This window comes from Trichosurus vulpecula, chromosome 2, assembly GCF_011100635.1.
Source record: "Trichosurus vulpecula isolate mTriVul1 chromosome 2, mTriVul1.pri, whole genome shotgun sequence".
Lineage (NCBI taxonomy): Eukaryota > Metazoa > Chordata > Mammalia > Diprotodontia > Phalangeridae > Trichosurus > Trichosurus vulpecula.
The window spans coordinates 1,867,031-1,938,659 of NC_050574.1; the positions used below are offsets into that span (position 1 = coordinate 1,867,031).

At 43.9% G+C, this 71,629-nt stretch overlaps 1 protein-coding gene and 1 long non-coding RNA gene across 2 annotated transcripts; both read left to right on the forward strand.

Moving 5' to 3' along the window:
- The first annotated feature begins 12,638 nt into the window (after nucleotides 1-12,638).
- On the forward strand, nucleotides 12,639-28,498 carry LOC118837863 (zinc finger protein 2 homolog). The gene is made up of 5 exons (XM_036744988.1): nucleotides 12,639-12,917; nucleotides 15,527-15,615; nucleotides 19,954-20,080; nucleotides 21,047-21,148; nucleotides 23,710-28,498. The coding sequence occupies exons 2-5, from the start codon at nucleotides 15,583-15,585 to the stop codon at nucleotides 25,578-25,580; spliced, it is 2,133 nt and encodes a 710-aa protein (XP_036600883.1). The 5' UTR covers nucleotides 12,639-12,917; nucleotides 15,527-15,582; the 3' UTR covers nucleotides 25,581-28,498.
- A 32,464-nt stretch (nucleotides 28,499-60,962) lies between these two features.
- Nucleotides 60,963-63,449, forward strand: LOC118837866. The gene is made up of 3 exons (XR_005009582.1): nucleotides 60,963-61,012; nucleotides 62,349-62,433; nucleotides 63,353-63,449. It is a non-coding gene; the product is annotated as an uncharacterized LOC118837866 (long non-coding RNA).
- The last annotated feature ends 8,180 nt before the right edge of the window (nucleotides 63,450-71,629 follow it).

Sequence of the window (71,629 nt, forward strand, 5' to 3'; positions counted from 1 at the left end):
TGAGCCATGTTCCCAACGTAGAAATGGCAAGATGCCATGACTGACTGCATAAAGGAGGGGGTGAGAGAGGAGCTGTGGGTGATGCTGAAGTTATAAAAGAAATTGGGAAAAACTAGGGTGCTTTCCACAGAAAGAGAGTACTGACAGGATGCAAACCAACATTGCTGCTGGAAAGTGGGTGACACTGTCCCATGGCCCTATTCCCAGTGCCTGTGACTAGCTCACAACTCCCTTCTCTCACTACCATTTCACTGCAGGTGTTGTTTTTCCTATTAGAATATAAGCTCCTGGGGGACCTTATATTTCTGTCTAGTACGGTACCTAGTAGAGTTGTTGTTACTTAGTCGTTTCAGTTGTATTCAACTCTTTGTGACCCCTTTTTCGGGTTTTCTTGGCAGATACTGGAGTGTTTTGCCATTTCCTTCTTGAGCTCATTTTACAGACAAGGAAACTGAGGCAAACGGGGTTAAGTGACTTGCCCAAGGTCACACAGCTAGGAAATGTCTGATGCTGGATTTGAACTTGGGTCTTCCTGATTCTAGGCCCAGCATTTTATCTACTATGCCACCTAGCTGCCTTGACTAGCACATAGTAGGAGGTTAATAAGTACTTGTTGTTTGGTCATTGATTGATTGATATCCCTGGCTATTAAATACCTCCTCTGCCAGGGAGAAACAGAGACAGAGATTTGGAGGAATGTTGGCAAATGGAGGCAATAAATGTAGAAATTAAACATATCAATAAAAATATTTTTTAATAACAGCTGCTAGCCAGCCCTTCCTTTTTAGGGAGAGGTTCCAGCGACCATCCCCTAGCAGACCAATGCTGGGATGGCTTATGTATCCCTGAAGAGAGTAGCAGGATCAGTGCCCCCTGAGATTATTCAGAAAATGAAATAATGCATGTAAGCTGCCTAATTTAAAGCATTCTGTAAATAGTATCTCTTATTGCCGGGCAGCTAAGTGGCAAAGTGGAGAGAGCGCTGGGCCCACGGTCAGGAAGACTCCTTCTCTTCCTGTGTTCAAATCTGGCCCCAGACACCTAGCTGTGTGACCCTGAGCAAGTCACTTCACCTGTTTGCCTCAGTTCCCTCATCTGTAAAATGAATTGGGGAAGGAAATGGTAAACTACTGCAGTGTCTCTGCCAAGAAAACCCCAAATGGGGTCACAGAGAGTCGGACATGACTGAACAACAACATTATTATTGCTGACACCAGACGCTAGCAGAGCAGCATGCCCATCAGAGACAGGGCGAGAAGTAAGGGAAAACCTTGAAGGGTAAGGCACCAGCCAAGACAGGTACCTCAGTTAGCAAGAGGCCAGCATGGAGCAGCAGCCTTCAGAGGAGGCCATTTGGGGAAGAGTCATGCTGTCATGGCACCAGAAGGGAAATTGATTCTGTGTTGTGGGCCTACTGTAATAATGATACAGCTTAATTAGAGGAATTAATCTAGTCATGATGAGCTATTATGAGGACAATCCTTGGCCCTGCACTTTGTCTAAAGCTCAAATTGATGGAATATAGTCAGTAACAGAAGTTAGAGAGAAATAAGAAGTTATCCAAAAGGGGCAGTCCCCATGTAATACCCCTGTTTTGCCAGTAAGGAAAGAAAGAAAATTAGATAAAGAGGGTTGGCCTGGGTATTAGTTTCTTCAAGATTTAAGAGCTGTAATAATAATGATGATCGTCGTCAGACTTAGCTAGTCTAATCAACACAATGATCTAAGACAATTCCAAAGGACTTGTGTTAAAAAAAAATGATACCCACCTCCAGAGAGAACTGATGTGAGTGCAAATTGGAACATATTTTTTCTCTTTCAGTACAGCTAATACGGAAAACTGTTTTGTATGACTTCACGTATATAAGGGCTGTCATATTACTTGCCTTATCAATGTGCGGTGGGCGGAAAATACGGAAAAAATGAGAATCAAAGTCACCTGAAAGGAGTTAGAAGAGACTATGCATTTGCAAATTCTCAAGAAAACAAAATGGAAAACTTTTGCCTGACAATCTGATAAACTATATAAACCTTTAAGACTCACTTGTTTAAAAGATTTTTTTATTTTTAGTTTACAACACTCAGCACCACATGTTTTTGAGTTCTAAATGTTCTTCCCCTCCTCCCCCAGACGGCATGGAATCTGATATATGTTCTACATATACCTTCACATTAAACTTATTTACACAGCAGTCAAGTTGTAAAGAAGAATCATGACCAATGGGATGAATCATGAGAAAGAAGAAACAAGACCAAAAAAGAAGAGAAAAAAAAGAGAGAGCAAATAGTTTGCCTCAATCTGCACACTCCTTAGTTCTTTCTCTGGATGTAGATAGCTCTTTCCATCATGAGTCCTTTGGAGCTGTCTTTGAGCCTTGTATTGCTGAGAAGAGCCAAGTCTATCAAAGTCAGTCATAACAGAAGCTATATGTCTGTGGTTGTGTACAATGTTCTCCTGGTTCTGCTCTGCTCACTCAGCATTATATCATATAGGTCTTTCCAGGTTATTATGAAGTCTGTCTGCTCCTCATTTCTTACTGTAAAACAGTATTCCATTACCTTCATATACCACAACTTGTTCAGCCATTCCGCAACTGATGGGCATCCCCTTGATTTCTAATTCTTTGCTACCACAAAAAGAGTTGTTATAAATATTTTTGTACATACGGGTCCCTTTCCCACTTGTGTGATCTCTTTGGGATACAGCCCTAGAAGTGGTATTACTGGGTCAAAGGGTATGCACATTTTTATAGCCCTTTGGGCATAGTTCCAAATTGCTCTCCAGAATGGTTGGATCACTTCGCACCGCCCCCCCCAACAATGTAACAATGTTTCAATTTTCCTACATCCTCTCCAGCATTTATCATTTTCCTGTTTTGTCACGTTAGCCAATCTGACAGGAGAGATGTGGTACCTAAGAGTTGTTTTAATTTGCATTTCTCTAATCAGTAGTGATTTAGAGCATTTTTGCATATGCCTATAGATATCTTTAATTTTTTCCTCTGAAAACCGTCCATATCCTTTGACCATTTCTCAGTTGGGAAATGGCTTGTATTCATATAAATTTTGCTCAGTTCCCTGTGTATTTTAGATATGAGGCCTTTATCAGAGACACTACTTGTAAAGATTTTCTCCCAGTTTTCTGCTTCCCTCCTAATCTTTGTTGCATTGGCTTTGTTTATACAAAACAATCAAAATTATCCAAGTGGCGTTTTATAATGCTCTCTATCTCTTCTTGGGTCATGAATTCTTCCCTTTCCCCTAAATCTGATAGGTAAACTATTCCTTGTTCTCCTAAATTGCTTATAGTATCAGCCTTTATATCTAAATCGTGAACCCATTTTGACTCTATTTTGGTATACAGTATAAGATATTGGTCTATGCCCAGTTTCTGCCATACTATTTTTCAATTTTCCCAGCAGTTTTTGTGAAATAGTGAATTCTTAGCCCAGAAGCTAGATTCTTTGGGTTTATCAAAGAGTAGATTGTTATAGTTGTTGACTTCTCCCTCTTGTGTACCTAACCCATTCCACTGATCTACCACTCTGTTTCTTAGCCAGTACTGAGTAGTTTTGATGACTGCTGCTTTATACTACAGTTTAATTTCTGGTATGGGTAGGCTCCCTTCCCTAGCATTTCTTCTCATTAATTCCCTTGATATTCTGGACCTTTTCTTCCAGATGAATTTTGTTATTACTTTATCCAGCTCTGTAAAATAATTTTTTGGTAGTTTGATTGGTATGGCACTGAATAAGTAAATTAATTTAGGTAAACTTGTCATTTTTATTGTATTAGCTCGGCCTAACCATGATTAATTTATTTAGATCTGACTTTATTTGTGTGAGAAGTGTTTTGTAATTATGTTCATATAGGCCCTGGGTTTGTCTTGGCAGATAGACTCCCAAATATTTGATAGTGTCTACAGTAACTTTAAATGGAATTTCTCTTTCTATCTCTTGCTGTTGGGCTTTGTTAGTAATATATAGGAATGCCAAGGATTTATTTTATATCCTGCAACTTTGCTAAAGTTTTTTTTATTATTTCAAGTAGTTTTTAGTTGATTCTCTAAGTAAATCATCATATCATCAGTAAGGAGTGATAACTTAGTTTCTTCTTTACCTATTCTAATTCCTTCAATTTCTTTTTCTTCTCTTATTGCTAAAGCTAACATTTCTAGTACCAAATTGAATAACGGGGGTGATAAGGGACATTCTTGTTTATAGTATCTATAGCAACTTTAAATGGAATTTCTCTGTCTCTTGCTGTTGGGCTTTGTTGGCAATGTATAGGAATGCCAAGGATTTATGTGGGTTTATTTTATATCCTGCAACTTTGCTAAAATTGTCTATTATTTCAAGTAGTTTTTTTTTACTTGATTCTCTAGTATTCTCTAAGCAAATCGTATCATTGCAAAAAGTGATAATTTAGTTTCTCCTTTGCCTATTCTAATTCCTTCAATTTATTTTCTTCTCTTATTGCTAAAGCTAACATTTCTAGTACCAAATTGAATAACAGGGGTGATAATGGAAATCCTTGTTTCACCCCTGATGTTATTGGGAATGCATCTAGCTTATCCCTATTACATATAATGCTTGCTGATGGTTTTAGGTAGATGGTATTTATAATTTTAAGGAAGACTCCATTTATTCCTATGCTTTCTAGTGTTTTTTTTTTTTAATAGGAATGGGTGTTGTATTTTGTCAAAAGCTTTTTCTGCATCTGTTGAGATAATCATATGGTTTCTGCTAGTTTTGTTGTTGATATGATCAGTTATGCTAATAGTTTTCCTAATATTGAACCAGTCTTGCATTCCTGGAATAAATCCTACCTAGTCATAGTGTATTATTTTCATAATAAGTTGCTGCAGTCTTTTTGCTAATATTTTAAGATTTTTGCATCAATATTCATTAAGGAAATTGGTCTATAATTTTCCTTCTCTGTTTTGACTCTTCCTGGTTTGGGTATTAATGCCATATTTGTGTCATAAAAAGAATTTGGTGGGACTCCTTCTTTGACCATTTTCCCAAATGGTCTATAAAGTATGGGAATTAATTGTTCTTTAAATGGTTGATAGAATTGGCTTGTACATTGTTTTAACAATCTGGCTAGCAGCTTCTGTGGGGGTGTAAGATCCACCCACAGCCAGCACCGAGAAAGCTGCCAACATTACAGGTTCTTTTGATTCGCTTAACTAAGGAAAGCACGGTTAAGGGGTTGGCAAGCTTACTTTAATTCAGCACACAAATATCATTCACTTAGTTCAGGGGGAAAAGCCGGCATACTGAACTTTAGAGCAAAATACAAACAAATTGCAAACATCAACAGACAGACCCAATACAATTCATAGTCACCAACATCTAGGTTCAGCCCGGGAGCTCAGAACAAGGGGTGGCCCAGAGTCACACGCGCCACCACTGCTGCGGGAATGAGCTCCAGAGAAGAGGAGGTCAACCCCTGGTTTTATATCTTTTTCAGCGTCAGGGGTGAGTCACACATGCTACTCACCCACGTGACCTAAAATCGTCACAAAGAGGCAACTTAAACCCATGTGGTCTAAGAGTCTCTGATGTCCCAAACCTATCACTCAAACTCATGTGTAAAACTAGGCCCTCCCCTGAATTAGCCCCATCTTGGGCCCCACCTTAGTTACCAATCCACACCCACATAGGTTAGGTTAACACCTAATAGGGGTTAGGCCCTGGGGCTTGGCACTTAGTAAGACTCAATGAAATACACTGAATTACTCAAAGCAAACAAAAGCCAAACTCTTCAAGGGCACTTGTTGAACTAAGTGCTAAGGAGCCCATTTTGCTTACCAACACATAAATCCATCTGGCCCTGGAGATTTTTTTCTTAGGGAGTTCATTGATGGCTTGCTCAATTTCTTTTTCTGAGATGGGGTTATTTAGGTATTTTACTTCCTCTTCTGTTTACCTGGGCAATTTATATTTTTGTAAATATTCATCCATTTCCCTGAGGTTGTCAAATTTATGGGCATACAATTGGGCAAAATGATTCCTAATTATTGCTTTAATTTCTTCTTCATTGGAGGTGAATTCACCCTTTTAATTTTTGATACTGGTAATTTGGTTTTCTCCCTTTTTAAAATCAAAGTGACCAAAGGTTTATCAATTTTATTGATTTTTTTCATAAAACCAGATCTTAGTTTTATTTATTAGTTCAATAGTTTTCTTGATTTCAATTTTGTTAATCTCTCCTTTGATTTTCAGTATTTCTAATTTGATATTTAATTGGGGATTTTCAATTTTTCTTTTTCTGGATTTTTCAGTTGCATGCCCAAATCATTGATTTCCTTTTTATCTATTTTATTCATGTGAGCATTTAGAGATATAAAACTTCCCCCAAGAACTGCTTTTTCTGCATCCCATAAGCCTTTGTATGTTGTCTCATTATTGTCATTCTCTTGAATGAAGTTATTAATTGTTTCTATAATTTGTTCTTTGGCCCACTCATCTTTAGGATTCGATTATATAGTTTCCAGTTAATTTTTAGTTTGTCTTTCCATGGTCCTTTACTACAAATGATTTTTATTGCATCATGATCTGAAAAGTATGCTTTGACTACTTCTGCCTTTCTGCACTGGATTGTGAGGTTTTTATGCCCTAGTACATGGTCGATTTTTGAGTATGTGCCATGTACCACTGAGAAAAAGGTATATTCCTTTTTATCCCCATTCAGTTTTCTCCAGAGGTTTATCATATCTGCCTTTTCTAAAATTCTATTCACCTCCTTAACTTCTTTCTTGTTTATTTTGAGGTTAGATTTATCAAGTTCAGAGAGGGTGAGGTTGAGGTCCACCGCTCGTATAGTTTTGATATCTATTTCTTTCTGTAACTCCCTTAACTTCTCTTCTAAGAATTTGCATGCTATACTACTTGGTGCATATATATTAAACAATGATATTGTTTCACTGTTTGTGGTGCCTTTTAGCAGGATATAGTTTCCTTCCTTATCTCTTTTAGTTAGATCTATTCTTGTTTTTGCTTTGTCTGAGATTAGGACTGCTACCCCTGCTCTTTTTACTTTAGCTGAAGCACAATATATTCTACTCCAGCCTTTTACCTTTACCCTGTGTGTATCCCCATGTTTCAGATGTTTCTTGTAAACAACATATTGTAGGATTTTTTTAATCCATTTTATAAATCCATTCTGCTATCCACCTCCATTTTATGGGAAAGTCATTCCATTCACATTCACGGTTATGATTACTATCTGTGTCTTTTTCACCATCTTATTTTCCCTTGTGTTTATGATTTTATTTCTCCCTTCTCCCTTCCACTCCTCAAAAGAGTTTTGCTTTTGATTGCTGCCTTCTTCTTTTTACCCTCCCTCTTGATTCCCCTCCCTTATCTTACCCTTTTCCCCTTGCTCCTTCCCTCCCTTCTGACCCTCCCCCCCCCCCCGTGCCTTTTCTTTCCCCTTTCCCTTCCTACTGTCTGTAGGACAAGTTTGATTTCTATACTCATCGGAATATGTTATTCTCTTCTTGAACCAAATCCGATGAGAGTAAAGCTCAAATACAGTTCTTCTCCCTTCCTTCTTTCCCTCTGCTATGTTTTTGTGCCTCTTTATGTGATGTAATTTACTCTTTTCTACTACCTCCTTACCTCTTCTCCCAGAACCATCCCTTTACATCTCTTATGTTTTTCATCATTATATCAGTTATTTTATACTGACAACCACAATCTATGTGTATCCCTTTCAATTGTCATAATTACTGTACTATTCTCAAGATTGATATATCTATATATAACATATATAACCAATATAATCCTATATAAGGATGTAAACAATTTTCTCTTATTGATTAACAAGGTTTGTTTCACCCCTCCCCCCGGTTTACCTTTTTATGTCTTTCTCGAGTTTTGTATTTGAAGATCAAATTTTCCATTGAGCTTTGGAATTTTCATCAGGAAGGTCTGGAATTCCCTTATTTCATTGAATGTCCATCTCCTTGCTTGAAAAATTATGCTCAATTTTGCTGGGTAGTTGATCCTTGGTTGTGGTCCAAGCTCCTTTGCCTTTTGGAATATCATATTCCAATTTTTCCTGTCTTTTAATGTAGAAGCTGCAAGATCCTCCTTGATCCTGATTGTAGTTCCACAATATTTGAATTGTTTTTTTTTCTAGCTGCTTGCAGTATTTTCTCCTTGATCTAATAATTCTGGAATTTGATTATAATATTTCTCCGAGTTTTCATTTTGGGATCTCCTTCAGTGGGTGATCAGTGGACTGTTTTACCCTCTGGTTCTAGGACCTCTAGGGAGTTATCTTTGATGACTTCTTGGAAGGTACTGTCCAGGCTCTTTTTTGCATCATGGCTTTCTGGTAGATCAATATTTCTAAGATTGTCTCTCCTGGATCTATTTTCCAGGTCAGTTGTTTTTCCAATCAAATATTTCATGTTTTCTTCCATTTTTTCATTCTTTAGTTTTTGTTTGACTGATTCTTGATGCCTCATAGAGTCATTAGCTTCCACTTGCTCAATTCTAATTTTAATGAATTGTTATCTTCATTTTGCTTCTGAGCCTCCTTTTCCATTTGGTTAATTTTACTTTTCATGGTGTCATTCTCTCTAATTAGATTCTGAATCTCCTTAGCCATTTGGCCAATTTTAGTTTTTAAAGATTTCTTCTCATAAGTGATTTTTCCCATTTTTTCTTTTACCTCTCTAATTTGGTTTTTAAAATCCTCTTTTAGCTCTTCCAGGAATGCTTTTTGGGCTTGAGACCAGTTCACATTCCCTTTTGAGGTTTCAGATGTGGGTATAGTGTCAATGCTGCCCTCTTCTGAATTGGTATTATGATCTTCCCTCTCTCCATAAAAAGAATCAGTGGTCCTCAGTTTTTTCGATGGTTTCTTCATGTTGGTTAACTTTTTCCTGGCTTTAACATGGATTTCTGCTTCTGGGTGTCAGGGGACTCCATCCCAGGCTTCTTGTTCTGGGAATTGTGAGCCTATTTATTGCCTTTGTATGCTCTGGCCTCCAATTTCCTGAGGTGTGGGAGAGGGGTGGTCTGGCTGCTGGAAGTCTCCTCTTCTCCTAGTACTGAGCTAGAGCATTGCAGGTCTCAGCTGTTGTCTGTGCTGCTGTCTGCCACTTCCCCTGGCTGTGTGAAAGCACCTCTGTGTTCCTGGTGTTGACCCTTGCTGGCTCCACCCCCTGGGGCTATTTGGCTACTGAAGCCCCACTTTTGGCTCCTCTATTTCAGGGTTTCCCCTGACGGAGTATTATCTGGGTCAGGAAGGGAGGGAGCAATGAGAGCTGTTTTACCTTTTCATCATGGCTCCTGGAAGTTCAAGAAAGCGAATTTCAAACCTTTAGACTGTGGGCTGCAAGCCTCAGGAGTAGTTGTTCTTGTGGCCACAGGTGCTGTGGTATTGTCTCCTGTGGTGGCCAACAGACTCCTGTCCAGGGCTGGGAGGCTGGGGATCACCACCAGTTTCCCATGCCTAGCCTTCTCCCAGCCTGGACTGCTGGCTGTGTTCCACAGCTGCTTCAGCTTTGGTGTGGTCTGGTGTAGCTCCATGCGCTGGGTGCTCTCCCGGCCTACAGATCCATCCTGTCAACCTTGCGGACTCTCCAGACTTGGAAATTTGCCCCATTCAGTCTATAAGTGGCTTCTAACTCTCTCACATCTGCTCAGATTCACTTTTTTAGAGGTATCAGACAGAACTTGTGAAAGAACTGCGGTAAGACACTGTTTTCATGTGGCCATCTTGGCTCTGCCCCTAAGATTCACTTTTGAGCAGGGAAAAACACGTTTTGCAGTTAACTGGCATTTTATAGGTCCAAAGAAAAGCTGAGAATTCAGCATAGTATTTCAGTAAAGTTCAAATCTTATGTTTCATTTAGATAAAGGAATAATAAGATTTCCATGCTTGTAAAATTATTATTCCATTTGAAAAAATGCTTGTTTTCTTCCCTGATGGTTAATTTTGAGATCACAATGCTCTTCAAACTTTATTTCATCAGTTTTGATATTGACGTTGTAGATAAGTAGCTGAAATCATGTAGCAAATGTAAAACTCAGCTTTATGGTTTGGATTTGTTGGATCTTGACAAATTAACTAGGGAAAATTATCATTTACAGCATGATTGATCTGTGTTCTGAATGGTAACTGCTTGTGCTAGAAGGGCGGTTTGATCTTAATTCCTCTCTACTGATCTCTGGTGGGGGGAGCTCAGGTTCTTGGGCATAGCTAGGTGATATGTTGACAACACAGTGGGCCTGGAGTCAGGAAGGCTCAGCTTCTTGAGTTCAAATATAGCCTCAGAGAGTTACTAGCTATGTGACCCCAGGCTAGTCACTGTTTGTAAAATAAGCTGGAGAAGGAAATGGCGAACCACTGCAGCATCTTTGCCAAGAAAACCCCAAATGGGGTCATGGAGTGAGACACAGCTGAACAACTGGTCTCTGAATGTGCCTTGTGTAGAATACCTAAACTTAGAGATGGATGAAACTATTTTCTATGTGAGATAATTAAAAATGCATTTAACTGAATTGATGTCATGTGACTTTTTCATGTTTAAGTCCATAATATTGTTTAATGTTACTATTATATTCCTTTTGTTTTGCATTTGTGATTTTGTGAAATCATCACAAGAAATATTGTTCATTTGAAAAATGATACCTAGATCGTGAAGCATTTGTGTCATTGGAATATTAACTTCTCTTTTCATCTGAATGCTGTGAAATTATGAATGTGAGTTACTTAAGAGCCTTTTGTCATTATGGTTAAAAAACAAACTTCCTTGAGTATTTACCTATGCATATTTGCTTTAAGATAAATAATAATGATAATTACTTAATGTTTGGGGAAAAAAAAAACACCTTGTGAATGGTCAGAATTTGTAAAGTTCTTTGGAGACTTTCCAGGTCCCTGGCTCTTCAATCTTGGCAAGGTAATTAAATCTACTGATCGATTTTTAAACCAGGAAGGGTTCAGACTAGAAAAGAAAAATGTTGAATGAAAAATGGAAAAATCCTGTATGTTTTTAACAAGTACTGAAGATGAGGGTTTTTATTTACAATTCACTAAGTGTTATTGCAACAAACTGCCTTGCTCTGAGCTGGGGTTGGTAACACCTGCTGTGTGAGGTGAGATCTCTGGGTCTCTCATCTGATCTACCCCATGCTCTGAATTCAGGCCGTGCAAAGATTGGAAGATGCCACAGGAGGCTGCAGCCCATGGGAAAGTGGAGATGACCTGATGAGGGTCATGGCAGGATTCTCTGGACTCAGTTTCCTCACTGTGCTATTTCAAATCCAGCCTCAGACACTTAACTAGCTTAGCCGTGTGACCCTGGCCAAGTCATTGAACCCTGCTAGCCTCAGTTTCCTTCTCTGTAAACCGAGCTGGAGGATAAAGTGGCAAAGCGCTCCAGTATCTTTGCCAGGAAACCCAATGGAGTTAGGGAGAGCCGGACATGACTGAACGTGTGCCGGGCCCCTCCGCCTCTGCGTGCCTCAACTCCCTCATCTGTGAAATGGGGTAAGGACACGCTGCCCGCCAGGGCTCGGGTGAAGCGCTTTGCCCTCTGAGCCCCAGAAACTAGGAGGGCGGTCACTGTTACTGTTACTGTAATATTAGTATAAGGGACTGCAAGGCGCCAGCCCCGCCCCCACTCCCGGCCTCGGGAGAGCGCCAGGTCTCCAACCCTGGGCTGACCCCAGGACCACCCCAGGGGAGGAGAGTGGGGCGGTGCGGGGGGCGTCTCCCCACTCCCCACCCCAACCACGTGCGGAATGCAGGGTGCTTTGTTCTGAGATGGGGGGCTCCTCCTGCAGCCGTTGCTCTGAGGGCCTTGAAGGTCGGGAAAGAGGGCAGTCTGTGCCCCGTGGTCACTTCCTGGTCCGGAGCCAGGCCGATCTGCATCCTCGGGGACAGTGAGCCTTCCTGTCTTCCTTGGTTAAATGGGAGCTAACGAGAAGCCAAGGGAGAGCTCCTTGCGCATGGGAGCCGGCCCTGGACTTCACTACCCAGAATACACTCGGGCGCCCGCCTCTAGAGGGACGGACTCCATTTCCCACAAGCCCCGCGTACGCCCCGCTTTCCTCTGGGAAGGGTAGTTTTGGGCGGAGGGCGCAGCTCGCGCAAGCGCAGAACCCTCCCAGGCCAGACCCCCCCCCACCCCCCCCACCCCACTTCAGTCCTCCGGGCGCTGGCAGGCGGTACGTCAGGTGAGTGAGAGACAGGCAGGGGGAGGTCGGGGGTCTTCAGCCTTCCTGAGGCCCCGGATGACGCCTCCGGTGGCAGGGAACACACGCACTCACCAGCCGCAGTCCCGCCCCGCTTTTCTTCTGAGAGGGCGGTGGGCCCTATGCATCCTGGGAAGGGTAGTTCATGGTCGGGTATTGCGCATGCGCTCTTCCTCCCGTGGTTCACCTTTAGGGCTTTGTTCTGGTGGGGAAGATGGTCGCCTGGGGAGTGAGGGCGTGGCCCGGTGCATGTTGGAGTAAGTAGGTCTTAGTCCGCACTGCGCAGGCGCACTTCCCCGCTGCGCGGTTTTCGGGCTTTGCTTTGTTCGGGATGAGAGATGTTCTCTTGGAGAGTCGGTCGCGGTGCATCCTGGGAAGGGTAGTTATGGGGGGGCGTGGTTTCGGGGAGGGTTTGACACCTCGGGCAGTCGGGAGTTCTCTCGGGCCCCTTTCTTCTGCCAGCTGCTGGTTCCCCTGGCATCTCCCGCCTCCGAGTCTTTGCCTGGGCTGCCCCCCATGCCTCCTGGGATGTCCTCCCTGTTCGCCTCCAGGCCAGTGAATGACTTTTATTCTTGAGGCGCTTTAAGGTTTGGGAGCCCCCTACCAACCCAAGGGGCTGCCGGGACCCCATTTCACAGACGGGAAAGCCGAAGCCAGAAAAGGTTACGGGACTTGCTTGGGGCCACAGCAAAGGTAAACTGGAGGCGGGATTCGAACTCTGGGCTTTCCTTTTATGCGCTGCTCCAATGCTAATGTGATGCCCCGTTACCTTCATTAGCTCATTTCTAGCCTGGGGACCGTCATCTGAGGGGTCCCTGGGCTACTGGGGCTCCCTGCTCTTGGGGAGTTATAGGTGGTCAGTTGTGCCCCTCCCACCTGGGCAGGGTCGACCCCGCCCACCCGCCTCTCGGCCCCGCCCACTTCACCTTTCTACCCCGCCCACCTGGGCAGGGTCGGCCCCGCCCGCCCGCCTTTCTGCCCCTCCCGCCTGGGCAGGGTCGGCCCCACCCACCTCAACTCTCTGCCCCTCCCACCTGGGCAGGGTCGGCCCCCGCCCACTTCACCTTTCTACCCCGCCCACCTGGGCAGGGTCGGCCCCGCCCGCCCGCCTTTCTGCCCCTCCCACCTGGGCAGGGTCGGCCCCCGCCCACCTCACCTTTCCCTAGATACCTCCACTGACTGATGCTAAATTCAGCGTGGAAACCTTCATTGGGGGGTGGGGAGGCCTCTTCGGGGGACACGGCCTGTGCCCCCCCCCGCCCCTGGATCTGGAGGCTCGGAGCCCCCTTTGGGACCCCCATCCTGCCGCAGAGCTGTGCCAGCTGGGGAGCTCGAAGGGGGCAGCGCCGGGTGCTGAGGAGGTGCCTAATAAATGCTTGTGGATTGACGGTTCCGACCCTGGGGAGCTGCTTCAAATCGTCACCTTTCTGGGCCTCAGTTCCCTGCCTCTGAAATAAGGGCCCCTTTCCCCCACCTGGCCTTCCAGACTCTTTTGGCTGCCCAGTGCGCTTTGCATTTCACATTTCCCCGGATTATTTGGTGTTTGCTTGTCTGTAGATTTGCCCAATAGACTAAGAGCAGGGACCTAAATTTCCTTAGGCATAGCACAATGGCTGGCATACTGTAAGAGCTTAATAAATGCTTGTTGCATCTGATTGGATTTTCTTTTCTCCAGCCTGTCCACCAGCTTCCACCCAGCCTAGCCTGACCTCTTTGTAACCTGGCCCGGGTGCTCCTAGTGGAGCTGACTCTGGGAAGTTCTTTGTCTAGGGGCATCTGGTCTCTGCTCTGACTGGGCCGATTCTCCTCTCCTTGTGAAGTCTTGGACCCAGTGCCCCTGCTGGTCCCATGGAGGCCGGGTTCCAGCCCCTTCTCTTCGCCAACCTCGAGGGGGGCATCTGGTCTCTGCTCTGACTGGGCCGATTCTCCTCTCCTTGTGAAGGCTTGGACCCAGTGCCCCCGCTAGTCCTGTGCAGGCCAGGCTCCAGCCCCTTCTCTTCGCCAGCCTCGAGGGGTGTCCAAGGCACAAGGCCTCGTGGTGGGCCCCGGAGATGCCCAGGAGGAAGCCAAAGCTCCCCAGTCCCTGGGTGCAGTGCTCTCTCAGCCCCTGCTGGTCCCAGGAGCTCCTCCTGAGCTGGCAGCCTCCCCTCCTGCCCCTGGCTGTGAAGCCCGCCAGCCCTGAGGTTTCTCATCATGGTTCTTGTTGCTGTTGTTCGTGTCTGTTCTCCATCCGTTCCGAGGGCTGTCCTCTCCAGAGAGCTTCTGGCTGTTCGGGAGCTGGGCCCCTGGGGCTGGTCTTAGGCTGAAGCCGGGATCACAAGGCCCCCATGGCGTGTGTGACCCTCACGTTGGAGGAGAGGTGTGAGAACTCCCTCCCCCCCAGCCGAGGCAGGATGATCTCACTCCAGTTGTAAGTGGAGTGAGCCTGTCTTCATGGAGCTCCCTTCCCCTCCTGGAGCTTACATCCCCAGAGTTGATCGGCAGAAGAAAGGAGGGATGCACATCAGGGAATAAACATTGATTAAGTACCTGCTGTGTACCCAGCACTGGGCTGGGCACTTTACAAATAGGATCTCCCTGGGAGGGAGCTGAGGAGGCTTGAGGCAGATGGTGGTTGTGACTTGTCCACTATCACAGGGGCAGAATTTGAACTTGGTGGCTAGGTGTCTCAGTGGATAGATCCCTGGGCCTGGAGTCAGTCCAAATGTGGCCTCAGGCACTTACTAGTGTGGGACCCAGGGCAAGTCACTTAACCTCTGTTTGCCTTAATCCACTGGAGAAGGAAATGGCAAAGCACACCAGTGTCCTTGCTAAGAAAACCCCAAACGGGTCATGAAAGGTCGGCCTGATTGATCGACAACTTCTCGGCCCAGTCTGTGCTGGGCCTCCCTGAGTGGGAGTGGGAGATAGGAGGGAGCAGGTTTGGGGGGAGCATTTCAGGATGTCGGATGGGGAAGTTTTAGTGGGTGAGTCACCAACAGCATGGTGGGTGAGAGCCGGACTGGGCCCCAGACTGCAGGCACTGAGAAGGCCTTTGGGCATGGTGGTGGGGGCCACACATGGGCCCCTTTCTCGTGGCTCTCATGTTGGGAGGGAGCAGCTGGGGGTCTGTCCAAGAATCATCAGCGATGAGGCAGGAGCTGGGGGGGCCTGCGAGCCACAGAGGGGTTGGTGGCCAGGGAGGGCAGAGCTGGGAAAGGCAGGAGGGTGCTGGGGGAGGTGGCCGGGGGCCTGGAAGAAGTCTCAGAGCATGAGGCTGGAGGCTCTTGGGCCTCCTTCCTGACTCCTTTTTCTCCCTCCAGCTTGGTCTTCACCAGCCTCTGCCCTGTGCCAGGAGAGGACCCAGGAGGAGGACGGAATGCCTTCTGGCTTCTCCATGGCCCACTCCCTGGTGAGTTTGTTTACCTTCTGTCTTAACTGTCTCCTTTCTCAGAGTCTCCTCTGTCTTTTCTGCTCACTCTAGCCCCACGGAGGCCCCAGAGCTCATCAGCCCCATCCTCAGACCCCTAGCGCACCTGTCTTACCCAGGCTCCCCAGGGAAGGTGTGAGCCTTGTGGGGGCTGGGCCCCAGGGCACTCCACTTCCCAGCACTCTTTTCCTGTCCTCACTACCAGAGGACAGGCATGAGGGAAAGGAGCCTCAGACCCAGACCTGTCCTTTCACAGTCTTGTTGGGGAAAGGAGATGCCCACAGAGGGAAGGATGCCTGGGGCAACACTCAGGTGGTGGCCAGAGGAGGAACGCAGGTGATTCCTGTGAAGCAGCCGGGATGAAAAACTGCCTGTGAGAGGCAGGTTCCGATGGGCAAAATGTGGAGTGGGCAGCAGGAGAGGGGAAGGGGGCATCGTGGCAAAAATGGGCAGAAAGTACCACTGAGGCTGAGGCCAAGGCTCTTTGGCCAGTGTGGAGCCTTTGCTGCCTTTCTTTAGGAGTGTGATCTGGGTCATTGTGATGAGGGCCTGAGCCTCTGGAAATAAGGAGACACTGGTCCTGTTGATACAGTGCTGTCATGTTAATAACTGATTGAATTTGAGATCCACCCTTTTCCTTTTGTTTCTGTTAAAACCCAACTCCTGAAAAGGTCAAGTCTACCCCTGAAGATTTGCTTCTAGCCTCCAAGGCACATGCTTGTTAACTAGGTGGGCAGGACCCCACCAACCTGGGAGACCTAATTCTATTTAGAGTCTAAAAATAATCCAGTCTGGGCAACCCCCTGTCCTTGGTCCCTTCCTTTAAAGGAGTCCATGAAGGAGAAAAGTAGCCAGAGAGGTCTGGATGGATGTGGCTTCCCCTGCCCAGATGCCTTGAGGCTGCTGAGTCTCATGATCAGGCCACATTCTCAGCTGGAGGAGCTGAAGACTTTTAGATTGACTCCTCGTTAAATGTCCACCAATCAGGGTTGAATGTCACTTGTCAGGGGAGTTCCTTTCAGATGAGACATGGCATTTTACGTTCTTCCTTTCCCAAGAGAAACCACTGACCATCAATTTATTGGTTGCTGGCTAGCCGAATTAATAAATTGATTATTAATTACCCAGAAGCTCTGGCTCTCAGTGTTTTTATTTGCCACATGCTGGAGGATGTCCTGGTCAGATGTCCTCTGGAGGACAGGATTCAGTTTAGGTCAGTGAGCTGGAGACTGCCAAGAGGGGACAGCCCAGACAACGTAGGGCCTAATGTTCCCATATTAGGAGCCTGGAGAAGACTCGGGGAGACCCTCAAGGAGATTAGAACTGTCATGTTTGGCCCCTGTCGTAGGCCAGGGCTGAGGGAGGCTTCCCTTGTGCATCAGGCTGGAATGACATGAGGCCCTCTGAGACTGTCCGGCAGTACTAGCTGTGGTTAAGGGAGAAGGTTACTTAGTGGGAGCAGGGAGAGAATAAAAATTCAGTGAGGATACGGCTTCCCCAGGCTGGCGGCCAGTTAGCCATGCTGGTCTGCTGCTCAGAGCCTGAGGAAGGAGCCAGGTGACTCAGTCCTTAGCTCTGGCTTTTGGACCTAAGCCACCAGGAAAGTACCCGCACTTCTATTAACTAACTGAGCTTCCCTTGTGTGGGGTGGGGCCGTAGGGTGTCACTCCCATTGCAGGCCCAAAGGGCAGAAAGGGACCAGATGATGGGGGGTGGGGCAAAGAGGCAGCTTTAGGCTCTTTGTCAGGAAAGATCCTCCTTTCACTGAGAGCTGACCCAGAATGGGATGGGCTGCCAGTGCTGAGCCCTTTGGGGCACTTGGGAATTCACCTTTGGCTAGGAGATGGACTAGGTGGCTCCTGAAATCCCTTCCAGCTCTGGAACCTGATTCTGGCCAGGATTTCTCAGGACGATTGAGCATCCTTGTTTTGGGCCTCTCCTGTGGTAGTTTCTCTCCATTGGGACCCTGCTTCCCTTTAAAATGCCAGATCCAATGGGTGCTGATGTCCTGTCCACAGTCATGGTTCCAGGAGCCCCATGCGGACACTCACCCTTGGCCTCCTGGGCCTGGTGGTGGCCAGGGGGCTCCCTGAGGCTCCATCTTCTCACTGGGACTGGTCCAGGGACTCCTGCTTTGGCTCTGTGACTTTCACCTTCCTCTGTTTTCTGACTGATCCCTGACTCCTGGCATGGGAACAAGGCTTGTTTGGTAGCATTTTGCAAAGTCCATTTTTGAATGTTTGGTGGCTGTTCTTGCCATTTACATTTTTGTAGTAATCGTCTGTATTTTCTTGGCTCTGCTCTCTTTACTCCACATCAGTTCATGTAGCTCTTTTAATACTTCTCCAGATTCATCATATTATTTATCACAGTAATATTCCATCTTTTTCACATACCACAATTTGTTAGTCATTCCCCAATTGAGGAACATCTATTTTATTTCCAATTCTTTGCTATCACAGCTTTAAGTTGGAGATTAAAAGCACTGAGGAACTATGCTTCCTAATTATTGTGTGTATTGTTTTCCTGCCTTTAACATTCAAAAAAAAATTTTTTTATCTGAAGTGGGGCTAAAGAAAAAATAAGTAGGGTCCTAGGAAAGAGAGGGAGGGGGGAGGGAGGGACAGAGAAGGGAGGGAGGAAAGAGTACAGAGAGAGAAAAGAGAGGGAGAGAGAGAAAGAAGAGAGGGGGAGAGTGAGAAAAGAGAGGAAGAGAGAGAGAAAAGAGGGGGAGAGAGAAAGGGAGGAGAGGAGAGAGAAAAAGGGAGAGAGGAAGAGAGACAAGAGAAGAAGAGAGATGAGAGGAGGAGAGAGACGAGAGAGGAGGGAAGAGAGAGAAAGAGGAAGAGAGAGAGAGAACAGGAGAGGAGAGATGACAGCTGTCCTTCCAGAGTAGTGGGGGTGGGATTCACTTCTCTTCTGCTTTTTTTAATGGTGTGACCTTAATCTTAAGGTCGGGTCTCCACTTAGCATGACTTGTGGGGTGTAGTGTAAAAGGCTGGTCTAAGCCTTGTTTCTGCTAGCCAGCTCTCCAGTCTCTCCGGCAGGTCTCAGCAGAGAGAGCTTTTTCCTAAGTCATTTCTGTTTGGGGGTTTTTCACACACTTGGTTATGAGTTCCGTTCTTTCTGATCTCCCTTGTTTCATCCTGTCTACCCTCCTCTGGGTGGTTTTCCCAGCCCCCTCCATCTGTCTCCTGGCTCCCTTCCCTCCCCTCAGCCGTCAGCCCCCACAGGCACAAATCTGACTAGTCTTTCCTTTTCTGGGCTCCCTTCCCAGGGCTCCCCTGCATGCTGGCTGTATGCCAGTCCTGGGATGCCCTCCCTCTACCTTCCCCTTTTCTGCCCCTCACAACCCCTGGTGCCTCCTCCTCCTGGAAGCCTTCCCCGACCTCCTTCCCTCCTGGATATCTGCCCTCTTTCCTTGTCTCTGCTTTTCATGGTGCCCTCTCAGCAAGGCACTTGGACTGCCCGCCAAGTGCTGGGCACCTTCTGTCTCGGTGGCTCCTCAGGTGGCTTGGGAGCTGCCCTCCCAAAATGTGGTTATCACTGCTTGAGGCTGACTGCTGTCATGTGCCTCGGGAAGTCTTTATAATTTTCTCTAATGGAGGTCTGTGGTTTCTTCCTGCTGGTGTTGCTGAAGCCTCCGAAGCCAGAGCTGGGCAAATGCCCCTGGCTGGGGAATGTGCTCCAGTCCATCCCAGCCTGCAGGGCTCTGGTCAGCCACGAGATCCCCTGTGTGGGGCTGGGTCACTAGGAAGTGGCCAGGGTGAGGAGTGATGAGACAGTGTACGGATACGTGTGTATATGTACACAAGTGTGTGGGGGTGTGCCCTGTCCATTCCCCTCCTTCTGTAATGTGTCTAAGCTGTCTTGGGAAAGGCTGAGGGAGAAGCAGGAAGGAGGGAGGGGTTTGGTGGGGAGGTGTGTGTTGGGGGGGCGGTGTTAAAGGAGCCCAGCCAGGAGCTTGTCATGGTCTTGGCTTCAGCGGCTCCTTCCCCCTCCCCACTCCGTGACCTTTATGGGCCTTGCCTAGCTACACCCTCCCTCCACCCTCCACCCCATCAGGGTGGCCAAGCCAGACCTTGGGTCAGAACAAGGGTCAGCGTGTGGCTTCTCTATGATAAGCTGCATGTGCATGTGCCAAGGGATGCCTTGGGAGATGCTTATCCAGGCCAGGCCAGGCTGTGCTGGCCACAGCAAGGGGCCCTTCCACCAAGGGTGGGGAGACTCAGCTCCCTGAAGATTCTGCCCCTTTCGGTGTCCCCTGTGACCCAGGGAAGGGCCTGTCCCTCGGTGACAGAGAGTGGGTCCATGTTTCAGGAATCAGTGACATTTGAAGATGTGGCTGTGGCCTTCACCCAGGAGGAGTGGACCCAGCTGGATGCTGCTCAGAGGGCCCTCTACCAGGATGTGATGCTGGAGAATTATGAGCACCTCATTTTCCTGGGTAAGGATGGCTGACAATCAGTTATTAATAGCCATCAATTAATTACCTACTATGTGCCAGGCCCTACTAAGTGCTGAGCATATAAAGGCAAAACCAGCCCCTGCCCTCAAGAGTCTTCCAGTTTTGTAGGGGAGACAATGTGTAAGTCACCAGATACAAACCAGATTCATGCAGAGCGATGGAAGGGAAGCCAAGGGGGGAGGCAGGACCACCTCAGGATGGGGGGACCCTGGGAGAGGCCAAGGTGAGAAGAGAGCCTGCCCTGTGGGAGGACCCAGCCTAGGAATGGCTTCAGATGCCAGGTAGGCCATTTTGTCTTGGCTCCCAGGAGTTTGAGGTGGGGAGCAGTAACACTGTGGAACTTGCCCTTTGGGTTCTTCAGGGAGGGGTAGGAGTGACCCTGCTAAACCACCTAACAATTCTGTGCCTCTGTTTACCTACCTGTAAAGTGAGGGAGTTGGCTTAGTCTCCAGTGTTCCTTTTAGTTCTACATCAGCAGTCTTGTGAACGGGGAGACCCAAGGCATGGGAGCCAATGAGGAGGAGAGAGCCCATTGAGGGGAAAGGACTGGGTAGCTCACTGGGTGGGGGGACAGCACCAAGGTTGTGCCTCATCCCTTGGAGTGTCTTCACTTCTCATGTGCTCTGGAGAATTCACTGGAGTGATGGGCGCTTGGCATGTGGACATCTTCCTCCATCCCTTTGGCCTTCTTCCTGAGTGAGAAGTCCTTGAATGATTAGAATTCAGCACCCCCTTTTGCCCCTGCCCCTGTGCATGCCTGGCCTGCCAGACTGGGAGACCTTTAGGGCTCTTTGGACCATCCGGAGGGGCTTCCTGATCAAGTGAGGAGCTCCTGTCCAGGCAAAGTCACTCTTCCTTAGAGCGCTGTAGGCGCCGGCTGGTGGTCCTAGCTGTGGCTGCCATGGGAAGCCAGCCCCCTGTGTCCAGCTCTGTTCTCTCTCCCAGGTGCAGGCTTTCCGGTTTCCAAACCAGATGTGATCTCCCAGTTGGAGAGAGGAGAAGTGCCCTGGATGCCAGAGCAGAAATTCCTAGGAGGCCCTGGGGCGGGTAAGTGTGTGAGAGCCAGACAGCGCCTTTGAGAGGTCAGACACAAGCGGATACTCGCTAGCTGTGTGACCACAGGCAAGTGACAGCCTCTCTGAGGCTGCCTCAGTTTCTCTGTCTACTAGGCATAATAATGTCTGGAGTGCCTTTGAAGTGGTCCCGATGGGATGGATGCCAAGTACACCATGGTTATGATTGTTTTTATCCTTGGAAAGCTGGAGAGACCTACCTTTTGGCTCCTCCATGCAGCCTGGGTACTTCTTGAGGGCAGAGACTGTTTTTTGCCTTGCTTTCTAGGCCTAGTGCTCAGCATAGTGCCAGGCAACCAGTAAGTACTTAATAATTGCTTATTGACACATTGACTTGACCCGGTTTGTGGCCTCCTCCCTGACCAGCTGCTCCTTCTCTGTCCATGCTGGGCTCTGTAACTGTGGGTGTCCCTGGATTGGGAGGGGAATGTCTCTCTGAACTCTGCCTTTGTCCCTTAAGGTTTGCAAAGTGCTTTGCACAGATTATTTAATGCTTATAACAACTCTGTGAGGCCAGTTAGTGTTATCCCCACTTTATAGATGGGTCACGGAGGCAGAGAGAGGTTAAGGGCATGTCCAGGCTCACACAGTTCTCTAGGAAGTGTCTGAGGCTGGATTCAAACTCAGGTCTTCCTGACTCCAGGTCTAACACAATCACTGCCTCTTACTGTCTATACCTGTATTTCCGACGTGAAAACCTCAAAGGTTTTTAGCCACTATTAAAAACAACTTCCTGTTGTCGATGCTCATGTTGAACACACGTGGCCAAGGTCATGGTGGTACCAATAAAAATGACAACAGTCAGTCACACTAGCAAAGGGACTTCATCTAAAAACCCTGAGAGTGCATTAGTTACTGTCCCCATTTTACTGTGAGGAAACAGACTTGGTGTGTTTGGGAAGTGTCAGAGTCACGGAACTGAACCAGATTCAGATCCATCCTGCAGACTCCAAGCCCAACCCTCTCCTTTCCTAGAAGACTCCTTTTCAGAGTGACGTCAGTGACTCTTGATGGAGTGATGATTCAGCCTCATATCTGTGATTCACCACCTTATCCAGAAAAATGTCCTGAGAGCAGTGTGGTGTGGTGGATAGGGGACTGGTCATGGAGTCAGGAAGGACCCGGGTTCCGGTCTTACCTCAGACACTGACTGAGGCTTCTTTATCTGTAAAATGGGATGAATAGAAGCATCTCTCGGGTTGTGGAGAGGATCAGATGAAACATTGTCGATGTGCTAGAGAAGGAGGAGCTATTCTTGCTGTTCTTATCACCATTGGGTAGGTGACTTAGGAAAGCACTTAGACTCTCAGCCTCAGTGTCCTCGTCTCTAAAATGGGGGCTTGGAAGTGTTGGCTGCAGAGGTCTGTGTGATCCTGTGATCTCCTGTTCTTGCTGATGAGCGCTTGTCTCTAAGTCTACAGCATGCCTCGTCAGCCAGCCCAGAAGCTTGATCACAGAATCGACATTGCTTTTTCATGGCTCTTAGTAATCTGTTTTTCTTTAAGTACTGCCAGCCCATCTGTTTACAAATCACTCCCTGCATCTCACACACACAGTCTAGTGCTGGAAGACACGGAACCAGCCTGCTGATCCAACTCTCGTGTTTTATAGGTGATGGAGCTGAGGCACAGAGGGAGGTTAAATAACTTGCCCAACATACTAGAGGGGGGAGAAGGCCAAAACTGATTTTGACCCACGCCCTGTGAGCCAAGTCCAGTGCTCCTTTGATTATACCAGGCTGCCCCCACCCCCAACTCTTTCTCCTTTTTGAATTTTTGGCATTTTCCCAACAATCACCAGTAAGGATTCTCTGAAGGCATCTTTTACAGTCACCACCTAAAATGTGATTTGTTTAGTCTTGGGGAGGGGGGTGCAGTATTAGGAACTCCTCATGCAGTCTTAGAAGTCTCTTTTAAATGTCTGTAGCTTTTTGATTGTCATTCTTCTCAATGCAGGAGACAGAATGTATGTATGGGACAGAATTTTTAAATAATAGGAGAGACATCTTTAAGAGAAACAAAGTAAATTTATTCTACAAATCTTGCAAGATTTGGGCACACCTCCATAATGGAGGAGGTGAGGTAAAAGGCAACCTGCCTTAATTTATAGTCTTAATGAAAAGATTCCCACCCACCTCTATCCCTTCTCACCATTGGCTGGGAGGTGGGTTTACAGTCTAGGCGCGAAAACTACACAGAGGACCAAGGTTGATCCGGTCCATTCAGGTTTTTCCCTATCAGAATTCAACTGCCAGGGTGGCGTCTGAAAGTCTAGGAGAAGAAGTGGGGTGGGGGAAGGAGAGACCCTTCCTAGAACAGAGAACAAATAGCTCACAGGAAGTTCATTATCTTCTAACATCTGAGAGAGAGAGGGAAGGGCATCCCTTCCCAAAATTACAAGGCCAAATCCCAAAACCTCTCCATTAGACATACCCTGTGAAGTCTTCACAATTACTGTCCCATTCATGTATAACTGTTAGGAAGGTTTCTTTTAGCACAGAGAATAGTCAAATCAGCACTTTCTTGTTTATTTCAGATTTCCTTCATCAGAGGAATAGGTGTGAAATGGATTTGGCTCCAATGCAGGGACTTTGGATGGAGCCATCATCTGAGGAAGGACTTGAAAGAAATGATCTCTGGGATTCTAAGATGGAGGAAGCTTGGGAATATGATGTCAAATCAGAGAAGCAGTGGGGCATCCAAGAGAAATGGCTGGGACAATTAGCTGTTGCTTCCAGAAGCTCTTCTCAGGTGAAGACCAATGGAAGGAAAACATTTAGGAGAAGTTTCAGTCAGGGTTCAGTCCTTGATGCACAACAGACAGTCCCTGCAGCACATAAGTACGATACCCTTGGAAAGAGCTTCAAGCAGTTTTCAGACATAATTAGGCATACTAGACTATCCTTTGAGAAGAAGATTTGTAAGTACAATAAATATAGAAAACCCTTCAATTACCACTCAGACTTCATTCACATTAATGTAGAAAATACTGAAGGTGAGTCATATGAATGTAATGAATGTGGGAAAGTCTTTAGCCAGAGAAGATACCTTACCGTACATGAGAGAATTCATACTGGGCAGAAGCCCTATGAATGTAATGAATGTGGGAAAGCCTTCAGCCGAAGGGGTCACCTTAATGCACATAGAACCGTTCATACTGGACAAAAGCCCTATGTTTGTACTGAATGTGGTAAAGCCTTCAGCCAGAGGGGGCACCTTAACGAACATAAAAGTATTCATACTGGGGAGAGACCTTTTGAATGTAATGAGTGTGGGAAAGCCTTTAGTCGTAGAGGAAGACTTACTGAACATCAGAAAATTCATGCTGGAGAGAAACCTTTTGAATGTACCACATGTGGGAAATGTTTTACTCGAAAGGGAAGTCTTACCGACCATCAGAAAATTCATGCTGGGGAGAAGCCTTTTGAATGCAATGAATGTGGGAAATTCTTTAGCCGCAAGACATCCCTTTTTTATCATCAGAGAATTCATACTGGTGAGAAACCCTTTGAATGTAATGTATGTGGTAAATGCTTCAGCAGGAGGGCAAGCCTTACTGAACATCAGAGAATTCATGTTGGTGAAAAACCCTTTGAATGTAATGAATGTGGGAAAGCCTTTAGCAACAACTCCAGACTTATTCTACATCAAAGAATGCACACAGGAGACCAACCCTTTGTGTGTAATGTATGTGGGAAATCCTTTAGCAGACGGGAAAGCCTTAATGCACACCAAAGAATTCACACTGGAGAGAAACCATTTGAATGCAATGAATGTGGGAAAAACTTCAGCTGGAGGGGGAGCCTTACTGAACACCAGAGAATTCATGTTGGAGAGAAACCGTTTGAATGTAGTGAATGTGGGAAGAACTTCAGCCATAGAACAACCCTAGTTTATCATCAGAGAATTCACACTGGTGAGAAACCATTTATCTGTAGTGAGTGTGGGAAAGCATTTAGCCGGAGGGTACACCTTACTGTACATCAAAAAGTTCATACTGGTGAAAAACCCTTTATATGTATTGAATGTGGGAAAGTATTCTGCCGGAGGGGACACCTTAAAGGACATAAAAGAATTCATACTGGAGAGAAACCTTTTAAATGTAAAGAATGTGAGAAATCTTTCAGCCAGAGGGGAAACCTCACTAAACATCAGCAAATTCGTACAGATGAAAAACCCTTTGAATTTAGTGAAGGTGAGAAGGCCTTCAGTCACAACTCACACATTCTCCAACAGAGAATAAATCCTGGAGAAAAACCCTTTGAATGTCATGATTCAAGACAAGTCATCATTCCGAGGGGACCCTTTAATAGGCCAGAAGGAATTCATATGGGAGAGAAATCTTTTGAATCTAAAGAATGTGTGAGAGCCTGCAGCCAGAGTTGCTGTGCCTCACAGATTCATTAACCCATAGCCAGTTTGGGGATTACTCTCTGAATTTAGCTAAGTAGTTCCTAGGATGACTGTTGCTGGGCTTATACTCCCAACTCTTTCCAGTTTAGTGAGTGCCTGTGGTCATCTCCATGCTTTGATCAGAGGAGGACTTCAGTGAAATCCAGACACTTCATATTGGAAATAAAATAACCCTTACAGATGTAATGACTTTAAGAATGCCTTTGAGGTTTAATTCATCTACCACCACTTTTGTTGTTATTAACAAATGCTGCTTGGAAATAATGTGAGAAAATCTTCATAAAGAGTTGTCACGTGTCAAATACCAGAGATTCCAAATGGCAGAATTTGTCACCAGCCTGGAGAATCACAACTTTTCTGATTTGGAGGCCATCTCATCTAACCCATACCTGAAGCGTAATCCTTTCTACAATCTAACTTGCAGTCTTTGCTTAAAGACTGCCTTTGAAAGAAGTTCAGTTCACTTTTTCATGACTCTGGTTGTAAACATTTTCTTTATACCAAGCCTTCATTACTTATTTGTAATTCCTGCCCATTGCTCCTGGTTCTCCCCCTTTGGAACTAGTGTTTAATCCACCTTCCACATGAAAGCTCACCAGATATTTGAAGGTAACTACCACGTCTTCAAGTCTTCCCTCCCACCTAAACCCCTTCCCTCATTGTTTTCTTTTTCCAGGTTGAACATCCTCAGTTTCTTCAACTGATCCTTCAACTCATATGGCATGAACTTGAGACCCTTTACCATCCTGGTTGGGTTCCTCTGGACATTCTCCTCCCTAAAATGTTCTCAGAACAGAATCTAACAATCTTGATTTTGTCTAATCAAGATGGATTCTAGTAGATCTATCACCTCCTACGTTGTATCTTCTGGAAGCAATGCCTGGAAACTATTCTTTGCCCAGGTTACACTCCAAGGACAGAGGGAGACATAGTTCCAAGTCCTGCCTTTGACCTATATGGATGGTATGGTCTGAGCAAGACCCAACCACTCATGCCCCAAGCAACTTTCTTAAAACAATTAAACCCATGAGAGCAGATGGTTTCAAAGAACAACTAATTCAGACCTTTGCGGGGAGGGGAGAACTCCCAGAGTTATGGAGCAGTATGTGAATGATGAAACAGCAAAGGAAATAGAGGACAAAACAGATAGTAGAAACCAGGAGAGCAGCATCTCAGAGACTTACGGAGATCATAAGAGGATAACCAGAAAGACGGAGGTGGTTAGTAGTTTCAAAGGGGTGAGGAAAGTTCCATATTGTAAGTTTTCATATTGAAAGCATTTATTAAGTACCCACTCTGTGCCAGGCACTATTCTAGGTACTTGGGAATACAAAGATAAAAATGCATCAGACCCTCCTCTCAAAGACTTTATATTGCTCTACCATGGAGGCTGGGGGAGAACAGTGTATACAAGTAAATGAATACATACAGATAATACAAAATCTTGGGGGGATTCACCAACAAATGAGAGAACCAGAAAAAGCCTCTTATAAGAAGGGGCTTTTGAGATGGGCCTGAAATAGATTTAATTGGACCAGGGTGAGAAAAGAGCACTTCAGGACTGGGGGGTGGCCTGTGTAATGTATGGAGGTGGGAGGTGAATACCATGGACAAGGACTGTGGGACTGGAGCAGGGAGTACTGGATGAAGTTTCTTTTGATGTGCTTGACTAGCCACTGCCAGGAAGCCAGCACCATCCACAGAGATAGGAAAGTATGGTTTATGAGACACACTCCACCAGCAGCTGATGGGCATGAGTGTCCCTTACAGTGAGGCAGAGAGGGAAGAAGTGACTGCTTAGGACAGAGCAGATGGCTGTACAAAAAGAAAAAGAAACTATGCTTATTAGTGAGAATGTATATCACGAGTTACCAGAAATAGAAAAGAAAGGTGCCCTTGGTCATATAGCTAGTTGCACTAAACCAAAGGGGCTTGTACATTACTGGTGAGACAAGATGAAGGAGGGGAGCTCATGTCCTTGTGCTTTCAACAGGAAACTATTGAAGTCCTCCTTTGAAGCAGTTAAGCCTTTTGTACCAATTAAGGGGGGGCCAGGAAAGGAGACACTAATAGAAATCAGCTGTTGTAAACTGGTCCCAAAATTCCTGCTGGGGTCATACAGAACAAAAATAGCCAATAGAAAGTGAAATGGAGTTAGTTATAGCAACTCTTAATAGACCCCTCAGCTCTTAAAAACCTACTTTTAATAGATTCAGTCAGTCAGGACAGATAGGCTGGTGCCACATGGGGAAAGGCTGTGAAAGCTGAACAGAGGGGTTTGCATTTATTTCTTCCTAGAGAGGCAGTAGGGGAATGTTGGAGCTGTTTGAGAAGGGGGATGCTGTCGTGGGAGCTCGACTTTAGGAATGTTTGGTAGCTGTGTGGCGGATGGATCGAAGATGCAGGGGGCTAATGAGAGTTTGAACTAGGTTTGTTGTCCTATGAATGGATGGGAATCAAGGCAACAGGCATTTATTAATATATGCTAGGTATGATGGAAGGAGACAAATGGGAGAGCTGATGCTGTGGAGGATTAGGACTGAGATAAGGCCATTGGATTTGTCCCAAGATCGATGATTATGTTGAAGAGGGCAGTTTCAGTAGAATAGTGAATTTGGAAGCAGAATTTCAAAACACTGAGAAGTGGACAGGCCAGGAAACATGATCTAGAAAGGTGGCTTTTTATAGGAATTTGATCATGAAAGAGAGAAAAGATACAGATGAAAAAATGAGATTGTAGGGTCAAGTGAAGGGTTTTTTGTTTGTCTTAAGTTTGGGGATTACCCAGGTACTGGGGTGTGTGGCAGCCAGCTTGAAGTGATTCAGCTGATTGTTCAATTTTCCTTTTAAGCACTTCTGGGAAATCAGCAAATGCCCTAGGTCAGGGCTTGATGTATTGTTTTCTTCATTATCTAGGCTTAAGAAAGTGAACTGGAGAAGGGAATGGCAAACCACTCTAGTGTATTTGCCAAGAAAACCCCATAGGTAGTATTGCCCATGGGGTCATGAAGAGCTGGACATGGCCGAATGACTGCACAAGAAGAAGAAAGTGATGGAGATGATCAAAAGAAAGTGCTTCTTAGGCAACTAGAAGACATGGGGCCAAGTTTACAAGGAGTAGGATTTGTTTTAAAGGACAAGGAACACCTTTTGTGAAAAATTGAGCTGTGAAATGGGAGTAAAGGAAGTTCATGCTACATGGCTTCTATTTCCTTGAGGCAGTTAGGTGGCAAAGTGGATAGTGTTGACCCTGGAGTCAAGAAGGATTGAGTTCAAATCCTGCTTGAAACACTTAGTGTCTTGCCCAGGGTCACACAGCTAGGAAGCGTCTGAGGCTTGATTTGAACTCATGTCTTCCTTACTCCAGGCCCAGTGCTCTGTCTACAATACAGGGTGTCCCTAAAGTCTGGACACAGAGGAAAACTGACAGCAATGTGGAGTTATTGCATTGAGTTCACGTGAATCTTGCAAAGCACATCAACCTTTGCATCACAAATGATGGAAATCATATTGAAGATGTTATTTGTTAAAATTCCAATTAAATAAAGTGTGGTTGAAAATTTCATTTCTTGAAAATGTGAATTTTTGCCTATGTGTCCAGACTTTAGGAATACCCTGTATATTACCTAGCTGCCTCCAGGAGAACAGAGATCTGAAGATAGTTCAACATTAGCAGACAATTAGCATAATTATGCAAATTATGAAAACTACAAGAGCATATCAATAGAGAAAAAGCCTTTAAAAAGTACATTATTCCTTAAATTAGTGCATATTGCTGTATCAGTCATGCTACCAAGGGGTTTATGGTACTAGAGGAAATAATAAAATTCACCTGATGGAACAAAAGATCTAGGATCTCCAGGGAAATAATGAAGTAAAAGGAAGAATTGAGGAGGGGTTAATGGTACCAGATCACATACTATAAAGTGGTGTTGTCACAGTCAAATAGAAATATTGCCTACTATGTGCCAGGCACTGTGCTAAGTGCTTTACAAATATCGTTTCAAATATTTATCATAACCTCATGTCAACCACAAATGAATAAATACGTTGCATTGTATTTTTATTTTTTTAAACATTTCCCAATTTCATTTTCACCTGGTTCTAGCAGGAGTATTTTAGGCAGTGAATTTGACACCTCTTCTATCAAGAAGTAATTACCAAAACTAGCTAAAAGAGTAGAAAAATGGATCTGGGTTCTTCGGTTGATTTTGTCTTGGCCAACCTGTTCATTTGCTTCTAAGTCCTGCTTGTCTAACCTGAACAACTTTTCTATTTTTGAGATTAGCTGACTGCTTTAGCTGTATAGCATAAAAGTTTTGGCATGTTGCTTAATTTGTTTTTCTTTTTATTAATATATTATTTCTAGAATTTGTTCTTTGACTCATTCACTATTGTGGATGTCATTATTTTGGCCAACATCTAGTGCTTGTGTGTGTCTATACATATTTACAATGTAGCTTATAAATAAGGAAGACCTGAATTCAAACCATTCCTCTGATAGAGATCACCTTTGTGATCCTGGATACTTTATTTTACTCTGGTACTGATGATCTTCTGTGATAGAGGGAATTTCAACACGAGGTGTTCTCTATACCATGGGGTCAAGCATATGGTCGCAATACTCCCCAATGTAGCCTGAACCGGATTAAAATATAATTGGAAAATATTTAACATGAAAATGCAACAGGACATAGACAATGTTAATATGTGGTTTTCTAGGACAATTTGTGGCACCTATTTCTATTTGAATTTGACACCACTGCTTTACACCAGTGAAATCACAGCTCTTAAACAAAATTTGTAAATGTACTGAAAAAGATGTTGGATAATTCAACATTTTTACACTTATTTATGATTTTTCTGTGCTAGTGCATGTTCAGTTTTTGGTAAAGGTATACTAGGTGATGAGATTTTTAAAATATGCCTTGTCAAAAGTAGCCATAAGTCTTTTCAAATCTAGTTTTTTAAAAAAAAATCTGTTCTGCCATTTTTCTTTGTGTTTAACTTTTAGACTTCTCAAGTTCTAAAAGAGGGATATGAAAGTGCCCTATAATTTCTATGTTACTTTAAATGTCTTTTTGTAATTTGGTTACTCTTTTTTTAACTACACAGTAGCTATGCCAGTTAATACATAAATATTTAATCATGACATTGTTTTATTGTCTGTGGTGCCTTTATATGTAATCTGGTCTTCCTGTTTACATTTTTTGGCATTGCCAGTTTTTATTATTGCCTTATATGAAATGGAGATTGCAATTTAAAAAAATCACCTAAATCACAATACAGTCTCTTCCAGTCTGTCTTTTTCATTATGTGTCTTAAATATGTTTATGGTATGCAGCAAGTTGTTTGGCTTTGGGTTTTTTATTAATTTATTTTTAGTTTTCAACATTCAGTTCCAAAACTTTTGAATTTTAAATTCTCTGCCTTGCTCCCCTCCTCCCTCCCCAAGACAGTATGCAATGTGAAATAGGCTCTACATATACCTTCATATTAAACATATCTTCACATTAGTCATGTTGTAAAGAAGAATTAGAGCCAATGGGATGAACCATGAGAAAGAAGAAACAAAACAAAAAAAGAGAGAGCAAATAGTACACTTCAATTTGCATTCAGACTACATAGTTCTTTCTCTGGATGTGGATAGCATTTTCCATCATGAGTCTTTTAGAGTTGTCTTATGAACCTTGCATTTCTGAGAAGAACTAAGTCTATCACAGTTAGTTATTGCGTGATGTGGTTGCAACTATGTACAATGTTCTTTCTCCTGGTTCTGCTCACTTCATTCAGCTTCAGTTCATTTAAGTCTTTCCAGGTTTTTCTGAATTCCACCTGCTCATCGTTTCTTATAGCACAGTAGTATTCCATTACATTCATATACCACAACTTGTTCAGCCACTCCCCAACTGATGTGCATCCCCTCAATTTCCAATTCTTGGCCACTGCAAAAAGAGCTGCTATAAATATTTTTGTATATGTGGGTTCTTTTCTCATTTTTATGATCTCTCTGGTATTGCTGGGTTAAAGGGTATGCACATTTTTATAGCCCTTTGGACATAGTTCCAAATTGCTCTCCAAAATGGTTAGATCAGTTCACAACTCTACCAACAATGCATTAATGTTCCAATTTTCCCACATCTTCTCGAGCATTTATAATTTTCCTATTTTGTCATGTTAGCCAATCTGATAGTTGTGATGTGGTATCTCAGAGTTGTTTTGATTTGTATTTCTCTAATCAATAACGATTTAGAGCATTTTTTCATATGACTATAGATATCTTTAATTTCTCCTGAAACCTTCCTGTTTTATGTCCTTTGACCATTTCTCAATTGGGGAATGACTTGTATTATTATAAATTTGACTCAGTTCTGTATATATTTTAGAAACGAGGCCTTTATCAGAGACACTGGTTGTAAAAATTCCCAATTTTCTCCTCTCATAATCTTGTTTGCATTGGCTTTGTTTTTGCAAAACCTTTTCAATTTAACATAATCAAAATTATCCATTTTGCATTTCATAATGTTCTTTATCTCTTGTTTGATCATAAATTCTTCTGTTCTCCTTAAATATGAAAGGTAAACTATTCCTTGCTCTCCCAATTTACTTAAAGTATCAGCCTTTATATCCAAATCTTGTACCCATTTTGACTTTATTTTGGTATATGGTGTAAGATATTGGTCTATGCCTAGTTTCTGCCATATTATTTTTCAGTTTTCCCAGCAGTTTTTGTCAACTAGTGAGGTCTTATACCAGAAGTTGGGGTCCTTGTGTTTATCAAACAGCAGATTATTACTCATTGACTACTGTGTCTTGTGTACTTAACCTGTTCCAGTGATCCACCACTCTATTTCCTTTTTAATTTTTTAAAATTTATTTTTTATTTTTAGTTTACAACACTCAGTTCCACAAGGTTTTGGGTCCCAAATTTTCTCTTTCCCACTCCTCCCCCCAGCCCCCTAAGATGGCCTGTAATCCAATGTAGGTTCTACATATACCTTCACATTGAACTTATTTACATAATAGTCCAGTTGTAATGAAGAATTATAACCAATGGAGTGAATCATGAGAAAGAAGAAATGAGACAAAAAAAAGGAAAAAAAGAGAAAAAAATTTGCCTCAGTCTGCATTCAGACTCCATAATTCTTTCTCTGGATGTGCCTGGCTTTTTCCATCATGAGTCTTTTGGAGCTGTCTTTGAACCTTGCATTGATGAGAGGAGTCAAATCTATCAAAGTTAGTCTTTACAGATATGGTGTGTCTGTAATCATGTATAATGATCTCCTGGTTCTGCTCCCCTCACTCAGCATTAGTTCATATACGTCATTCGAGGTTATAATGAAGTCTGTCTGCTTCTCATTTCTTATAGCTCAATAGTATTCCATTACATTCATATACCACAATTTGTTTAGCCATTCCCCAGTTGATGGGCATCCCCTTGATTTCCAATTCTTGTCCACCGCAAAAAGAGCTGCTATAAATATTTTTGTACATACGGGTTCCTTTCCCACCTGTATAATCTCTTTGGGATATAGCCTTAGAAGTGGTATTTCTGGGTTAAAGGTATGCACACTTTTATAGCCCTTTGGGCATAGTTCCAAATTGTTCTCCAGAATGGCTTTATCAGTTCACAACTCCACCAACAATGTAATAATGTTCCAGTTTTCCCACATCCTATCTAGCATTTATCATTTTCCTGTTTTGTTGTGTTAGCCAATCTGACAGGAGAGATGTGGTACCTAAGAGTTGTTTTGATTTGCATTTCTCTAATCAATAGAGATTTAGAGCATTTTTTCATATGCCTATAGATATCTATAATTTCTTCCTCTGAAAACTGCCTGTTCATATCCTTTGACCATTTCTCAATTGGGGAATGATTTGTATTCCTATCAATTTTGCTCAGTTTCCTGTATATTTGAGATATGAGGCCTTTATCAGAGACACTGGTTGTAAAGATTTTCTCCCAATTTTCTGCTTCCCTCCTAATCTTTGTTGCATTAGCTTTGTTTATACAAAACTTTTCAATTTAACATAGTCAAAATTATCCATTTTGCATTTTGTAATGCTCTCTATCTCTTGTTGGGTCATGAATTCTTTGCTTTTCCATAAATCTGACAGGTAAACTATTTCTTGCTCTCCCAAATTGCTTATAGTATCAACCTTTAGTCGTAAATCATGAACCCATTTTGACTTTATTTTGGTATATGGTGTAAGATACTGGTCTATGCCCAGTTTCTACCATGGCATTTTCCAATTTTCACAGCAGTTTTTGGGAAATAGTGAATTTTTAGCCCAGAAACTGGATTCTTTGGGTTTATCAAAGAGTAGATTGCTATAGTTGTGGACTTCTCCCTCTTGTGTGCCTAACCTATTCCACTGATCCACCACTCTGTTTCTTAGCCAGTACCAAGTAGTTTTGATGACTTCTGCTTTATAGTACAGTTTAATATCTGGTATGGCTAGGCTACCTTCCCTAGCATTTCTTCTCATTAATTCCCTTGATATTCTGGACCTTTTCTTCCAGATGAATTTTGTTATTATTTTATCAAGCCCTGTAAAATAATTTTTTGGTAGTTTGATTGGTATGGCACTAAATAAGTAAATTAATTTAGGTAAAATTGTCATTTTTATTATATCAGCTCAGCCAAATCCTGAGTTACTGATGTTTTTCCATTTATTTAGATCTGACTTTATTTGTGTGAGAAGTGTTTTGTAATTATGTTCATATAGGCCTTGGGTTTGTAGGCCACCAAATATTTTATAGTGTCTACAGTAACTTTAAATGGAATTTCTCTTTCTATCTCTTGCTTTTAAGCTTTGTTAGTAATATTTAGGAATTCCGAGGATTTATTTTATGTCCTGCAGCTTTACTAAAGTTTTTTTTTATTATTTCAAGTAGTTTTTAGTTAATTCTCTAAGTAAATCATCATATCATCAGCAAAGAGTAATAACTTAGCTTCTTCTTTGCCTATTCTAATTCCTTCAATTTCTTTTTCTTCTCTTATTGCTAAAGCTAACATTTCTAGTGCCAAATTAAATAACAGGGGTGATAAGGGACATCCTTGTTTCACCCCTGATCTTATTGGAAATGCATCTAGCTTATCCCCATTACATGTAATGCTTGCTGATGATTTTAGGTAGATGCTACTTATCAATTTAAGGAAGACTCCATTTACTCCTATGCTTTCTAGTGTTTTTGTTTTTAATAGGAATAGGTGTTGTATTTTGTCAAAAGCTTTTTCTGCATCTATTGAGATAATCATACGGTTTTTGCTAGTTTTGTTGTTGATATGATAAGTTATGGTGATTGTATTGGAATTAATTGTTCTTCAAATATTTGATAGAATTCGCTTGTAAATCCATATGGCCCTGGAGATTTTTTTTCTAGCGAGTTTATTGATAGCTTGTTCAATTTCTTTTTCTGAGATGGGGTTATTTATTTAATTTCCTCTTCTGTTAATCTGGTTAATTTATATTTTTTAAAATATTCATCCATTTCACTGAGATTGTAAAATTTATTGGCATACAGTTGGGAAAAATAGTTCCTAATTGTTGTTTTAATTTCCTCTTCATTCATGGTGAATTCACCCTTATGATTTTTGTTACTGCTAATTTGGTTGTCTCTTTTTAAAATCAAATTAATCAAAGGTTTATCTATTTAATTGTTCTTTTTCATAAAACCAGCTCTTAGTTTCATTTATTAGTTTCATAGATTTCTTAATTTCAATTTTATTAATCTCTTCTTTGGCTTTCAGTATTTCTAATTTGGTATTTAATTGGGGATTTTTAAATTGTTCTTTTCCTAGCTTTTTTAGTTGCATTTAGTTGCAATTTATTGCTCTCCTCTGTCTCTATTTTATCCACATAAGTATCTAGAGATATAAAACTTCCCCTAAGAACTGCTTTTGATGTATTCCATAAGTTTTGTTATGTTATCTCATTATTCTCATTCTCTTGGATGAAGTTATCGATTATTTCTATGATTTGTTGTTTGATGCACTCATTGATTATTTAGTTTCCAATTAATTTTTAGTTTATCTTTCCATGGCCCTTATTACATTTAATTTTTATTACATCATGATCTGAAAAGAATGCATTTAATATTTCTGCCTTTCTGCATTGGATTGTAAGGCCTTTATGCCCTAGTAAGTGGTCAGTTTTTGTGTAGGTGCCATGTACCACTGAGCAAACAGCATATTCCTTTCTCTCCCCATTCAATATTCTCCAGAGGTCTTCCATGTCTAACTTTTCTAAAATTCTATTCACCTCCTTAACTTCTTTCTTTTTTATTTTGTGCTTAGATTTACCTAGTTCAGAGAAGGGGAGGTTGAGGTCCCCCACTGGTATAGTTCTGCTGTCTGTTTCTTCCTGTAACTCCCTTAACTTCTCCTCTAAGATTTTGGATACTATGGTACTTATATCATTAGTAATGATATTACTTCATTGTTTATGGTGCATTTTAGCAGGATAGTTTCCTTGCTTACACCTTTTTAATCCTAGGACTTTTCTTTTTGGGATCTTTTTCTTTTTTTAAAAAAATGATTTATTTAACATATTTAGTTTTCAGCATTGATTTTCACGAGAGTTTGAATTACAAATTTTCTCCCCATTTCTACCCTCCCCCCACTCCAAGATGGCATATATTCTGGTTGCCCTGTTCCCCACTCAGCCCTCCCTTCTGTCACCCCACTCCCCTCCCATCCCCTTTTCCCTTCCTTTCTTGTAGGGCAAGATAAATTTCTACACCCCATTGCCTGTGTATCTTATTTTCTAGTTGCATGCAAAAACTTTTTTTGTTTTTGAACATCTGTTTTTAAAACTTGAGTTCCAAATTCTCTCCCCTCTTCCCTTCTCACCCACCCTCCCTAAGAAGTCAAGCTATTCAACATAGGCCACATGTGTATCATTATGTATAACCCTTCCACAATACTCATGTTGTGAAATACTCACTATATTTTGCTCCTTCCCAACCCATCCCCCTTTATTGAATTTTCTCCCTTGACCCTGTCCCCTTTCGAAAGTGTTTGTTTTTGATTACCTCCACCCCCATCTGCCCTCCCCTCCATCATCCCCCCCCTTTTTTATCTTCTTCCCTCTTCTTTCCTGTGGGGTAAGATTCCCAATTGGGTATGTATGGTATTCTCTCCTTAGGCCAAATCTGATGAGAGCAAGGTTCACTCATTCCCCCCTCACCTGCCCTCTCCCCTCCTCCCACAGAACTGCTTTTTCTTGCCACCTTTATGTGAGATAATCCACCCCATTCTATCTCTCCTTGTCTCCCTCTCTCAATATATTTCTCTCTCATCCCTTAATTTGATTTTATTTCTTTTAGATATCTTCCTTTCATCTTCAACTCACCCTGTGTCCACTCTCTCTCTCTCTCTCTCTCTTTATATATATATATACATACATATATACATACATACACATTCACATATATATGTATGTGTATATATGCATATTCCCTTCAGCTACTCTAATACTGAGGTCTCATGAATCATACACGTCATCTTTCCATGTAGGAATGTCAGCAAAACAGTTCAACTTTAGTAAGTCCCTTGCAATTGCTTTTTCTTGTTCTTTTTCTTGATTACCTTTTCATGCTTCTCTTGATTCTTGTGTTTGAAAGTCAAATTTTCTATTCAGCTCTGGTCTTTTCACTGAGAAAGCTTGAAAGTCCTCTAGTTTATTGAAAGTCAATATTTTGCCTTGGAGCATGATACTCAGTTTTGCTGGGTAGGTGATTCTTGGTTTTAATCCTAGCTTCATTGACCTCCGGAATATTGTATTCCAAGCCCTTCGATCTCTTAATGTAGCAGCTGCCAGATCTTGGGTGATTCTGATTGTGTTTCCACAATACTCAAATTGTTTCTTTCTGGCTGCTTGAAGTATTTTCTCCTTGATCTGGGAGCTCTGGAATTTGACGACAGTCTTCCTAGGAGATTTCTTTTTGGGATCTATTTGAGGAGGCGATCAGTGGATTCTTTCAATTTCTATTTTGCCCTGTGGCTCTAGAATATCAAGGCAGTTCTCCTTGATAACTTCTTGAAAGATGATACCTAGGCTCTTTTTTTGATCATGGCTTTCAGGTAGTCCAATAATTTTTAAATTCTCTCTCCTGGATCTATTTTCCAGGTCAGTGGTTTTTCCAGTGAGATATTTCACATTGTCTTCCATTTTTTCATTCCTTTGGTTCTGTTTTATAATATCTTGATTTCTCATCAAGTCACTAGCTTCCACTTGCTCCAATCTAATTTTTAAGGTAGTATTTTCTTCAGAGGTCCGTTGGACCTCCTTTTCCATTTGGCTAATTCTGCCTTTCAAGGCATTCTTCTCCTCATTGGCTTTTTGGAGCTCTTTTGCCATTTGAGTTAGTCTATTTTTTAAGGTGTTGTTTTCTTCAGTGTATTTTTCAGTATTTTTTTGGGTCTCCTTTAGCAAGTCATTGACTTGTTTTTCATGGTTTTCTTGCATCCTTCTCATTTCTTTTGCCAATTTTTCCTCTACTTCTCTAACTTGCTTTTCCAAATCCTTTTTGAGCTCTTCCATGGCCTGGGATCAGTTCCTGTTTTTCTTGGAAGCTTTTGGTGTAGGCTCTTGAACTTTGTTGACTTCTTTAGGCTGTATGTTTTGGTCTTCTTTGTCACCAAAGAAAGAATCCAAAGTCTGAGACTGAATCTGGGTGTGTTTTCACTGCCTGGCCATATTCCCAACCAACTAACTTGACCCTTGAGTTTTTCAGTGGGGTATGACTTCTTGTAGACTAAAGAGTTCTATGTTCCATGTTTGGGGGGGATGCGCCAGCTCTACCACACCAGCACTCTTCCTTCCCCAAGAACCCCCAACCCAGACTGGGCTTAGATCTTCAGCAGGCTCTTCACTCCTGCTCTGATCTGCCACTTAATTCCCCCACCAGGTGGGCCGGGGGCCGGAAGCAATTGCAGCTGTAGCTGCCCTACCTCTGCTGCCCTGGGAGTGATGGCCAAACCGAGAACTCCTTCCACTCCTGCAGCTTTTCCCACTAACCTTCTCCATTGTCTTTGGTGTTTGTGGGTTGAGAAGTCTGGTAACTGCCGCAGCTCACTGATTCAGAGGTCTAGGGCCCGCTTTGCCTGGCTCCTGGTCTGGTTGGTCCACGCCACTCACGCTGGGCTCTGCTCCACTCTGCTCCCAGCTCCCAGCTCCGTGTGGGATAGACCTCACCCAGAGACCATCCAGGCTGTCCTGGGCTGGAGCCCTGCTTCCCTCTGCTATTTTGTGGGTTCTGCAGTTCTAGAATTGGTTCAGAGCATTTTTTATAGATTTTTGGAGGGACTCAGCGGGGAGTTCACGCTGGTCCCTGCCAGCTGCCATCTTCTTGGGATCTTTTTCAAGAAGCAATAGGTGGATTCTTTCAATTTCTATTTTACCCTCTGGCTTTAGCATATCAGGGCAATTTTCCTTGACAATTTCTTGAAAGATGATATCTAGGCTCTTTTTTTGATCATGGTTTTCACGTAGTCTAATGATTTTAAAATTATCTCTCCTGGATCTATTTTCCAGGTCAGTGGTTTTTCCAATGAAATATTTCACATTGTCTTCCATTTTTTCATTCCTTTCGTTCTGTTTTTATAATATCTTGATTTCTCACAAAGTCACTAGCTTCCACTCGCTCCAAACTAATTTTTAAGGTAGTATTTTCTTCAGTGGTCTTTTGGACCTCCTTTTCCATTTGGCTAATTCTGCCTTTCAAGGCATTCTTCTCTTCATTGGCTTTATGGAGCTGTTTTGCCATTTGGGTTAGTCTATTTTTAAGGTGTTATTTTCTTCAGTATTTTTTGGGGTCTCCTCTAGCAAGTCATTGACTCGTTTTTCATGGTTTTCTTGCATCACCCTCATTTCTTTTCACAATTTTTCCTCTAGTTCTCTTACCTGCTTTCCCAAATCTTTTTTGAGCTCTTCCATGGCCTGAGACTAATTCATATTTTTCTTGGAGGCTTTTGATGTAGACTCTTTGACTTTGTTGTCTTCATTTGGCTGTATGTTTTGCTCTTCTTTGTCACCAAAAATAGATTTCAAAGTCTGAGTCTGAGTCTGAGTCTGCATCGTTTTTTGCTGCCTGGCCATGTTCCCAGCCAGCTACTTGACCCTTGAGCTTTTTGTCGGGGTATGACTGCTTGTAGAGAGTACTTTGTCCCAAGCTTTAGGGGCCAAGTGCTGCTGTTTTCAGAGCTACTTCTACACAGCAAACTCTTCCATACCAGCACTCCTCCTCCCCCAAGAACTGCTAACCTGGATTGTGACCCAGAATCAAGCAGGCTCTGCACTACCCCTCTGATCTGAGGCTTAATTCCTCCCACCATGTGGGCCTGGGGTCAGAAGCAACCACAACTGGTGCTCTGGAAGCAGCCCCAGAGCTGCACCACTTCTGTGTCCCTGGGGCTGGGGCTGACCATGCACTCTTATCACTACTTTCCAGTAGTGGTTCCACTAATCTTCTCTGTTGTCGTTCGTGTTTGTGGGTTGAGAAGTCTGGTAACTGCCACAGCTCACTGATTCAGGGTGCTACTCCCTGTTCTGCCCGGCTCCCACTCTGGTTGGTCCTGGCTCGGCCCACACTGGGCTCTGCTCTGCTCCACTCCCAGCTCCGTGTGATAGACCCTTCCCAGTGACCATCCAGGCTTTCCTAGGCTGCAGCCCTGCTTCTCTCTGCTATTTCGTGGGTTCTGCAGCTCTAGAATTTGTTCAGAGCCATTTTTTACAGGTGTTTGGAGGTATCTGAGAGTGAGCTTAAGTAAGTCCCTGCTTTCCATTCACCATCTTGGCTTCACCCCCCAGGATTATGATTTTTAATCCATTCTGTTATCCACCTCTGTTTTACTGGAGAGTTCATCCTATTCACTTTCACAGTTATGATTACTATCTGTGTCTTTCTCTCCATCCTCCCCCATCCCCCGTTTATGCTTGTCTTTCTCCTTTCTCTCTTTCCCTCCTCACTAGAGTTTTGCTTTTGAGTAACACCTCCCCTAATCTTCCTTCCCTTCTATCTGCCTCCTTCTCTTTTCTTTCCCTTTCCCCTTACTACTTTCCTCCTTCCTTTATCCCTCCCTCACTTTTCTTTCCCCTTTCCCCTCCACTGCCTATAGGGCAAGTTAGATTTCTGTACCTAATTGAGTACATTATTCCCTCCTTGAGCCAAATCCAAAGAGAGTAAAGTTCAAACAATACTCATCAAGCTCCCTTCTTTCTCTCTACTGTAGTATGTCTTTGTGCCTCTTCATATGATGTAATTTACCTTTTTCTGCCTCCTCCTTTCCTCTTCTCCCATTACAATCTTTTTTCAGCACTTAATTAGGTTTTTAATCATCACATCAAAGTCAACTTAAACCTACCCCTGCCACTGCCCCTGCCCTGGGCAGAACTGCTCTTCTCTCTCACCCAGTTCCAACAGACTCCTCCTGCTGAACTTCTAAGTTGTCTTTGGTGTCTCTGGGCTCAGAAACCACCATTGCTGCCAGTGATTCAGTCCCCCGAGGTCTGCTCCAGCTTTGCTGAGGTTGAGTCTGCCCTGGTGCAGCCTGCATGCTATACTGTACTGCTCCTGCAGCCTGGTGCAACAGACCCTTCCTGTTGACTTTCCAGGCTGTCTTGGGCTGGAAATCTGCCTCACTCAGTCTCTTTGTGGATTCTGCTTCTCCAGAATTTGTTCAGAGTCACTTTTTAGTGGAATTTGAAAGTGTTTGGGGGAGAGCTTAGGCCAGTCCCTGTTTTCACTTCACCATCTTGGCTCTGCCCCCAGCCATTCTTTAAAAGCCGTGCCTGTTGTTTTTAAATCTATTCTACTACTGTTTTCCATTTGTTGAGGAGTTTAATTCATTGACATTTAAGGTTATGATTAAGTTTGTATTTCCTCAGTAATTCATTTTCATTAACCTTTTTTCCCCCTTCCCCTCCCCTACCTCTTTTACATGCACACTTGAGCCCTGGGATTTGTTTTCCTTACACTAATTTGATCTTACTTTCTAACATGGATTCTCCCTGATTTCTTCCTCTCCCCTCTCAACTTCCTTGAATTTACATATATTGTTATTCTTTCTTCCATTCCATTCAATTTTAGGTAGCCCACATTTGTTGCCTTTCCTGACTTTAAGCCTAAACCTGCATCTCTGAAACTTTCATTCATGTTGACTTGGACAGTGAAGGTCCTCAATATTATGCTACATGAAGATCAACTAAAAAAATTCAAGATTTTAGACTCAAGAAGATTGAAGTAAAGGATGGAATGTCATCCATCACCTTGCATTGGGAAAGCTGTCATGTGGAAGAGGCATTAGGCTTACACTGCTCAGGGCTAGATGATATAACTAGGAGCTCTGCCTACAAATGGTGGAGGGGAAGATTTAGGCTGGATAGAAGGAATAATGATAATTAGAGCTATATAAAAGGAGGATGGATTCTATTGGGAAGTAGCAGATTCTTCCTTACTGGAGGCTTCTCATGAATGTTGGATAGATCAGCACTTCTGAGCAGGTTGTAGAGAGGTTAGTTATAAAGGACTGGAAGGCCACTCTTGTGATTCTGTGACTTTGGGTTCATACTGGTCATGATACTTGGAATAGGTAAGCATATGTTCAAGATAAATAACCATCCCTCAGTCTAGTATTTAATTAATACAATCAAATTCAGGAATTATTAAACATATTACACTATGCTAGGCACTAAGAACACTGAGGCAGATCTGACTACTCTCCTGGAATTTATTATCCATTGGAGGAGGAATGAGACACATCCATATAAGGCTATGGTCCAAGGAAGAATGTGTTCAATCCAAAGGCAAACAATGCAAGGGGCACTATGAGAATTCTAGGGGGAGGGGTCATTTTAGTTGGTGGATCCTGGATTAAGGAAGACCTAATGCTTGACTTTGAGCAAACAGTGCATGGTGGACAATTCCATTCCAAACACAGGGGAAATATAGTGAGGCTGGTGCACGGGACAGGTCATGTCTGTGCTTAGTCCTGAAATGTCCACTTTCATTTTTCCCTGTCCTTGATTTTCCAAGGTGCTGGCATGCTGGTCAAAGCAGGGACATCCAGGGCTATACCTATGCTGAGCCCCTTCCAAGGACTGGCTCAGGGCCACAGGGGCCTCTCTCCATGTTATCTGCCCCTGCAGGTTGACTCTTGACCCTCGCGGGGGAAATTTTCAAATGAGCTTGTATTTCTTGTGTATATATATCATGTCCTCCCATAGAATATGAGGGTGTGTGTGTGTGTGTGTGTGTGTGTGTGTGTGTGTGTGTTGTGTCTTATGCTCAGGGAGCTCCTGTGACCCAGGGAACCTCCTCTCAAACTGCCTCTAACCTTCTGGCCTGTTGTTTTTATTTCCTTTTATCCGCTGGCCTGCTTTTAACCATCTAAGGAGATGCCTTTATCCTGGGGGTTTGGGAATCATTTTTTATTAAATGGATTGTTTGAATCTTTGGATTTTGAGTGATTCATTGTACCAGATGCAGAAAAGGGACCAGGCAGCAATTTATTTAAATAAAAAAATGAACACTGTCCTAATCAAAAAGCAGATAGAAAAGTGCTTCTTGGTTTAAAAAATCATGATGTCCTCTGCCATTATACATAAAATGTAAAATTTGTATTTGTATATTAATTTCCTATATTAGCTCACCCTGTTTTCTTTGGACAGTTTCCTGGATCCTGGAAACCCCCTCCAAATGTTCATTTGATCCGCATATTGCATCTTGGATCTTAGTCGTCCCATCTGAGCCGTTTGCCTGGGAAACGTTCTTCCTTGGAAATTCTGGAGTAGGCCCTGTTCCCTGGGCAGTTTTGGAGGGATGTTCTACTGGATCTAGTTCCCTGTTTTTAAGTCATTTGCAGAAGTTCCTAGTCATGTGTAGCCAGAATGGACTTTGTTTTCCTTGAATGACTCAGCTTGCCTCGTTGAGCTTCCCTGGACACTGGGGCTTGCTCTTCCGGGGCAGGACCAGAGCTTCCTGTGTGATGAGTCATGGGGCTGGCTGAGGGAGGTGTGTTAACGTGGTCTACGCTAGGGGGAGGGGCCAAGTCAAGAACCAATCAGCCCTGGTCGTTCAGGCGGCGCTTGATGATGTCAAAAACTCTATAAGAGGGGAGAGGACAGCTTGAAGATCCTCCTTTCCTTTTCCGGTTGGAGCCAGAGACGCCTACAGCCGAAGCTGAGCTGCCGGTAGCAGAGCTGACTAGAGACTAGTGGGTAATCTTCTTACCGTAGAGGGGAAGCATGTATACTATTTTGCCTTATACCATCTCGCTTCTCTGTGGCCTCCTGGTTACCCTTGTAAGGCGGACTTATCGGGCCTGGAAGCTTTTGATGAAAATATCAAAATGGGGACGCTGGTTTGTGGGCTTGTTATTGTGGAGTGTAAATACATGCTTTAGCTCTCCTGCCTTCTGCCTAGAGAATTCCTTATATCTTGCGGTTCCGGACCTTTTAGGCACATATGAGATTCTCTTTGAAATCATAAATTCTGCCTTACTAATATATCATGTTCTTAAAGTTATAAGACATATAAGTAAGTATAACCTGAGAAAATCCAATTTCATTGGCCTTCCAAAATTAAGGTGGTAAAAACCAGTTCGGGCCTTATGGAGCTAACTGTATAAGCAGCAGAGCTAGCAGGAGAACATCAGATTAGGCTCCCCATGGTTCACGTGAAAGTGCAGAGAATTTTATTTTTATCTGCCATTTGCCCTTTTTATCTTTATCTGAGTCCTGTCCATGCTCTGGACATTGCTCTTGTGGGTAGCCAAGAACACTAAAGCAAGTCCATTTGTCTGCAGCCCCTTTATCTTGCCCTGGATCTTGTTGGTGATGCAGCTCCCTGTCCACCCCTCCCCAAACCATCTACGACTCTTCTTTTTGCTGAGACAGAAAGGACCGTCCTTTCTATCAGGAGGAGGTGACAAAAGACAGCCAGCCTAAAGGAGAGCCTTTCCTGTTGGCTGCCTCTGCCATAGCCCGGCCTGATCCAGAGGGAGCCCATGCCCACTTCTCCTGCCCAGTTCAGCTTTGTCCTTTTGTTCCTGTGGGGCATCTCTGCCCATGCAGGTAGGGTTCCCTTGCTGCTGCTGCTGTTTTTGTCCCTTGTTCTCGAAGAAGACCAATGATGTCATGGGAGTAATGTCTTGACTTGCACATGAATTGGGTTTCAGTGAGGCAGAGCTGCACAAAGCCCCACTCTCTCTTCCAGAGTCATCGAAGTTCAGTGGCAGGACAAAAGTCTGGAGAACTGGGGATGGTGCCAGATATAGTGGGTAACCTTGGCCTTTCTAAATTAAGGTCTCCAGGATCTCAGTTTGTCTGAGGCAATACCCATTCAATAACCAAGGGCTAGGTAAAAATTGAGACAAAAGATGGCCTACTTTACCATCACAAAGATACCAATACGGGGGAGGGAGGATGCCCCTCAGAGTTTTCGGCTGGAACAGAAAACAATTGCTGTTTACACTCATCCTAAGCCATCAAAGCCTAAACAATGAGCCCCAGGTTAAGTCAATACCCAGGGTTGGATTCTTTGTGTGTGTGTGTGTGTGTGTGTGTGTGTGTGTGTGTGTGTGTGTGTGTGTGTGTGTGTATGTGTGTGTATGAGTGTATGTGTGTGTGTGTGTGTGTGTGTTTAATTGCAGTAGTAATTAAACTGCCTTGCCCTAATCGCCCTATTCTCAAACAAATCAGAACAAGAGAGTTTCCGAATCTTCTGACACTGCAGTTTTCTAGATTAATTAGCTGTGAAAAGTCACTGGACTTAAGAGTCAGAAGGGACCTTGGTTTGGATCCCAGCCCTGATAATTAGCTGTGTGATCCTAGGTAAGTCACTTGGCGAGCCTCAAGCTCTTCTCCTGTTTCTCCTGTAAGCATGAGGAGCCTTGTAGATATAACTAAGGCAACATGACTGGGGCTATTCACCAGACCCTACATTAGAAAGGCACAGACTGATTTTGCCCTGTTCAAAACAATGCGACAGTATGACAGGTTTATGATCAATGTGTATGTTCACCAGGAACCAGAACTAGACCCAGAAGGGGAATCTCTGATTAAAATAATGCAGGGTTTCTACCAGACCGGGGCCATTGAACCAGACCAGGACCATGTAACCAGTGGTAAAACCAGAAATTGTTGTCAAACCAGTGTCAAATTCTGGGACTTATAACCACACTGAGACCCGTCTAGGGCCGAATTTCAGAACTTAGAACCAGATTGGGTCGTTACCTAGATCAAATACCTGGTATTTAGAACTAGACCAGGACCCTATCAGGACCAAGGAGCATTTAAGCAGGGCTAATAAAAGCCCAGCTGTCTAAGGTCTCTGATGTTTGGTATCCCATGGCCCAAAGTGCTGCCCCTCATCCTCCTCAATCTACCAGCTGCCCTTTTGGGAAACACAAACTGAGTGGACCTTGCCACCTATCGGAATGTGTCTGACCACGTGACAAACAGCTCTCCCAAGGTTCTGGACGAGGATGCCACCTTTCATCGGGTTCTTTGACCTTACCCTTTCTGTCCACTTGTCCTCTCTGTGGTTCCTTCATCTCCCCGGGCCTGTGAACTCTTGGCAGCCACGCAGCCCAACTGCGTTCTTGATCTCTGCAGTTATTGCCATGGCTGGACTTGGGGTGGCATCTTGGCGAGGATTGTTACAATGCTTCTCAGTGATGTTGGGCTGTTTTTCAGCCATATGAGCCAATGTTACAGGCCGTAGCCACGGCAGCCAACTGGTCCGCATTCTGGCTCTGAACATGCCACAACTGCTTTGCCCTGGAGCCCTCCCTCCTCACCTGCCCTGTAGGATTGCAGATTGGGCCGATACAGAGCCCCCACATACCGTGCTTTCCTCTAGCTGTTCTGTATGTTTCTGTAGCTTTGCTGTGTGTCAACAATCTCAGTGGGATCACTGCTCTGTGGGGGTCCCCCTCACCTCATCTGCAATAGTTTCTACTATCCTCTCTGTCTGCATCTCTTCTGAGCATTTGCATGGTGCCTGGGACGTTGGGAGCTTACCCCTGTCCTTGATGATCACACCCCAATGTAGAAGCTCCCCAACTACTCCTCCCCCTTCTCTCTCTGGTTACCTCAGCCTACTCATGTCCCTGTGACCCAGGGACCCCCCGAAACAGCCTGGGAAGGGCAATATGCTTTCTCCCTGCCCAGGGAACGTTGGATTTTTGACTCCCCTATTGGGAGGCTCGTTAACATGTTTCCCTTAATTTCTCTTGCCCTGACTGCCCTTATGATGACTCTGCTGACAACTGTCTTCACTGCCCTCATGTGCAGATACAGTGCCAAGGGAAACTCGTCTGTCTGTGCAGTGGTCCCTGCCCACAGCCTATCCTTCCTCTATGGTACTTGCCTGTACCAAGCTCTCCCACCTTCGTGGGTGGGGATCTGTGGCTTAGTCACTATGGGACCTGACATTTCCAAGCATACTGGCTTCAGCGCTTCAGAAACCCTCCACTTGGCACCTTCTTTCATCAGTGCTGACTTAACCCTTTGGTTGCACGCAGTCACTGGACTTGGATTGGGTTTCTCATGCTAATCCTGGGGTTTGGTGTCCTGGCCGACTCCTTTACTAAGACCACAGAGGCCCTTGAGGACTTAAACTGGCAGGTCTCCTCCTGCACCGAGGCTGAGTTGCTCATCTCCTGTGCCCTTAGCACAATGTTAGTGGTCCGGGGAGGTATGTGTGCCTTCCTTGGGGAAGGATGCTGCTTTCACATCCAAGACTCTGGTCAGGTGTAAGAAAGTCTCAAAGCTATCAAAGCTAACGTCAGCATCCTTGATGCTAACCCACAGGGGATTCTGGAATTTGTTCAGTTGGCTCCCTGGAGGATAGGGCAGGGTTTTCCACCCCCTGCTACAAGAGCTTCTTCTGCTTCTTGCCTGTTACCATTTTCTCCTCCTTATCAGGTGTTTTATTTCTTGTGCTTCAAGACTCCGAATGAAAGTCACTAACTTTCCACTCTCGTCCAGCAGCTCCTTACATTCTCCATTGGTTGGTGGTGCCAGTTGTTGCCTTTCCCCAAGGGGAGGAATGTTGAAGCCTGCCACTCTGCTATCCTTCTGTCCATGGCCTCTTTTTACTCCCCTACAGGCGCCCCGGCTTGGGCCTGCCTGGTCAGCAGCCTGCCTCTGTTGGCTAGAGGTAACTAACACTGGTCCACCCCTGCACAGGGCTGCTGCTTCCTCTGATGGCTACCGGCCCCAAGCCTTGCATCTCTGTCAGTGACAGTTGAGCTGTCCCGTCTGCCTTCTCAGTAGCTCCTCCTGAGTGTGATTTCCCCCTTGGGTCACTCCAGTACTTCATGCCAGGCAGTGTGCCAAACTACAATTCCTTTACCTTGAATAGATCTCTTTTGCTGCACTATTTTATGAGTGGTTATTGCAGATTGATAAATTAACAGAGTATTGCAGCAACAATGCTTTATTGGATTAATACATGTGCTTATGCAATACAATAGTACAGCAAAAGACATGAATTCAAATTCTGACAATGAACTGTATATTTTTCATGTATCAACATATAAGCCAAGGCAGTATAAGCTTGCTACATCTTTTAAACACATCAGTAAAACAAAAATAAAATGTGTTAATAAAAAAAACAAAACAATTCCAGGATACAACCAGGAAGAGACAAAATTACTGTAACTCAAAAAAATAAAATACAAAGAAAAAGCATTTTCCAAAATGGGAAGGCAAAATCAGCTTCTGAAACAGAAACTGAACATACAGGGGGCCAATTTATGAAACGCTTTCTTAATAAGTTAAAAAAAAGTTTTCTAAAACTCAGTGCTTGCCTGAGGCTAGACCCATTTAAATTAAAAGGACTGGTAAGAAGAGATGGCCTCAGAATTCACCATCACCAAAAATCTGTCTGGGAAAAAGTTCTCACTGCAATGTTTCTCACAAAAAAGCTATGACAATCATACAAATATGAAATGTAAACCAGGTTATTAGTAGAAAACAATTTCCATTTAGATTCCTTTGACGCCAGTAAAAGTACAAGTAACCCTAAGCAATGGGCCTTAGAACTGAAGGCCATAGCATCTAAACTAATGGCAGTTCAATAAAAGTCTAAGGCAATTTGGGCTAAAAAGGTGCAATCATGTAGATTGGTCAGAAAACAAGAACATGCTCAGAAAAACTGGCTGATGAAACACAGAAGCACAGAGAAAAAGAGTTCAAGTTTTTTTAAAACCCACATAAATCCTCGGAATTCCTATATATTACTAACAAGTCCAACAGCAAGAGATAGAAAGAGAAATTCCATTTAAAGTTACTGTAGACACTAAAATATTTGGGAGTCTATCTGCCAAGACAAACCCAGGGCCTATATGAACACAATTACAAAATGCTTTTCACGCAAATAAAGTCAGATCTAAATAAATGGAAAAACATCAGCTGCTCGTGGTTAGGCCGAGCTAATAGAATAAAAATGACAATTTTACCTAAATTAATTTACTTATTCAGTGCCATACCAGTCAAACTACCAAAAAATTATTTTACAGAGCTGGATAAAATAATAACAAAATTCATCTGGAGGAACAAAAGGTCCAGAATATCAAGGGAGTTAATGAAAAAAATGCTAGGGAAGGTGGCCTACCCACACCAGATATTAAACTGTATTATAAAGCAGCAGTCATCAAAACTACCTGGTACTGGCTAAGAAACAGAGGTGCAGATCAGTGGAATAGGTTAGGTACACAAGGTGCAGTAGTCCATTGCTATAACAATGTACTCTTTGATAAGCCCAAAGAATCCAGCTTCTGGGATAACAACTCACTATTTCATAAAAACTGCCGGGAAAACTGGAAAATGGCATGGCAGAAACTGGGCATAGACTAATATAGATGTATATCAAAATAAAGTCAAAATGGGTTCATGATTTAGATATCAAGGCTGATACTATAAGCAATTTGGGAGAGCAAGAAATAGTTTACCTGTCAGATTTATGGAGAAGGGAAGAATTTATAATCAAACAAGAGGTAGAGAGCATTACAAAATGCAAAATAGATAATTTTGATTACATTAAATTGAAAAGGTTTTGTACAAACAAAGCCAATGCAAGCAATATTAGGAGAGAAGCAGAAAATTGGGAAAGAATTTTTACAACTAGTATCTCTGCTAAAGGCCTCATTTCTAAAATACACAGGGAACTGAGTCAAATTTCTAAGAATACAAGTCATTCCCCAATTGATAAATGATCAAAGCATATGAACAGGCAGTTATCAGAGGAAGAAATTAAAGATATCTATAGTCATAAGAAAAAATGCTCTAAATCACCATTGATTAGAGAAATGGAAATCAAAATAACTCTTAGGTACCATATCCCTCCTGGCAGATTGGCTAACATGACAAAACAGGAAAATGATAAATGCTGGATAGAATGTGGAAAAATTGGAACATTGTTACATTGTTGGTGGAGTTGTGAACTGATCCAGCCATTCTGGACAGCAATTTGGAACTATGCCCAAAGGGCTATAAAAATGTGCATAGCCTTTGACCCAGCAACACCACTCTAGGGCTGTATCCCAAAGAGATCACACAAGTGGGAAATGGAGCCATATGTACAAAAATGTTTATAGCAGCAACTTTTGTGGTGGCAAAGAATTGGGAATCAAGGGGATGCCCATCAATTGGGGAATGGCTAAACAAGTTGTGGTATATAAATGTAATGGAATACTATTGTGTTATATGAAATGAGGAGCAGATGGACTTTATAATAACTTGGAAAGACTTCCATGATCTGATGCTGAGTGAGGGGAGCAGAACCAGGAAATTATTATACACGTTTACAGACACACCATATCTGTGATGACTAACTTGGATAGACTTAGCTCTTCTCAGCAATGCAAGGTTCAAATACAGCTCCAAAAGACTCATGATGGAAAATGCTATCCACATTCAGAGAAAGAATTATGGACTCTGAATACAGATTGAAGCAAGTATTTGCGCCCCCTCCTTTTTTTTTCTTTTTTGGTTTTGTTTCTTCTTTCTCATGGTTCATTCCATTGGTTATAATTCTTCTTTACAACTTGACTATTGTGAAAATAAGCTTAATGTGAAGGTATGTATCGAACTTATACGCAATTACATGCCATCTTGGAGGGGGAGGGGGGAGAAGAAGGAGAGGGAGAAAATTTGGAGCTCAAAAACTTGTGGAACTGAGTGTTGTAAACTAAAAGTAAAAAATAAATTTAAAAAAAACTTCCCCAAATCCAAAAATTCTTTCCAAACCCACCTACTGATGAGTATGGACCCCTCTTCAAACCATTTCAAGCCCCAATCACCTGAGAAAGGCCTAAAACCTGGACTGGCCAATCAGGAGAGACATTGTAGCCCACTCAGAGCTTAACCGACTGTGTCAGTAAGACAATAATAACGATGTAGATGATGATTGTCAAAATGCCCATGTCGTTCTGTATCACAACATCTACAAGACTGTCCACATAGAAGGCAGAAGATGTAAACCATTTATTCAGACACCAGAGCACCATATCCCACAAGCCATTTATCTAATCTGTCTCAGCAGTAAAACATTCACCATCCCAAATCCTCTCCGACCCCCTGCTGGGATCTTCCCCAGAACATACTCGCAGGACAGCTAAGTCAGCCTGCTCAGTTCTAACAAGCACTAGGGTGGCCACTAGTAGCCATAACTGCCCTTTCTCTCTCTGTGCATTACCTGTGACAATTTCCTTTTCCTGTCAGGAAGCTCCTCCCACCACATGCGTCCTAGGCTGCCTGTGATGTAAGCAGTCACATGGCCTATTAATGGGTGGGAAAGATCATTAAATCTAAATTGCTACTACTTTTGGCCCCAAGATCTTTCTTCCCCATCACATAGGGCAATGGGAATTCTGGGAGAACTGGTGTCAACAGAACTTTACAAAACAGTATAACAGGGATAACACAAATTAACATATAAAACAACATCATCATTCACCCCTTGAATGAATGGGGCTCAAAATCTTGGGGTAAGGGGAAGACCTCGTCCTCCAAAGCTTCTTCCTGCTGAAATTAGATGTAGAGCTATCCCTGCCCCATGAGATAAAGAGTCTTATTCGAGAGGTCAGTTCTTTAGCAAGCTGGCATGTGGAACTCAGTTGACGCCTGATCCAAGGATGACACATCACAATTGTGGAGAGGTCCACAGGTGACATCTGAACATGTCACAGGGTGACATCTGGCTTAAGTGATCAGGCATCTGCAGGCGGGTAATACTAAGCCTGCAGGAAATAAATGTCACAAACAAATTTAATAGACAAAAGCCAAAAAGAAACAAAGGGACTCTTATAGCCTCTTTCACAATAGAATACATGAGTCAAGGATACAGTTTCATAACCATTTTCTCCTGGGTAAACCACTGTTACAGTGTTATCTTTCCGATGTGCTATAATTTCGGTAGCTTTTGGAAGATTGTCCTGCTTCCGTTCTACCCATACTTTAGCTCCCAATTTTATTCTATCAGTAAAACCAAATCTTTCCTTTCTTCTCATAGTTATTTTGGAAGGAGGGTCAGTTTTCACAAGGGGTATTGTTTGACAAGGAATAATAATCAATTGAACTATTCTATCATTTTTACAAAACTGTATGGCTTCTTCACCCAAATTCTGGAGTGTCACAATAATTTCTCCTTGATAACTAGAATCTGTCAGTCCAGCCAATACATGTATTCCCTAAGATGCTAATCCTAGTTCAGGTAATATCCGTCCAAAATGATTCTTAGAGATTCTCATATATATCCTAGTAGAGATTTTTCTTATCTCTTTTCTATCCAACCAAAAGTTCTCTAAACAATGTAAATCACATCCTGCCGAACCAAGTATTCCTGGATACAGTGGTGGGACATCTTCCCTCACAGTCCAATCCTGAATATTTTGGATCTTACGTGATTGCTGTTTTCTAATTTGCAGATTTGGGGTCATCATTCTGGCTAGAGATGTACTTCCTCCTAATGGTCTGTTACCCAAACTATGTAAAGCAGTGATCAAATTATCTTTCCAATGTTGATACAAATTATTAGAACTTAACTGTCTTAACTGTTTTTCAACAATCCATTCATTCTTTCTATCAATCCAGATGCTTGTGGATAACATGGACTATGATATATCCACTCTATATTGTTCAATACACAATATCTCCTCATCTCATTACCTTTGAAATGTGACCCATTGTCACTTTGAATCTGCATTGGAGTTCCATAATATAGACTTATAATATCTAGAGTTTTACAGGTGTTTTTAGGGTTGCATTCTTACAAGGACAAGCCACTAGTACACCTGAATAGGTATCAACACAAGTACATATAAATTTGCATTCTTTATTTTGGGGTGGTGGTCCAATATAATCTATCTGCCAAATCTGGGCTGGAACTTTTCCCCTTGCTATTTCTCCAGTTATTACCTGAGGAACAGTTTGTTCCTTTTTCAACTGACATATATGACATTCTTCTGATATTTGCTTTAACAAAGAATAAGATATACTAATACCTCAATCTGGTGCCCACCATTGTGTGACCTGGTGCACTGATAACTAAGGTGGGACTTTCTTACTGTTTTAGAATGATAAGTTAAGTCTCTTTGATTGAGTCTAACTAGGTGCTAAACCCCAGGCCCAAAACTCTAATTACTAGGTGCAAGCCAATGTGGGCATGAAACCCCCAGGACCCTAAGGGTTGTTGCTAAGACCAGAACCAAGAGTATGCTCCTAAGTTCTGGGTGCTTGATGTTTGATGACATCCAAAGACTGTATAAAAAGACAGAACAGAGCTATTTGCTTGGAGCTCTCACTCTTGGAGGAATATTGATGTGGAGAGGTTTTAACAATCCGGCTAGCAGCTTCTGTAGGGGTGTAAGATCCACCCACAGCCAGCACCCAGAAAGCTGCCAGCACACCGGGAAAGCATAGGTTCTTTTGATCTGCTTAACCAAGGAAAGCAAGGTGAAGTGGGTGGAGAAGCTTACTTTAATCCAGCATACAGACAGCATTCAGTTAGTTCAGGGAAGCATACAGACAGCATTCAGTTAGTTCAGGGGAAAAAGCCAGCACCCTGAACTTCAGAACAAAATACAAACAAATTACAAACATCCACAGACAGACCCAATACAATTCATAGTTACCAACATCTAGGTTCAGCCTGGGAGCTTGGAACAAGGGCTGGCCCAGAGTCATGCTCGCCACCACTGCTGCTCCAACAGAAAAGGAATCTTCAAGCTTCTTCTCTCCTCTTATAGAGCTTTTGACATCATCAAGCATCGCCTGAATGACCAGAGCCCAGGCTCTGGTGATTGGTTCTTGAGTTGGCCCCTCCCCCCAGGACCCTGGGAGGCTCACATGCACATAGATTAGGTCAACACCCAATAGGGCATGGCTCTGGAGTCAACACCTCCCCCTAGCCAGCCCCATCCTGGGCCCACCCCAGTCACCAATCCGCACCCACATAGGTTACACACTTAATAGGGCTCTGGGCCTGGGGCCCAGCACCCAGCAAGGCTCAATGAAATACGCCGAGTCACTCAAAGAAAACAAAGGCCATTTTGCTTACCAACACAGGAGACTCTGGGCAGCTCTAGTTAAGAACCCGCTAGCTTGTGAATCCAGATGTTGATGCCTTCTTGGTAACTATGTATCGTATTTGGTCTGTTTATAACGTATCTTTGTGTTTTGCTTGTATTTGCTCTGAAGTTCAGGGTGCTGGCTTTTTCCCCTGAACTATGCGAATGATATTTGTGCGTTGGATTGAAATAAGATTGTTAACTCCCTAATGTTACTTTCCTTAGTAAACAGATCAAAAGAACTTGTGCTGGCAGCATTCTTGTTGTTGGGCTTGTGTTGGTCTTTCACACCCTCAGCAGCTGCTAGCTGAATTGATGTAACACCTGGACCCCTAAATGGCCGGTTGTTTGGTTGACCCATTTTGCTAGTACTGGATCATTGGTGTCGAAGTAGGGACAATATGTTCAGTAGCAGTCTTTGCTAGTCAATCAATGTGTGCATTTTATTCATGTTCTGGTATAGTGAGGGCCACGTGAGTATCTACATGAAAAACTGACAAATTAGTAACCAAAGACCATATATCTTCCCATAGTTCTTTGCTCCAAACTTATTTACCATGAATTTCCCAATTTTGGTTTTTCCACATTGGCATCCATGTAGCTAACCCATAAACTACTGCCCACGAATCAGGGAATATATGACACTGTCCTCCTTTCTCTGTTTTAATAGCTTGATGTATTTCCATAAGTTCAGCATATTGACCACTTCCACCTGTCCCAATACTTTCCAAAGTTCTCCTAGTACATGTGTTATAGGCTACTGCTTTTCAAAGTCTTTTAAGGCCCAAATATTTTGCTGTCCCATTAGTAAACCATGCATGTTCTTCAGTTAGTCGATCATATCTGTCATTTCATTTTACCAAGGATTATACCGACTGCTGCCTTGGTTCATGGGATCTGTCTTTTCCATCAATGTTGATGCTTGCTATAGATTCATGCAGAGCAGAAACCCCACTTTTGCCTGTTTTCTATCTATTCTGAATATACTATTTCCATTTAATTATGCTAGCCTCATGCACATGTCCAATTCTGTGAGATGCTGGGGTACTGGTTACCCAAATCATTATCAGGATTCCAGGCCTTAATATCACTTCATGGCTTAGAGTCAGTTGTTCAGTCTCTACCAAAGCCCAAAATGCAGCTAACAACTGCTTTTCAAAAGGTGTATATTGTAATCTAGATGAAAGTAGTTTCCTTGACCAAATCCTAAGGGTACATTTCAGCTTTGTTGTTTCTGCCATAAACTCCAATTCACATAGTCATCCTGTACAGTCACTTGTAATTCAAGCAGGCCACTTTGCATAGGCCATAAATCTAGAGCCAATTGTATGGCAGCTTTAGCTTCTTCAAAAGCTTTACTCTGTTCAAGTCCCCAATCAAATTCATATTTTTTCCTGGTTACTTTATATAAGGGTATCAAAATCTGTCCAAGATGTGGCTTTTAGTGTCTCCAATATCCAAACAGTCCCATAAACTTTTGTGCCTCCTTCTTATTGGTGGGGATAGGAAAACCTTGAAGCTTTTGTAGCGCTTGTGGGATAATTTCTTGCAGTCCTTTATTCCATTGTATACTTAAACACTTTACAGTTTGAGCTGGCCTTGAATCTTTGCAGGGTTAATTTCCCATCCTTTGCTTTTCGTATGCTCAATTAAAAGGATCAAACTCTTCTCCGCTTCTTGCATTTTCTCCCTATATCATAATGTCATCTATGTAGTTGGTAAGTTGTACACCAGGTAACTTCAATTCATCCAGATGTTTAGCCACAATCCTATGACAAATAGTTGGGCTATGCTGATATCCTTGTGGCAATCAAGTAAAAGTGTACTGTCAGCCCTGCAAAGTGAAAACAAACTAGTCCCGTCGTTTGGAGTCTATTGGGATCGTAAAGAAAGCATTGCCCAAATCAATAACTGCATACCAAGTCTCATCATATTTCTGGATCCTTTCTATTAAGAAAACAGTATCTGAAACAGCAACTTACAAGGAGGAGTTACTGTTTTCCGTTGTCTATAAGCCACTGTCATTCTCCACATTCCATCTGACTTTCGGACTGGCCACACAGGACTGTTCCATCAAGTGCTTGTAGGGACTAACACTCCTGTTTCAGCATATCCCTTTATAATACTGGCAATTTCATCTTGCCCACCTGACACATACTGCTTCAAAGTAATTGCTTTAGAAGTTTCAGGTAAAGTGATTGGGTCCATTTTTATTTTTCCCACTAGAACTGTATTAAATCCTATCTTCTTGCTGCAAATTGATATCTCCCCTCAGGCAAATTAAGAGTCATATCTTTCAATATATCGATTCCAATGATGTATTCAGGAATGGGTACAATGACCACAGTTTATTCTTTCTTAGGCAATTATTCAATTTTCATCATCATTTTGATTTGTTTGGCTGATATTTCAGCCTCTCCTAGTCCTGTGATGGTAATAGGAGTTCCATGCTTAAATTGTCAGAGTTTCCATAAAGCAAGGTGGCCTTTGCCCCATTGTTGAGCAATGCCCTAGTTGCAGTACTTGATCCATTTTTCCAATATATATGGGGTCTGTAATCCTATCTGTATGTTTTTTAATCGGAGCTGGGGCTCGGCCTGCTCCCTAGTCTCCTTGTAGGTGTGACTCACTTGGATGCAAGGGTTCAAGATCTGTAGGGTTTGTAGGGGCAGTTCTTACTTCTCTGTTCCATTTGTTATTAAGCCCCGTATCTTGGTACATTTTGTATAGCTCATTAGTTGGAATACCATCTATTCTTCTAAAATCTACGGCTGCTTTCAGTAGAGCAGTAAACATTTCTTTTCTTGTCACTCTATTCCAACTTTGAATCTGCTGGTTTTTTACCCTTCTCTCTAGAGGAAATTTATCTTTTCCCCAGTCTCCTAAGTCACTTAACTGTGAAGTCTTATCCAGTACCTCTGAAAGAGGGTTCCCTATTTCTGCAATCACCAGAGTCAGGATTACATGTTTATAAGTGGGGGATGCTGTCTTAATGATCAAATTCCTATGAGAAACTCCCAAGGGAGTTTCATAATAAACTTCAGCATTCCCCTAACATAATAGCAGTCTTCATTACCTCCTCCTTTAATTTTCTCATACAGTCCCTAATTGAATACCAGGGTCTATCTGCGGTAGGCCGCATAATATCAGCAGAATATTCTCTTTTACAGACTGCCACAGCCAAAGCCAACAAATGGGTTGTTTGGTTACCTCCCTGCAAATCATAATTCCTAAAAACTTGCTGCACAAAAGAATTCCGACTAATACTTATGAATCTCATACAATCCACAGTCTGTACAGATATTCCTGTGGCCCCTTCATCACTGATTCTCACCATACAAGATATCAATGATTCTCCCATTTTCTGGGTGAACCTACTCAAGTTATATGTGATTTCCTGCTATGCAAAACCTTCCAAAACCTCCATGATCACAGTATTATGATCCTGTGTTTCTTGTCTCCGCTGTATTGGGCACACTTCTCTTTGAGAAATCTGGTGTGATACTGTAATAACAGTGGCTCAGAAGTAGCATCATATAATGTATCATCTTGTGCCTCAGGTTTTGATGTTGTAACCTCCTGTCTAGAGTCTCTCCCCCCAGTACCATGGTAACCAGACTGACTGCTAGACTCCACCTAGGCTGAACTGAGGTGTGCTCTTGATCTCCTTGGCTCCTTCTGCCCTCTAGCTGAATTTATAGCACGGTTAGTAGATTCCTGTTCTTCTACCACATGAGATTACCAATCTTGCTGTGGTATAGCAGAAGTATTCTTATTTGAGTTAGAAGATATTTCAGTAACTGTCTGAGTCTGAGTTCTCACTCGTAGTAGTCTATCCCTGCTTTCATATATAATACGGTAGGCTGTGAGTAAAATCTAGCCTCGCTAGAGATCTCTGTTGGTACTTCCTTTCCTGGCTCAAAAGTAACCTCTCTGAGACACTGCTCTAAATCCCTAAGTCCTCCACTCTGTAACCTCTGCCTCCGGTCCTCACAGAGACTAGTGCCCTTAGAGCATTCCCTTGTTAGGGAGCAGTAAGTTACATCCTCCCATCCTGGGATAACCATTTCTTCCTCTAAAACCCTTCTACTTCTAAACAGAGCCCTTATATCTTGTGATTCTGTTCACGACACCAAATATAATAGTAAGGCAACAATAACACTGTACATGATCATTGTCAAAATGCCTGCGGAGTTCTGTATCACACCGCGTATCAGACTCTCCACAGAGAAGGCAGAAGTAAGCCATTTACTCAGACACCAGAGAACCATATACCATAAGCCATTGACCTAGTCCGTCACAGCAGTGAAGCATCTGACATATGACAACATGGAGCCTTGCCAGCCCCAAACCTCTCAGACCCTCTGCTGGGGTTCAGCTATCAGAGGTTGACTTTCATCACTTCAGCTCTAACAGTCACAATACTCATTAACAGCCGTATCGGCTCTCTCTCTCTCTCTCTCTCTCTCTCTCTCTCTCTCTCTCTCTCCCCATTTCTTGTGACATAACTTCCTTTTCCTGTCAGGAAGCTCTTCCCACCACATGTAACTTAGGCTTCCTGTGATGTAAGCAGGTCACACGGCCTATTAATGGGTGGGAAAGATCTTCAAATCTAAATTGCTACTACACTTACCATAATGCTTCGTGTGCTCTAGCATAACAGACGTACTTTGCTTTACTTACTGAGTGAACCCCAAATGCCCCTTCCTATGTCAGCAACCACAAGGCCAGATGTGGCCAGAGTGGCCTTTGTTTTCTTTGAGTGACTCAATTTATCTCATTGAGCCTTGCTGAGTGCTGGGTCTGCTGCTTCTCTTCCGGGGCAGGAAGCCCAGAGACCCATGCCTGGAAGCAAAAAACTTCCTGTGTGACGATTCATGGGGCTGGCTGAGGGGAGGTGTTGACTCCAGAGCCACGCCCTATTGGGTGTTAACCTAGGGGAAGGGGCCAACTCAAGAACCAATCGGCCCTGGTCATTCAGGTGGCGCTTGATAATGTCAAAAACTCTATAAGAGGGGAGAAGACGGCTTGAAGATCCTTTTTTTTTTCTCTTTTCGGTTGGAACGGCAGGGGTGGCGAGCGTGACTCTGGGCCAGCCCGAGCTCTTGGGCTGAACCTAGATTTTGGTAACTATGAATTGTATTGGGTCTGTCTGTTGATATTTGTAATTTGTTTGAATTTATTCTGAAGTTCAGCGTACTGGCTTTTTCCCCTGAACTAAATGAATGTTCTGAACTTCAGGGTGCTGGATTTTTCCCCTGAAGTAAGTGAATGAATCTGTATTTGGTCTGTCTGTTGATGCTTGTCTGTATGCTCCCCTGAACTAACTGAATGCTGGATTAAAGTAAGCTTGTCAATGCCTTCACTTTGCTTTCCTTGTTTAAGCAGATAAAAAGAACCTGTGCTTTCCCGGCGTACTGACAGCCTCCTGGGTGCTGGCTGTGGGTGGATCTTACGCCCCCACAGAAGCTGCTAGCCGGATTGTTAAAACACCAGATGAGGCTGACCAGGAGCACTCTTCTGTTTATGATTGTTCAAGGCAGGATGCCTTGAGTGGGACATTGTCTTGAATGATGGGGCTTTTTCTTATCTTTGTATTTTATGGACATATGCTATGTTATGTTATAGCATGTCATGTTAATGATAAAAGAAACACAGACATCCTGGATCTATCATTTCAATTGATACTTTGATGTTCTCCTATCTTATCATATTTACCACCTATCCTACTAAGAAATCAATTTCTCATATCATGGTTAACACATCTGGAGACCATAATTTTAGCTAACACAGGCATCCTGAGCCGGGAAGGGAGGGAGGGGTGAGAGGGAATTGCTCTGAAGATATAAAGTCTCCTTTGTTGTCCATCCTCAGGCTCATTGTCTACATGAGCCCCCATCTATGCCTAATCTGACAGCTGTGAGAGAAAGAAACCTGCACATGCAGTCTGAAACTCTTTGTGCGCCTAAAGTTGCCCACTCCACTTTGAGCAGCCCCTTCCTGCCCCCCCTCTGGGTGCTGGCTGTGCCCAGGCCTGGGCTGCTCTCCCCCGCCTCTGCTCTGGCCACTGACCTCCAGGAAGCCATCCCCACTCCCTTCATCGCAGTGCCTGTCCTCCCTTACTCCCCTTCATCCTGCACAGAGTTTGCTTGGTTACGTGTTTGCAGCTGGTCTCTCCCTTAGAGTGGAAGCTCCTGGAGGGCAGGGACAGGCTTTTGCCTCTCCTTTTATCACTGGTGCTGAGCACGGGGCCTGCATACAGTAGGGGCTTCATAAATACTTGCCAGTTGACTAAGGGATAATACAATAAAGTGTTTTGCAGCCCTTACAGACAAAAATGTCCTCCGAGCGAGGGGGCGGGGCAGCTCGACCACGCCCACATACTGTTGGGGGCTCAGCCCACTTGGCCCCGCCCCCAGGCACCGGCTGGCCACAAATAGAGAAGTGCGCATGTGCACGCGGTCCCTCAGGACTACACTTCCCAGAATCCTTTGAGCGGCAGCCACGCCGGGTTCCGGAGCCTCTGTTCCGGAATTCACGCCGGCCGCCCCGTGGCCTCCTCAGCCGGCTTCCGGGAGGCCTAGCGGCCTTCTGGTCGGGGGAGCGGTTTCAGGAGGAGCTTGTCGCGCAGGCGCAGAGCGCCGTGGGCCGGTTATCCGGCTTGTGGGGCCCTGTTGACGCGTGAGTGACAGATCGCCTTTGCGCGCGGCTGGGAGCTGCGGGGCCGAACCTGAACTTGCCTTCCCGGCTTAGGGGGCGGGCGGGCTGCGGCTCCAGGCCGAGCGCGCCGCGCAGGCGCAGTGGCCCCGGGGCCCGAGGCAGAGCTGTGTCACTTTCTCAGAGGTCTGTGGCCGCTGCCCTGTTGCTCCTGAGGTTGTCTTTGTGGTTACCCCGAGTGCTCCGGAGCCCGGGGGGAGGGGGGGAAGCTCGGCCCCCTCCTCCAGGAAGGCTCGCCGCGGATCCAGTCCGAGCGGGGGTGCGGGGCCGTGAGCTTGCCTTCCGCTAGACTGTAAGCTCCTCGTGGGCAGACTGCTTTGGCTTCCCGAGCCCAGGCAGCGCCTGGTATACAGCAGGGGCTTAATGCTTGCCGGCGCCCCAGGGAGGTTTCCGGGTCCCCTCCCGCTCCGACTCACCCAAGTCCCTTCCTTGGGGCAGCGCCCAGGTTTGCCTCCCGCCCAGGGATTCCTGCATTAAAAGGGTCCTTTCAGGAAAGCCCGTCTGCGCCGGAACCGGCCCCCCCCCCCCCCCCCCGCCCCGCCATTTATCCAGCCCTTGTTAAAGAGAGGCTTGAAACACAAGAGGGAGAGGGGCGAGAACGGCAGCCAGGAAGGCTTTGAGCCCCGTGCCCTCGAAGCTGGTGCCTACAACACGGGATGGGAACCTGCGTGAGAGGCAGCACCCATCCATGGACACCTAATTCCAGCCTGCCCCGCCTAGCACCTCACAGACTCTTCCCTCACCTTCTGAATGTGGCCAGTTAGGGCCTGCAGGGCAGGCGGGACCCCTGCCCTGTGAACAGGTGCAGAGAGGGTCGCCTGGCCGGGCGAGGAGAGTCACCCCGGCGTGTGTGCCCGTATGTACGTGTCCTCCTCGTTGGCTCAGGCTGAGCAGCCCCTCCCCCAGCTGCCCAGCCTGGGTGGCATGTGCAGCTGCCAACGGGCAGGCTTGTTCCTGGTGTATCCTCCGAACTGGGCGGGGTGGGCAGTACTGAACGGAGGGGCCCGTGGAGGTGGCTCTGGTTGGTGGCCCACTCTTCACGGCCCCATTTTGGGGTTTTCTTGGCAGAGGGCGGAGTGGTTTGCCATGTCCTTTCCCAGCTTGTTTTGCTGATGAAGAAGCTGAGCTGAGCAGGGGTAAATGACCTGCCCAAGGTCACACAGCTAGGAAGTGTCTGAGGCTGGATTTGAGCTCAGGAAGAGCAATCTTTCTGATTCCAAGCCTTCACCCTGCCCACTGTACCACGTAGCTGCCCTTTGCTGTGGTTACAGTGGCAGATTTGGGGTCTGACGTGCCACCGTCTCAGACCTTTCCTGTCCTTGTTGGAGGGGGCACGACTGGATTGCCCATTGAACTTTTTGTGCTCCAGGGGTCCTGGGCATCCTGATATGCAGCTTGGGCATGAATTGAGTTTGGGATGGGGGGGCAGCATTGGACTCCTCTATGGATTTTTTTCTCCTAGCTGTCTTCTCGAGACTCTGCCCTTCCCCAGGAAAGACATGGAAGAGGAGAAAATGAATTCTGGGCTCCTAATAGTCCAATCCCAGGTGAGTCAGAGTTCTTCTCTGTCCTGAAGTACGATGTCATTTTCCAAATGACGAAATTGAGGCCCAGATAGGTTAAACAACTTTCCCTAGGTCACACAAGTTAGTAAGTGACAGGCCAGGAGGCAAGGCCAGATCCTTTGACCTAAGTTCAGGGCTCTTTTCTCAGAACCTTTCTGCCTCGATGGGACTACTGGCAAAGACATTTGTCCACACTCTAATAAATGAGGCCCCTGGCCATCATGTTTGCCTTTCTTGGGGTGTTCTCTGGCTTATCAGTACCCTTCTCATGCTCAGAATTGAAGGTAATCAATGGGAAAATTGCAATGTTAGATTAAAAAAAAAAAACAAAGAAACCAAACGCAAAGGAGATTGGTTTGAAACCAATAAAAATATAAACTACTAAAATGTAAGTGGAAGTTAGTAGTCAGGAAAAAATAGCCAAAGTGGGGAATTTGAGTCATTCCTCCTTAAGAAATCAAAGGTGAACAGGGCTTTTGTTGTATCCTCCTCAAATCATGAGAATCATGAGAGAGGTGAAGTGAGGTAGTCAGCAGGGCTCAGCCATGTAGGCAGTGCTGACCTGCTTCTTGGCTATACACAGCTTGTCATTATTCCAAAGCTCTGACTGTGGAGGCTGCAAAGAAGGGTTGTCTATGAGGGATCATCATGGTGGTGAAGGGGCCTGGTTAGGCGTTTTGGCCCCACCACCCACCCTCAGGGAGCGCAGAAGCTTTGTAACAGGTTAGAGCCATTCTGCTTTTTCCTTCATGAACTAAAATGCCACAGAGAGATGCTCCTAGATGATCATTCAAAAGGTAGCGTGGGGAAAGGCAGCAGAGGTGAGGTTCATACCTGCAGTGATGGTCAGGTTAGGAGGAGAAGAAGGAACAGAGGGAGAAACAAGGCTTCTGTCTTGTAGGAGCCTGGCCTTTTCTTGAGGATCATGGAAAGAAAGGCTGCAGGTCTTAGATTGAGACCTTTGACGGACCGTAGAGGCTTCTAATCCATGCCAGGAAGCTGAGGTGAGCTGAAGTTAAATGACTTGTCCACAGTCTTACGAGTAGCAAGTGGCAAAACTTGGATTTGAGCCCAGGTTTTCAGACTATCTGTACCATCACTGCCTCTCCTGTAATCTCAAAAATTGTCCATTCAATTCCTGAAGGGTCCTAGAAGGGAAAATAAAGGAGAGGATGAGCAAAATTGGGGATATGGTGGTACAAATGAATGCAGCTCAGGAAAACAAATGGAATGATTGGGTAGCTGGTCCACAGGGAGAGTTCTGTGCTATGCTTTTGCTATGAAAAACAGGGTAGAAAGAAAAAGGAAGTGTAACCATAAAGAGAAGCTTGAGAAATCTGGGTTGGGTTAATGCAATGGAAGGGAGGAGGGGAAAGAATGTGGGGAGACTTGGGGATCAGACTTTGGGAAGAAATGCTGTAGGAACTTAATGCTTAATTTAATGAAAAAAATTCACATCTTAAATGTGAATGGATTAAATCTGTCAGCAAAATGAAAGAGGGCAGAATAGATAAAACAGATTCCTGCAAGTTGTTTCATAAGAAGCACATTAAAGAAATAGCAGCTGAATGGCTGAATCAAAATTTCTCATGTTTCATATGTTTAAAGAAGTAACCTCAGTAGTTGCAATTATGATTCTGGGTAAGGCAAAAATGAAAATTGATATTGTCAGCTTTTAGGCAGTCAGTAAACCTTTATTAAGCACTTGCTATGTGCCAGGCACTGTACTGAGCACTAGGGATAAAAAAAAGGCAAAGACAGCCCCTGTCCTCAAGGAGCTCACGGTCCTATGGGGGATGACCCCATGCACATATGCACGTACCAGCCATTTTGTTGATTAGTCAGTTGCGTCTGGCTCTTTGTGACTTCATTTGGGGTTTTTTTGGCAAAGATCCTGGAGTGGTTTGCCCTCTAGCTCATTTTATTTTATTTATTTTTATTTTATTTTATTTTATTTTTTTTATTTAATATAGTTTTCAGCATTGATTTTCACAAGGGTTTGAATTACAAATTTTCTCCCCATTTCTACCCTCCCCCCACTCCAAGATGGCGTATATTCTGGTTGCCCCGTTCCCCACTCAGCCCTCCCTTCTGTCACCCCAATCCCCTCCCATCCCCTTTTCCCTTCCTTTCTTGTAGGGCAAGATAAATTTCTACGCCCCATTGCCTGTGTATCTTATTTTCTAGTTGCATGCAAAAACTTTTTTTTTTCTTTTTGAACATCTGTTCTTAAAACTTTGAGTTCCAAATTCTCTCCCCTCTTCCCTTCCCACCCACCCTCCCTAAGAAGTCAAGCAATTCAACATAGGCCACATGCATATCATTATGTATAACCCTTCCACAATACTCATGTTGTGAAAGACTCACTATATTTTGCTTCTTCCTAACCTATCCCCCTTTATTGAATTTTCTCCCTTGACCCTGTCCCCTTTCGAAAGTATTTGTTTTTCATTACCTCCACCCCCATCTGCCCTCCCTTCTATCATCCCCCCCCTTTTTTATCTTCTTCCTTCTTCTTTCCTGTGGGGTAAGATACCCAATTGAGTATGTATGGTATTCCCTCCTCAGGTCAAATCTGATGAGAGCAAGATTCACTCATTCCCCCTCACCTTCCTTCTCTTCCTACAGAACTGCTTTTTCTTGCCACTTATATGTGAGATAATTTACCCCATTCTGTCTCTCCCTATCTCCCTCTCTCAGTATATTCCTCTCTCATCCCTGTATTATGAAGGCAGAATTTATGACTTCAAAGAGAATCATATATAGGTCTGAAAGGTTCAGAACCACAGGATATAAGGAATTCTCTAGGCAGAAGGCAGAAGAATTAAAGCATGTATTTAAGATCCAAAGTAACAGTCTCACGAACCAGTGTCCCCATTTTGATATTTTGATCAAAAGCTTCCAGGCCCAATAAGTCCGCCTCACAAGAGTAACCAGGAGGCCACAGAGAAGCATGATGGTATAAAGCAAAATCATATACATGCTTCCCCTCTACGGTAAAAAGATTACCCACTGGCCTCAAGTCCTTGCTCAGCACTCCTTGGTCCACACGTGGGTCACCTCTGCTGCCAGCTGCTCCTGCTTCAGCTTCAGCTGTAACTGTCTCTGGCTCCAACGGAAAAGGGATCTTCAAGCCATTTTCTCTCCTCTTATAGAGTTTTTGACATCATCAAGCGTCGCCTGAATGACCAGAGCCAATTGGCTCTTGAGTTGGCCCCTCCCCTTAGGACCCTGGGAGGTTCACATCCACTTAGGTTAGGTTAACACCCAATAGGGCATGGCTCTGAAGTTAACACCTCCCCTTAGCCAGCCCCATGAATCGTCACAAAGAGGCGGACTTAAACCCACATGGTCTAAAAGCCTCTGGTGTCCCAGACATGTAAACTAGGCCCTCCCTGGAGTTAGTTCTACCTTGGGCCCCACCAAGGTTCCACACCTAACAGGGCTCTGGGCCTGGGGCCCAGCACCCAGCAAGGCTCAATGAGATAAACTGAGTCACTCAAAGAAAACAAAGGCCATTCTGCTTACAATCCCTTAATTTGATTTTATTTCTTTTAGATATCTTCCCTTCATCTTCAACTCACCCTGTGGCCCCCCCCCCATATGTGTGTGTATATATATATATATATATATATATACACACACACACACACATACATATATACATACATATTCACTCACATATACATATATATACATAAACATATATATACATATATGCATATTCCCATCAGCTGCCCTAATACTGAGGTCTCATGAATCATACACATCATCTTTCCATGTAGGAATGTAAACAAAACAGTTCAATTTTAGTAAGTCCCTTGCAATTTCTTTTTCTTATTCTTTTTCTTGATTACCTTTTCATGCTTCTCTTGATTCTTGTGTTTGAAAGTCAAATTTTCTATTCAGCTCTGGTCTTTTCACTGAGAAAGCTTGAAAGTCCTCTGTTTTATTGAAAGTCCATATTTTGCCTTGGAGCATGATACTCAGTTTTGCTGGGTAGGTGATTCTTGGTTTTAATTCTAGCTCCATTGACCTCTGGAATATCGTATTCCAAGCCCTTCGATCTCTTAATGTAGAAGCTGCTAGATCTTGGATTATTCTGATTGTGTTTCCACAATACTCAAATTGTTTCTTTCTGGTTTCTTGCAGTATTTTCTCCTTGATCTGGGAGCTCTGGAATTTGGCGACAGTCTTCCTAGGAGATTTCTTTTTGGGATCTATTTGAGGAGGTGATCGGTGGATTCTTTCAATTTCTATTTTGCCCTGTGGCTCTAGAATATCAAGGCAGTTCTCCTTGATAATTTCTTGAAAGATGATATCTAGGCTCTTTTTGTGATCATGGCTTTCAGGTAGTCCAATAATTTTTAAATTATCTCTCCTGGATCTATATTCCAGGCCAGTGGTTTTTCCAATGAGATATTTCACATTGTCTTCCACTTTTTTATTCCTTTGGTTCTGTTTGATAATATCTTGATTTCTCATCAAGTCACTAGCTTCCACTTGCTCCAATCTAATTTTTAAGGTAGTATTTTCTTCAGTGGTCTTTTGGACCTCCTTTTCCATTTGCCTAATTCTGCCTTTCAAGGCATTCTTCTCCTCATTGGCTTTTTGGAGCTCTTTTGCCTTTTGAGTTAGTCTATTTTTTAAGGTGTTGTTTTCTTCAGTGTATTTTTCAGTATTTTTTTGGGTCTCCTTTAGCAAGTCATTGACTTGTTTTTCATGGTTTTCTCATATCATTCTAATTTCTCTTCCCAATTTTTCCTCGATTTCTCTAACTTGCTTTTCCAAATCCTCTTTGAGCTCTTCCATGGCCTGAGACCAGTTCATGTTTTTCTTGGAGGCTTTTGTTGTAGGCTCTTTGACTTTGTTGACTTCTGGCTGTATGTTTTGGTCTTCTTTGTCACCAAAGAAAGATTCCAAAGTCTGAGACTGAATCTGGGTGTGTTTTTGCTGCCTGGCCATATTCCCAACCAACTAACTTGACCCTTGAGTTTTTCAGTGGGGTATGACTGCTTGTAGAGTTAAGAGAACTATGTTCCAAGCTTGGGGGGATGTGCCAGCTCTGCCACCCCAGCATTCCTCCTTCCCCAAGAACCCCCAACCCAGACTGGACTTAGATCTTCAGTAGGCTCTTCACTCCTGCTCTGATCCGCCACTTAATTCCTCTCACCAGGTGGGCCTGGGGCCGGAAGCAACTGCAGCTATACTTCTGTAGCTGCCCCACCTCTGCTGTCCCCGTGGCGGTGGCCGAACTGCAAACTCCTTCCACTCCTGCAGCTTTCCCCACTAACTTTCTCTGCTGTCTTTGATGTTTGTGGGTTGACAAATCTGGTTACTGCTGCAGCTTACTGATTCAGGGCACTAGGGCACGCTCTGCTTGGCTCCTGGTCTGGTTGGTCTGCGCTGCTCACGCTGGGCTCTGCTCCCCTCCGCTCCCAGCTCTGTGTGGGATAGACCTCAGCCGGAGACCATCCAGGCTGTCCTGGGCTGGAGCCCTGCTTCCCTCTGCTGTTTTGTGGGTTCTGCAGTTCTAGAATTGGTTCAGAGCCATTTTTTATAGGTTTTTGGAGGGGCTCGGTGCGGAGCTCACGCTGGCCCCTGCTTTCCAGCCGCCATCTTGGCTCCACACCGCCTCCAGCTCCTTTTTCAGATGAGGAAACGGAAGCAAACAGGATTGACTGACTTGCCCAGGGTCGCACAGCGAGTAAGTGTCTGAGGCAGGATTTGAACTCAGTGCTCCTGACTCTGTTCACGGTGTCACCTCGCTGCCACTGACAGGATAAATAGGAAATAAATAAGAGAATGAAGGCGCTGGAATTGAGAGGGGTTGGGAATGGCTTGCTGTAGACAGACATGAGAACATCAGTTACTTCTCCAGATATAGGCACATTTATGTGTTTGTGTACTCTATAAAAACATTCATGGTTTGTAGCACTAAAAATACCTATGAACGCTTATAAGAAACACCATCTTGACCGAGGAGCAGCAAAGGTGTGCCCCAAAGCCAGGGCCGTAAATATGGAAGGAGCCTCCTGAACGCACTGCCGGGCTTTGGAGTCCATTCTGCAGTCAGGGCTGATTCATGTGCTGCTCAGAGAGAGAATCCACCTAAGTAGGATTAGGCAGTCAGCGAGCATTTATTAAGTGGCTCCTCCGTGCCAGGCTCTGGGCCAAGTGCTGTGGGCACAAAGAAATGCAAAAACGGCTCTTGCTGTCAAGGAGCTCATATCGTAATGGGGGCGGGGAGAGCTGTAAATAATGAGGCATATAGAAGATCTGTGCAGAGGGAAGGCATCAGCAATGTGGGAGAGGGGAGGAACACCAGGAAAGTCTTCTTACATAAGGTAGGTCTTGACCTGAGATGTGAAGGAAGTCACAGAAACAAGAAGGAGAGTCCGGGCATGGGATGGCCAGTGTATAGGCTCTGTGGTGGGAGCCACTGTAAATGGCTTTGGGAGTTCATGGAGGGAGGAGGGGGCCAGGTTGTGAAGAGCCTTATGGTGCTAAACCTCTACCCACAGGTTCTTGACTGTGCTCATTGGTCATGAAGTGGCACGGCTAGGCCTGCCTTGGTGGCTGAGTGGAGACCAGTCAGAGGCTGATGAAGTACGTTAGGGGAGAGATGTTGAGGTTTGAACTAGGGTTGTGTCTTTGTGACAGGAGAGGAGGAGACATAAGAGAGTTGTTCTAAAGGTAGAAACAGCACAATTTGGCAACAGATTTTATGTGGGAGGTAAGTGATGAGACAAGGTTGTGAGCCTGGGTGACAGTATGGGGATGCCCTCAGGGTGTTTGCTGGGAAAGATCAGGAGTTTAGTTTGGGATTTGTGGAGATGCCTGAGAGGTAGCCGAAGCCATAGAACTAGAGCCAGGAAAGCAGCTGGGGCTGGATATGGAGATGTGGGAATCCTCTGTATATGGATTATAATTGAAACCCTGGAGCTGAGGAGATCACCAAGCTAGAGAGGTTAGAGGGAGGAAAGGGGCACCCAGGCCTAGTGGGTGGGACAGGGATCAAGAACCAGCAAAGGAGACTGGGCAAAGGCAGGCAGGGGATACCTGAGCTACCAACATCTAGGAGAAAATGATTGACAGTGTCAAGAAGGATGGGGATTGAGAAAAAGTCCTAGACTGTCAATGAAGAGATGGTTGGTAATTTTGGGGAAGGCTGTTTTGGATGAACGATGAAGCCAGACTGCAAAGAGTTAAGAGAGTAAGAGGACCAAGATTTGATAATCATCAGTTTAGAGATGATAATTTAATCTATGGGAATAATAAGATCACCAAGTAAAATACTGTAGAGAGAAGAAAAGAGGGCCCAGGAGAGAGTCCTGTGGGATAGTCATTGTTAGTGGATGTGACCAACAAAATGAGCGGACAGGACAGAGGTGTCTTGAAAACCTAGAGGGAAGAGGAGAGTGAGCATAGAGGTCAAAGGCTGCAGAGAGGTCAAGGACGATGAGGATTGAGTAAGGACGGTAACTTTGAAGAGGGCACTTTGGGTTGGAAGCCAAAGTGGAGAGAGTTAAGAAGAGTATGAGAGGAGAGAAAGTGGGGACACCTATTATAGATAGCCATAGCTGTCTCAAGGCATTTAGCACAAAAGGCAGTGGAGATAGGAGATGATAGTCAGCAGACTTGGAAGGATTAAGCGAGTTTTCTGAGGATGGAGAGATGTGGGAATGTTTGTAGGTATTGGGGAAAGAGCTAGTAGAGAGGAGAGACTGAAGATGAAAAAGTGGGGATGACAGAGTGGACAATGATGGAGGACACGGGATGGCATCAGTTATACATGTAAAGAGGCTGCCTTGACAAAGAGAAGGCCCTCCTCCTGTGATACAGCAGTGAAGGAGGAGATAGTGGCAGAAGGTATCTGGATGACATGAGAGCAAGATGAAAGGAGAAGACGGAGCTCTCAGTAAATGGCCTCTATTTTTTTCAGCAAAATATTAGGCAAGGTTCTCCTTTCAGTGAGTGGGTATAGGGGGAGTGATGGTTACATCTGAAGAGGGAAGAGAGAGTTTGGAATAATCCCCTCAGAGAGTGGAAGAGTGACCGTGTCAAAGGCTGTAAAGATTTTAGAAAGTGAAGATTGAGAAAAGATTAGATTTGGCAATTAAGAGATCATTGATAACTCTGGAGAGGGCAGTTTATTAAGAGGTTACTATGTGCCAGAAGACTGTGCTAAGGTTTGGAGATAACAAATCCAAACAAAAAGATAAGAGAGGTCCTGCCCCAAGGGGTTTACATTTCAGTTGGGGGAGAACACACTCGAAAAACAGTGCAAAAAAAACTCACATAAAAAACCAGCTAAAATATGGAGGGGAGTTGTTGGCATGTTGCCTTGACCATTCGACTGAGCTCTGTGAGAGCAGATGCCATGTTTTTTTTGCCTTTCTTTGTATACCCAGCACTTGGCACAGTGGGATACAGCTAATGCAGTCTTCAAAGAAAAAAATTTTTCTGAGAAAACATAGTGCTGGCTTTTTAGTCAAAGGTCCCAAATTCATATCACTGCTCATCTACTTACCTATATGATTTTAAACAAGTCACTTAACGTCTCTTGTACTCAGTTTCCCCATCTGTAAAATTAAGAGGTTATATTAAATGGCCTTTGAGTTCCCTTCTTGCTCTAGATCTATGATTCTGTATTAGCAAAATAAAGGGGAGAGATAATGGACTGAATGAATCAAATCTCAAAAATCAAATTAACACCCACCTGAAAAGTTATAAAAGATAATAAAAACTAGAAGAGAAAAAAATAAAGTTGAAGATAAATGACTTCATTTTCTTTAAGGAACATTAACATCCTCCCTAAACTGCTAGGTGATGAGGGAGAGATGGGGAGGAAAGTCCCCCTGCCAAAAACACATTTACAGAGTGATTGAAGGTTTGCAGAGCTCTTTGTAGGTGTCATCTCATTAGATTCTCAGAACGAGCCCTTGCCGTTATTATACACATTTTACAGATGAAGATGCTGAGGCTGAGGGGTTAAGTGATTTGTCCATGATCACACAGTCGCTAGTGCCAGAGGCAGGATTTGAACTTGGGTCTTAGGACTTCAGGCCCAGGGATGTGTCCTCTTCACCATCTAGCTACAAAGTGAATTTCCAGCGAACAGGGTATTTAAACAATTTGGCTAGCAGTTGCTGTGGGGGTGAAAAACCAACACAAG

Bases quoted from the DNA above. Each gene is read 5' to 3' on its own strand.
- LOC118837863 (XM_036744988.1), top strand. From the start codon at position 15,583: ATGCCTTCTGGCTTCTCCATGGCCCACTCCCTG. The intron at 15,616-19,953 runs GTGAGTTTGTTT...TCCATGTTTCAG, and splicing joins TCTCCATGGCCCACTCCCTG to GAATCAGTGACATTTGAAGA. The intron at 20,081-21,046 runs GTAAGGATGGCT...TCTCTCTCCCAG, and splicing joins TGAGCACCTCATTTTCCTGG to GTGCAGGCTTTCCGGTTTCC.